The sequence below is a fragment of the Pleurodeles waltl genome, chromosome 12 (genome assembly GCF_031143425.1).
Source record: "Pleurodeles waltl isolate 20211129_DDA chromosome 12, aPleWal1.hap1.20221129, whole genome shotgun sequence".
NCBI lineage: Eukaryota > Metazoa > Chordata > Amphibia > Caudata > Salamandridae > Pleurodeles > Pleurodeles waltl.
Window position 1 is genome coordinate 376646423 of NC_090451.1, and position 72089 is coordinate 376718511.

The following is a 72089-nucleotide window of genomic DNA, read 5'->3' on the forward strand; positions in this document are numbered from 1 at the left end:
TCACCCATCCGTCCATGCATTCACCTATCCACCCTTTCAACCGTCCTTTGACCCATCCATCCATTTACGCATGCATCGTTACCCATCTACCCAGAATTTAACCCACCCGAGTATCCTTTTACCCATCCACCCTTCACTCACCTAGGCATACTTTCACCCATTTACTGTTTCATCCATCCTTTCACCCACCACGCATCTCCTATTACCCACCTATGCATCCTTTTAGTGACCAACACATCTTTTCACTTGTATGCCATTTTACCCATCCTTTCATTTAACCGTTCATTATTCTTTTCCTTTCCCATCAACCATCATTTGTAGCATTCATTAGGAGCTTTTGTCTGCTGAGTTGCAGTAGAAGAGGTCATTAAGAACTCAATCCCTGCTATAGCTGCTAAAGCAGGGGGTTCACAAACAATGCCCTTGCAGTGAGAATACTAGTAATTGTCAATATGCAAGCTATATGACTTACCAACACCTGTCCCTGCTGCCATCAGTTCTCCCTCTCCAAATGCTGCTTCATCTAGTGCACTGGTACTGCAGCTGGCCCTGACACTTGTGGGTGGTGTAGCTGGAAAAAACATGACACATTTCAATTGTCAGATATGCCTCCCTTTGTTAATTTTTAAGAACTAATTCAACAAAATACAACTGCAATAGATCACTACAGTTCTATCTTCTTTTATCATTCATTTTAGGGAATTTTGTTGGTTAACTGTGTTAGAAAAGCCAGGTAGTCAAGTCGAGCCAACCGCAAATGTTTTTAAATGGAGGGGCAGAGCTAAGTCACTGAAGCGCAACAAAGGGGTGGAATAATTGGTCAATGAAGGACATATGGTGAGGTCTTGGTTGGCCAATTCAATAGGATCATCATCATACTACTTTCCAGCCATGCTGCTCTGTCATTAAAACTGCTGGTGTTGTAAACTACTTTATAAATAAATAATACACGCAACACAACATTAGAGGGAATCCACCATGATCATGGTCACTCTCTCATTTTACTGTATGAGCATCAGCAAGAAAAAGAAAGTCTTCTAAAAAAAACTTGTAAAAAAGCTGACTTGGGCATGCAATCTTCACAGTACCTGTCCTAAAATCTGTCTCGTTAGTCTCACAGTACCAGTCCACAAGATATATAAGGGGAGAGGGAAAACTAAGCTTATTGACAAGCAGACGAAAGCTACAGACAAGTACAGACAGGAGAATGTCAGCTACAGAAATATGAAATATAGGAAACAGCCAGATAATGCAAGGATAAGAATTTAACCAACCTTATATAGAATGAAGATGAGTAAGGAAAAAAAGGAGACAGGCACAGTTACAAAATAGGAACAATTATTATAAATGAGGAGAGGTAAAAGTTAGGGAAATAATGATAATAATAATATAAAAGGAGGGCTTACTGGGGCCAGCAGATCCACCAGCTGCAGCACTGGTGGTGGCACCCTTGTCTCCCTGACACGCCTCCAAAGCCCTCTTTTTGCCCTCTTGGATGCTGAGGTAAGAAATAAAGAAGATAAAGAGATAGATTAGTGATACAGTTAATGTCCTAAGAAATATAATTTCACATGCAAAGGCAAACACCTATAGCACTAGTATCAAGTTGACCTACTAATTTCCAAACCAAATCCCTATTCCAAATTTCCTAAACCTAACCTACATTTGAAACTACTAATTCATTGCAACAAATGATCATTGCTTCTCAACCACCTTAACTTGGCCAACCCAGGCTCCCTTTTCTGGGACTGTATTAGCTACATTAAGAAAGGCACAGAGAAGAGAACGCTAACTCACTGATATTACTTACTACTACCATAGTGACAGTACAGTGAATTATGCATGGTTTCTTAAATAATCAGCCCAAGTGAGTGCCAACAAGTACATTTAGGTAGCGCTGAGCACCTGGCTGGTACAAACTGGATAGCATAAAAATTTTTGTAATATAAACTTAACTTACCTCTGAGTGTCAGGACTGCTATTTGAAAAAAATTGCATTGTAGAACACACACAACAAATAAATATTTACTCACCGAGCCCCATCACCTCGACACCCAAAAGGTTGAGCAGCTCCTGCTCGTGGTCTAGTATGTCCACTTAATGGTGCTTCAACTGCTGCTGGGTGCGTGGATGACAGTGTGCTGATGCACACACTGTGCACCCTCCCCCACATCAGTTGATGCTCCCACAGAGCGTAACTACTCCTAGACCTGCCACCTGTGGCCAGCATGGAGGAGAGACACCACTGCACAAAGAACACAAGTGCTGCCACCTCCACCCCTGTAAAAATAGGTTGGGGGTGCCTCCTTTGGAGATGCCGACATCCGCAATGTAAGTGGCTAGCAGCTACACTGGTGCCACCACTCCCTCTGCCACCCTGCTCTGCCATGGTGCTGGGTGGAAAAAAGAAAGGGGAAGAAATAGGAGGGGAGAAAGAAAGAAAAAAGAAAGATGTAAAAGAAAAACCAAAAAAAGTATCAAAAGTCAAGAAAAACACAAAAAATTACAAAACCGTAAAATACACAAACACAAAGACACACACTGATACAATAAAGGGAAATGATGGATGGATGCATTAGATAGGCAGGGACTGAAAAGATTAAGGGTGGATTAAAGTCAGGCCCAGTACCATGGACAGAACCAGAAAAAAACAAAATGGCTGGGTGAATGTGAATCGCATGGTGTCATTTGTGCACTGTTTTCAGCGTGAGAATCTGCATTGCGCTCCTAAACATAAAAAATTTAGCGTGAACAGGCGCATCAACCAGTTCTGCCTGCTGGATGGATCCCACTGAAGCTCGCAGAGTTTTTTTCCACGAGCGCCACCCAGGCCCAGTTTTCAAGGCTAGCACTAAGCCTAAGGGTCCTGTGCCATTTCGCAACCGTGCCCTGCTGCTGGCCTGCCTCTGAGAATGTCTCTAGATTTCCCTGTGAGTCCATCAAATCAGACTACAGAACCCAAGATATCATTCCTTCTCCTCACTAGAGATTGGATAAGGACTTCCTCTGACCCCTTACAGCATAGGAGGGGAGGAGCAGTCATTTGCCTCCTGAGCATGTCCTCTGCAGCAACAAAACTTTGTTGCCCTTTGCAGGCACAATAATAAACCACTTGGGAGCAGTGAATAGATTCTGAGATATTAACCCTAGTATTTCAGATATCCGGTTGTAACTTTTTTCAAAAGAGTCTATAAAAATCGAAAATTGAACAATGGGAATTTTACTAAGGTTTTATCAAGGGTAAACTGAAGTTTGCAATCACTGTATACTTGCCCTTGGCTTGATTCACAAATGTTAGAATAGATAGTGGTCATTTTTATTGGGACACTCAGTACTATTTCTGCAATGTCAAAATGGAGCTCCTTCATTGAATCTCTAATTGAAATTATTCAAAATTCTAGAACCCACCAGAGTGATTCATGTTATTCATCAGAAAACCTTGCTCCATTTTTTACTAATTGAATGATTCACAAACCTTATATTTTGCGAACAGTGTTTTTGCACAGTGATCATGAGCAGCACAGAGATCATCAATTATGGGTCTGGCAATTATCGCTCAACAGTATTTTGTTTTTTGATAATTTGTGTGATAAAGGGCAAAAGGTTTGTCAGGTATTGGCCCGTTCTCAATGAATTAACTCTGACAATTGATACTGCACCTTTATTGTGATGTAATGATTATTATATGTGCCATCTGTTCTTATATTTCACACCCTCTCTAGCTTTAGGCCCCAACTCCTCAAGCAAGCATTGTCAAGAGAGTGTAAAAGGCTTTGGAGGTTCAGCTTTTCATTTTTGATTTGTTATCCTGGTTAGTAGAGAATACATGAAGTCAGATTAGGTATCCTGGTTAGTACAGAATACATATAATCTGAGCTCTAAAACTGCAAGGAAGTCTCTACAGTTTCAGGAAACTAGGAAAAAGCCTAACACATGTTCAACTATTCTGTGCATGAGAATAGTGTTTGCATGCTTCATTTTCTGTGAATGCGATTACTGGGCAACAATATCATCATAACCTCACTGAACACTGGATCCTAGATGATTCCATCTTCTAAAATATGTCGTAACATGTTGTGAATATTCTGTTAATAGATTGTATGTTATATTGGGCATTTCCCCACAGGATTATGGCACTCCCAATCCTGTGTTTATTGGCTTTGAGTTTGCATTTCACTACACTCTTGAATCTTTCTCACATGCATCTTCATACTCACACACAAACATGCAGACTCACACACACACACACAATCTGAAGGACATGCCCACTACAAGGTAGTTTTAGAGTAACTCCCCTACCAAATCACTAAAATTCTAAAATGTTGCAATCCTTACAAAAACCCTATACATATCCATTTGTTTAAGTCGTCTTTGTTTTTCAGACTGAAAATCTGTCACGTCATTCCTATTTTTCCTTCAAAACATACAGTGCAAGCTTCTGAGACAAGAAATAGGAAGACTCCTGGGGATGTATTTCAGAAAATGTTGTATGGAACAAGATTGAGAAGACATAACAGCACCAGATGAAGTAATCTCACAAGCCAGGTTTTACGGTATGGACAAACTATGCATATACTTCAAGAAATGATGTTAAGGCACAAAAAAATGCAGACAATGTTGTCCTTCTTAGGTCAGGTTTGACAATGCAGCTGTCTCCAGACATTTCAACCCTGAAAAGAGATTTGCCCTTTAGGTCAAACACATGCCACTACAATGATGTATGTCTCCTAGATAATTAGTAGATAACTATGGTGAGTGTTCCTCACTGGCAGCAGCATAGGGAAGATGAGCAATTAGGAGGAATGTGTTGGTGTACTGCAGTGTCCACCACTCCCCTCGTTTTCTTTACTATCATCAACTTCAGAGATTCCTGAATATGGCACCCTTTGAGGCAATGGTGTTCTTTACACTGAGTTTCAAAATGTATGGCCTAAGGTGACTTTGTTTAAGCTCAGTGGCTCCCAAATGTAGTTTAATCATTAATTGGATTTATTATTTGCATTTTCAAAGTTTTGGTACTAATTTTAGCATTAATTTACTTCAAATGTAATATTTAAATATAATACATTATTTACTCATTTACAAGTCTCTAATTTTAAGCTACCCTTCACTGAATCCTCAAAACACCTTACTGCCTCTTAACTGCTTACAATCCCTTAACATTACCTTCCCTGAACCTTAAGAAAACCTTACTGACCTTTAACTCTATCCATCTCTGAAACCTAAAACCCCTTAGTAACCCTTAATGCTACCCTCCAGTGAACCCTAAAACCCTGACTACTTTTTGATGCTTCCCTGCCCTGCACCATAAAAACTCCTTATTACAACTTAACGCTAGCCTAGCAGGAACCCTAAAACACTTACTATCACTGGATGTTACACTTCCTTCAACTCTCAAAAGCACTTACTACTTCTTAATGCCCCCCATCCTTGAATCCTAAAAAAACACTTACTCTTCCTTAATTCTATGCTTCCCTGAGATCTAAACACCCCTTACTATACTGTAATGCTATCCTTACCTGAACCCTTCAAACCCCTTACAGTTACCTTTGCGTGAACACTAAAAGCCTCTTACTACTGATTATTGCTATTGTTCTCTATTTCATAGAAACCCCTTGCTATCATTTAACATTACCCTTGTATGAGCCATAAAAACCCTTGCTACCCCTTAACACTACCCAGCCATGAATCCTAAATACCTTACCACCTTTTACAGCTACCCATCCCTAAACTCAAACAAAAACTTACTAGCCCATGCAGCTACCCTTCCCTGAATTTTAAAAACATCTTACTACCTTTAACATCAACTTTCTTCTAAATCTAGAAATCCTGACTGCCCCTTAACACTACCTATTACAGAACCTTAAAAAACCCTTATCGCCCATTACAGCTATGGATCCCTGAACCCTAAAAAACTCCTTAATTCTACCCTTCCATGAACCCTGAAAATCTTGTACTATCCTTTAATGGTACCAATCCCTCAACCTTAAAATCCCTTACTAGTCATTAGTGCTTTCCTTCCATGAACCTAAGTCCCATTTGCTACCCCTGAACACTGCTCTTTTGTGCACCCTAGAAACCCCTTACTTCCTTTCAACAATATCATTGCAGTACCCTAAGAATTACTACCCTCTAATGCCCTTCCATGCATGCTACAAAACACATTATTCTTCCTTTACTGAATCTTACAATCTCCATGCTACCCATTCATGCTTCCCTTCCCAAAACAAGCTTACAACCTCTTAATAGTGCTCTTCCCTAAACCTTAAAACACCATACTACCCCTTAATGCTACCCTTCCCTGAGCAGTGAACACACATTTCCCTGTAACACCTCCCATCATTCAACCATTAAAAAACCCTTATTGAAACCTTTACAACCTACAAACATTTTAGCCCTTAACACTAACCATCCCTAAATTCTACATTATTACTACCCCTAAATGCTGCCCATTCTTGAAACCCTAAAAACATTACTACCCCTTAACACTACCCTTCCCCGAATCCTAAAAATACCTTACTAATCCTTAGCACTACCCATCCCTGAAACCTACAAAACTCTTACTACCACTTTATGCTACCCTTCCCTGAGCACTAAAAACCCATTACTACCCTTTAATGATACCCTTCCCTAAACCCAATAAACCCTTTACTATCACTTAATGCTAGTCAGCCCTGAACCTAAAGACAGAGAAGGGCAACTGTGAAAAAGTGGCATATGTTCCATCCATCATATTTAGAATGTCACTGGCATCATTACCCTAATAATGTGTTGAAGAAAACACGTTGCTTCTTGGCAATAGTTTCTCACCTGCCCAACTCCACAATTCTAGAATACATTTCAAATAGGACCACTGAAGTTCCATAGAAATAGATTTAATAAAATGTATCTATTTATCTGTATGTTATATAGAGAAAATTGGCATAGCTGTGGAAACATCATGATTCTTTAAAGATGCAACCCAATTAGCTAGAATATTTTCCCACCCTGTTTCTTATTGTTAAAGAGCTTTACGACTGATACACACTGAAAACCTAGGTACTTTAAACGTAAACAATAGTGTTGATTTCATCTCCATCAGGAGCTACATCACAGTAAGACAAAGATTTGCAAAGGTTTTGTTGAACTCTTGTGCAATGTAGAAATACAGTTAATTCATCAAGGAGCATAGTGTGTCAAATTGTGGCCTCAAGAGTAAAATATGTGAACCTTGTATTATTCTTTTTCAATGTGATCTTGAGAAAATGACTACTTCTATACAACATGAGTCACCTCATTAAATTGGCATTATTTAACGGTTATGCGCTAAAATATGTTTATTTTAATTACATTTTAAAATAGTAATATATTAAACCACATCAAAGGACACTCAAGCAATCTCAACACAAATGCTGTAATCTTGGCCAACTACACTATAAATGGCATCAACTTTTATTAAAAGAAATGCTGACCGAGGACTGACAAGTCCATTGGCTGTTTTTCACGTTCACCTTCAGATTTGAAAGACCACTATTAATGTAGAAGGAAACTAATTTGGTCACAGTGAGTTGCAAGGTGACAAGAATGATAAAGGCACAATCCTAGTGAGTCAGACATGACACCAAAATGCTTCCCACACTGGCCAACCTGAAATTTCAACAGGCAAGCATGTAAACCAGTATGGGGTGCTACCCTTCCTTTAAAGCACATCCAATCATCATCAGAGATGTAAAGTGCTACACGAAGGCAACAGCATTACTTTAACACAATGGGGGTCATTATGACCCTGGCGGTATTTGACCGCCAGGGCCAAAACGACGGGAACACCGCCAACAGGCTGGCGGTACCTCCTGGCGTATTTGGACCGCGGCGGTAGCGCCGCGGTCGCACCGCCGGGGCCAGCGGTATACTGCCATTTTTGCCCCGGCAAGCAGCGCTGCCCTGGGGATTATGACTCCCCTACCCCCAGCCTGTTTCTGGCGGTTTGCACCGCCAGGAAGAGGCTGGCGGTAAGGGGACTCAGGGGGCCCCTGGGGGACCCTGCACTGCCCATGCACTTGGCATGGGCAGTGCAGGGGCCCCCAGGCAGAGCCCCGTCGTGCATTTCACTGCCCGAATTTCAGGCAGTGAAATGTGCGACGGGTGCTACTGCACCCGCTGGCCCAGCGGAAATGTCAAAATAGGGAGCCAGCCATACCGCCAGCAATGGCGGTATTCTGGCGCCCGCAACCTCGGCGGTCTGCCATGCAGACCGCCGAGGTTGTAATGACCCCCAATATGTGGTATTTCTTCACACATGTTAGGATAGTCTTTGAAATAGCTGTTGGAATTGCGTAGTCTATTCTAATGCGTGGTATCAAAATATTGAGTTGTAATAGCAGCCTTCATACATGTTGACTCTAAAATATCAACCTGCAATAAATCATCACGGTGTGGCAGTAAAATAGAAAAGCAATGCTGCCTTCTGTATGCTTACTTTGATGATATAGTCAGTGCTTAATTTGAAAAATAAGAAGTGCTAGTCCCCAAAGATTTTCCAGAAGCCCGCAGCTGGTGCTACAAATAACAGAAATGCTGAATCCCAAGGCTGCCTAATCTTGATTTCACCTCATGCCTCTGTCATCCACAACCAGACCATTCCCTGCCCATTTGGCTGATTCTTCAATGTGTGTTTTCTTGCTTTCTCCTTTTGTCACAATGTTTCTATATTTTGCTTCCTCCTTCTTTCCTCTGTGTTGTTTTACTCTTTCTTGTTTGGATCAAAGTCTGTTGAAGAAAAATAAGTGACAGTCCCCAAAAATGAGTGACTGGTGGGCCTCACCTGCAACCAATGGCCAAAACTCATCACAGTATGTGGTTCCAGTATATAGTTTGGAGACAATTTTTCTGTGGCCAATATTGTGACATACAAGCATTTGACTAGTCACCAAGTACAACCAAATGACCCTATGTACCTGTTTTATATTAACTTTAGTGTACTTTATGACTATACTTTATAATGTATATCTCTTTATATTCATTTTATATTGTTTACTTTTTGCACGAAACTGCTCTGCCAAACCTTGTGCCTTGTAGTGCTATAAACAATGTTAATAAATAAATACATGTGAGCGTTCTTTGCCTCAAACATGGTACATATAGAAAAGTGATCAAGGCAGTCAATTATTTTCTAAATATGTAAATGAGATTTTGAGATCTGAAAACATCTACAAATGGTTTCCTACCCAACCACATTGTCGCACGCCAGATCAAAATACAGTGGGACATCTTCACAAGCCACCAATGCCTTCTTGTGTCACATTAGGGTCATTTATTTAACGCTAATGTGGTGTTAGGAAGGTTTTTTGCTGCACCATATTCACAAATTGGTGCAATGTTTGCAATGCGCCACTTTGCACCCCCTTGCGCCTCATTATGTCTATGCCAGGCAAAATTTATGCAAGAGGGGTGTTCTGGTCCTAGGACACCCACAGAAAAAGTTTTTGGCATCATTTTTAACGCCTGCTCAAAGCAGGCGTTAAAATAAAGCACCCGTGGAAACCTATGGGCCTCCTTGCACTTTATTGCACAAGCATCAAAGTTTCTGATGCTAGTGCAGCAAAGCACCACAATAGCATAAAAAATGTTGATGCTATTGGCCTAACGACTGCCAAGCTGGGCCGTATTGTAAATACAGGGCGCCCATGGTGTCATTAAGTGGGCCAGGGGGGATGTAAGAAAACTGGTGCATCAGCACTGATGCGCCAGTTTCTTGTAAATATGCTCCATTGTTTTAAAAATAACTGTAAACTGCTTCAAGTAGTAGACAGGAGAAAGAGATCTCTTTTCCGTGTACACTTTTCAGCCACTACATTCAGCAGTTTTTGCACTAGCTTTCTAAAATAATGAATATGGAAATATTGTTATGCGTATATGTTTTGGGACCCCCTCCCATCCCCCGTAGCTTTTGACTACTTTGGCCGATTAGTAAAATGTTCTCACAAAGGGATGGAACAAAATGTGAAATACATGGTTTGATGAAAGTGTGAATCAAATTTTTAAAATGTTGATATAGGGGCCAAATCACAAAGCTTAGTACGCAGTGACACGCAAACCCGGGGGCATATTTATACTCTGTTTGCGCCGAAATTGCGTCGTTTTTTTTGACGCAATTTCGACGCAAAACTAACTCCATATTTATACTTTGGCGTTAAACGCGTCTAGCGCCAAAGTCCATGGAGTTTGCGTCATTTTTTAGCGTGGACACCTACTTTGCATTAATGATATGCAAAGTAGGCGTTCCCGTCTAAAAAATTGACTCCGAGGCATGTGCGCAGTATTTACACTCCCGGGCAAAATTCACGCCCGGGAGTGGGCGGGTCAAAAAAAATTACGTACGCCCGCTTTTGCGCCGTTTTTTAGCACCTGCAAAAGGCAGGCGTTAAGGGACCTTAGGGCTCTGAAGGAGCCCAGAGGTGCCCTCCCATGCCCCCAGGGACACCCCCTGTCACCCTTGCCCACCCCAGGAGGACACCCAAGGCTTGAGGGACCCATCCCAGGGACATTAAGGTAAGTTCAGGTAAGTGTTTTTTTTTTTTTTTTTGTGGCATAGGGGGGCCTGATTTGTGCCCCCCTACATGCCACTATGCCCAATGTCCATGCCCAGGGGACTTAAGTCCCCTGGGCATGGCCATTGGGCAAGGGGGCATGACTCCTGTCTTTGCTAAGACAGGAGTAATTTCTATGGGGATTGGGAGTCGAAAAAAATGGCGCAAATCGGGTTGAGGCGAAAAATTTGCCTCAGCCTGACTTGCCCCATTTTTTGGCGCCCAAGCTCCATATCCCCCTACGCCGGCGCTGCCTGGTGTACGTCGTTTTTTTTCACGCACACCAGGCAGCTCCGGCGGCTAACGCCGGCTAACGTCATTGAATAAATACGGCGCCCGCATGGCGCTTCAGAATGGCTTAGCCGGCGCTAATTTTTTTGACGCAAAACTGCGTTAGCGCAGTTTTGCGTCAAAAAGTATAAATATGGCCCCCAATGTCTTCAGACTGTTTTCGCACAAGCCCTCGTTAAGATAATACCACAATCGCAGTAATAGAGGTAAGAAATAATTATGATATTACCGCATACACTTAACAGTGTTTCTTCATCTTTTACCACTCCTCGGTGTGGAGAATTAGCGTCAGCTTTTTTACTGCTGCTTAGGGACGTGAATCCCTCATCCCCGGAAGAGAAATTACCATATTTCTGACACAGTACTGCTGCTTTCTCTCAATAGCATCATTTTGTCAAATGCACTCAAATCCACTTACCACACATTTCAAAAATCTTTCGAACCCTTTTTCAATAGACAGATAATGCCCCAAGGATTCTGTCCGAGGTTTATACCATTGTAAGTGCTTGAATTCCTGTTGTTTCGCAGCTTCACTGTTTAACAATCTGTGCAGTAACGGGCCAAACAATATTTCTTACCGAGTCCTTCTCCAAGGAATATAATGGTCAGTCTTGACTGCTATTCCTGTCCAAGATTAGAGTACTTTACATATTGGATGAACGCTTGCCGCAGTAAAGCGAAAACACCAACAATTGTATGACAGACCTATTAACTAACCCTGTATACAGCATACGAGTTGAACATTCAGGCTGCATAGACAATGGCAAAACGATTCATGAAGATGGCGTAACCACAAATTGAACAGAAATTGAATCTCTAAAATATATTTTTCAGAATATGTGTCTCTTTGTCCTTCATACATCTAGACATCAGCTAGCAAACGAGCTGTTTCGAACTCCTAGTATTCCATCTTGTGCAGTGGAAATGATTTTCCGTTCTACGAATTGTGCTTAAAAATATAGGATCATTTGACTATTCATATTTAATTAGAGTATGGTAAATTTCCAAATAAATGTCTCTAAGACACCTAAATAGGCCATTGATATCCTCATTGTATCTTTCTGGCGAAAGATATAGTTATTATTTTAATAAATGATGTTGCAGATCAGCCCTACTCATTTTAATAATGCTTTCTACATACAGTGTACTAACAGCAAAAAGGTGCAATAAGAAAAGCAAACTACAAGGGTGCTTATAGTAAAGAGAAACAATGAGCTCCTACAGAATACATGAACATGCTATGTTCAGAGATCCTGTTCCAAAAACCCATGACAAATGTAACACACAAAATTACTTAGGTTCGTGGGAATTCGCGTGAACTACATCTGTCTAACTGTGTCAGTCAGTAACATAGCAGGGAAATGCCATTTTCTTACCAGCCTAGCCTCATAAACAATAGAGGTATTTGATTTCCCAGACATCTTTCTGGTAGGGGAATCACAGGGCATTCCCGGAGGATGCATTTCAGTCTCATTGGATCTCATCAATTGATAGTACTGAATCCCAAACACAGACATGCTGAAATATCAAAATAGTTTTGGTCCATGGGGGAAATACCTCAGACCGATTAATATGAAAGCACTCAAGACTTACCAGTTGGAAGATAACGTCTTGGGAAAATTATTACATTTTGTGAGTTTATAACTTATGGCACTGGGGACCTATTTGCATCAAACTTTCCAACAAATGTCTTTGTATCGCAATAATTTGTTACCAAAGTTTGCCTAATTTTATTTTTCCCACGTGTCAAACATGACCTTCTTTTACATATGGCTTCTGTTATCTTGCTTTGTTCTTGCTGCACTTGTGCGTAAAGTAAATTAAGGTTCACTGCAATTTTTACAAGTCTGTAAATAAAAATAGGTACTGTTTCTAAATAAACTGTGTGCTTAAGGAAAGTTTAATAGATTTGACAAAGCTGATCACATTTGACTGCATTTTCTGTTGTGCGCACATTCATCAACTTTGTATTTTTTTCCTTGTTGCAATTTAAACTCTGTATTATGATTTTTTCAGTGGGCTGACATACAGCACCGTGCTGATATACGGATCCCAGCACCATGCTGATATACAGATCTCAGCACCATGATCTGGATCCAACAATTTGCTCTCCATTTTCAATGCAGTCCTCACTTCAATGGCTTTATCCTGTTGCTTTAGGGCTCTAGATTGTCACAGAGAAGTGTATGAATAAGGGTAACTTCTTCCTTGTATGTCTTAATTATCATTTCAGATGTAGAGTTGCCCTGAAGAAGTTGTACCTTCCACCCGATAGGGGCGGCCTAGCAGTCCCTAACCTGGAGCACTAATACCTGGCGACCCAGCTTCAGTGGATATCCAGGTGGCTAGCGGAAGCCCAGCTGGCTGACACGGCATCGGAGAGTGGTCCCTGGTCACTGCTGCGGGTTCAACAACTGTTTCATCCGCTTACACGAGTGCCGACCACGCGACAGTTGCTCCTTAGGGTGGCCACTTTGCACCCCCTTGCGCCTCATTATGTCTATGCCAGGCAAAATTTATGCAAGAGGGGTGTTCTGGTCCTAGGACACCCACAGAAATAGTTTTTGGCATCATTTTTAACGCCTGCTCAAAGCAGGCGTTAAAATAAAGCACCCGTGGAAACCTATGGGCCTCCTTGCACTTTATTGCACAAGCATCAAAGTTTCTGATGCTAGTGCAGCAAAGCACCACAATAGCATAAAAAATGTTGATGCTATTGGCCTAACGACTGCCAAGCTGGGCCGTATTGTAAATACAGGGCGCCCATGGTGTCATTAAGTGGGCCAGGGGGGATGTAAGAAAACTGGTGCATCAGCACTGATGAGCATCGGAGAGTGGTCCCTGGTCACTGCTGCGGGTTCAACAACTGTTTCATCCGCTTACACGAGTGCCGACCACGCGACAGTTGCTCCTTAGGGTGGCCCATAGATGCTTCCGTAGATCCCTTCGACTGACGAGACAGGTGGCCCCATTTGCATCGGCTTTGGCACTGGCGGGCACGCCGTGTGGCCCTCATGTCGAACTCGGAACTGCGGACATGACACGAAGCAGAACTGTTTACGTTGGGCGATCTTTATGAAGAAGGCCGATTGCGCCCGTTCTCTAGGCTTCAGGACCTGGGACTGTCTCCCGGTCAGTTTCTATTATGCAACTCCTTGTTGCGGGCCCTGGGGGCTGGGTGGGGAGATATCTCGGTTGCTCCTCCCACCCACTTATTGATACAATATCTGCAGGTGTTGGGTCTGGGTCGTCGCCTGATTAGTTGGCTTGCAGATGGGCTGCAAACACACACGGCCCTGGAAAGTGGAGCGCTGCGTGCGGCATGGGAAGCAGAGGCAGGCGGTCCAATTGCAGAGGCACAGTGGGGGGTCGACTCTTTCGGGGCACTTTAACATACCCCGCAACTCCAGATTTCGCCTCATACAATACTATCTGGTCCACAGAGCCTATCTCACACCAGCCCGTGTGAATAAATACTTTGCCCGTCGGGACGCGGCTTGTCCTAGATGTCATGAGATTGGTGCAGATTTGTTACATATGGTGTGGTCCTGTCCTAGCTTATGCTCCTACTGGCGAGCGGTAATCGATAATCTGTCTGACTACACAGCCCGTCGGATCCCTTTTACCTGGGAGGCAAGCATACTGGGGTTATTCCCTAGAGGCAAGCGACATAGAGCGGAGGTGCGCTTCACGGGCCTGTGACTCATTGTGGTAAGGCGACTGGTGACTCGTAGATGGAAATCACCGGACCCACCGCCCGTGCAGGCCTGGAGATGCTCCCTCGAAGTATGGGCGGGAGCAGAGGAAGCAGCGCTGAGGAGGGAGGAGGCGCTGGGACTGCGCCAATTTCCACTGTCGACTAACTGTGAAGAAATGATGATAAGATTGCGGGGCATAGGCGGGGATCATGAGGAGGGAGGCTTGGATTAGTTCTCCTGAGTGTCCATTAGGGGAGTGTTGTGCCGCGCTGGGTGATTAGATGTGTGAGTTGATGAGCCTTGATGCACTGCTAGAAGACTGCAAGACATAGTTTACTATGCCTGGTGCCCGACCTAACCCCTCCGCTGACATGTTAAAATGAAACAGTTTGGCTCCTCAGCCTGATCGGGAAGCAAGTATGCGAAAATAATACCAAACCCAGACATTTCTGAAAACTAGACACCCGAGGGAGTCCATGGTGGTGTGACTTGCGTGGATCCCCCAATGTTTCCTTACCCAGAATCCTCAGCAAACCTCAAATTTAGCTAACAAATCAAAATGTTCCCACATTTCTGTGTGGGATCACCGCACCAAGACAAACTTCCTACCACCCAACGTTCCCCTCAGTCTCCCGGTAAAAATGATACCTCACTTGTGTAGGTGGGCCAAGTGCCTGTGACAGGGAAGAGTCAAAACGATGTCAAAATTGAGGGTGAACCAAAGGGGCTCCAAAGGGCAGTTTGAAAAAAAAACATTTTTAGGCTGGCAAGTGCAGCAGAATTTTTATCGGTATAGATGAGACAATGCTGGGTGGTAGGAATTTTGTGGATTTCTGCAGATTCCGAAAGGCTCCATCACAAAAATGTGGGAAAAATGTGTGATTTCCAGTTAAGTTGAAGGTTTGCAGGGAATTGTGGGTAAGAAAATGGTGCGGGTGCATGTGAACCACACCACCCTGGAATCACCCAGATGTTTAGTTTTCAGATGTGTCTAGGTCTTGTGGATTTTTCCAGATGGCAGTCCCAAAGTCCAAAAAGTGCAGCCCTCACCATTCCAGGTGGGAAGATTTTGAGAGCTAGCCAAGCTCTCATGGCCCAAATGTAAAACCAAAACCCAAAATAATCAAATGTCCTCTTGCTTGCCATGGGATAAGATGTTTTAGTGTGTGGGGGAGAGCTGAAAGACTGTTACCCCCTTCAGTTGGGGTGGGGGCATAACCAGGCCCATACTGGTTGGTAGCCACCACCCCACTATTTTTTTTAAATTCCCTGGCATCTTGTAGTCTTTCTGCCCCCCCCCCCGGGGTGTGGATCAGGGGTAATTGCCTAATCTGCCCACTGGTGGGCAGAACAAATTTGGCCCCATTTATTTGAGGTGGGGGTATGGCCATGCCCACACCCTCTTCTTTTGAAAATAAATCTTACATGGTCTCTGGTGGGCTTTCTGCCCCGTTTGGGGGCAGATGGGACTTCCAAAAATAGGCGATATGGCCAACAGTAATGTGCCCCCATGGGGACCGACCCTTGCCCATGGGGCTGCTCCCAAACAAAACACACACACACCAATCCCTGCTGCCTAAGTGGTTTCTGCCCGCCCGGGGGCAGATCGGCCTAATAGAAATAGGCCGATCTGCCCCCAAGGGGGGCTGAAATGGCCCAAACACAATTTGCTCCCCAGGGGAGCGACCCTTGCCCAAGGGGTCGCTCCCTGTACATAAAAACACAAAGTAAAGAAAAAAAATATATCCCTGATGTCTAGAGGTTTCTGCCTCCCCCCCTTGGGGGCAGATTGGCCTAATTATAAAAGGCCGATCTGCCCCTGGGGAGGGGCAGGAAAGGCCTAAAAATATTTTGCCCCACTGGGGAGCGGCCCTTGCCGAAGGAGCTGCTCCCCTTATGCCTAAGAATAATAAAAAAAAAATCCCTGGTGTCTAGTGGTTTCTGCCCCCACTGGGGGCAGATCGGCATAATTATATTAGGCCGATATGCCCCCAAGGGGGCATAAATGGCCTCAATATAAGTTGCCCCCCCAGGGAGCAACCCTTGCCTAAGGGGTCGCTCCCAACATAACAAAAAAAAAAAAAAATGTTTATCCCTGGTGTCTAGGGAGTTTCTGCCCCACCTTGTGCAGATCGGTCTAATTATATTAGGCCGATCTGCCCCCAGGGGAGGCAGAAATGGCCTAAATACAATTTGCTCCCCAGGGGAGCGGCCTTTGCCTGAGGGGTCGCTTCCCATACAAAAAACATAAAGTAAATAAAAAAAATATATATATCCCTGGTGTGTAGAGGTTTCTTCCCCCCCAGGGCAGATCGGCCTTATTATATTAGGCCTATCTGCCCCCCGGGGGGGCAGAAAAGATCTAAAAATATTTCGCCCCCCCTGGGGACCTGCCCTTGCCCAAGGGGCTGATCCCCTTATGCTTAAGTATAAAAAAAAATCCCTGGAGTCTAGTGGTTTCTGCCCCACCGGGGGCAGATCAGTCTAATTATATTAGGCCAAGGGGGGCAGAAATGGGCTAAAAATATTTTGTCCCCCCGGGGAATGACCCTTGCCTAAGGGGTCGCTCCCCACATCTAAAAAAAAACAATGAACAAAAAAAATTAAACTTGGTTTCTAGGGGGATCGGCCTAATTATATTAGGCCGATCTGCCCTAAGGGGCGCAGAAATGGCCTAAAAATATTTTGTCCCCCCCGGGGAGCGGCCCTTACCCAAGGGGCAGCTCCCCTTATACGTAAGTATAAAAAAAAAATCCCAGGTGTCTAGTGGTTTCTGCCCTCCCTGGGGGGCAGTAATGGCCTCAAAATAATTTGCCCCCCCAGGGGAGTGACCCTTGCCTAAGGAGTCACTCCCCACATTTTAAAAAAAAGTAAAAAAAAATATCCCTGGTGTTTAGTGGATTCTGTCCCCCGTGGGGTCAGATAGACCTAATCAATATATGCAGATCTGACCCCGGGGGTGGGGGGCAGAAAAGGCCTAATTAATATTTGCCCCCGGGGAGCGGCCCTTGCCCAAGGTGTCCCTCCCCTTCTCACATAAATAAAAAAAACAAAATCCCAGGTGTCTAGTGGGCATTTCAGCAGCCCAATCGCATCGTGATCGGGCTGCAGAAACGCTCAGAATGACATCAAAGGAAAGAAAAAGGCTTTCCTTTATTTTGATGTCCCTCCCTGCCCCCTCCTCCCAAGCAGAAGAGAAATGCTGAGCATTTCTTTTCCTCATCGCGCTGGAAGCATGGAGGTGACCTCTGCTGATGTCATCAGATATCACTGGAGGGTCGGGTGGAAGGGAAAGCAATTCCACTTCCAACCCTGCCCTGGGGGGGGGCATACCTCGGGGGAAGCGCTAGCACTTCCCCCAAGGGCCGGTACCAGGACGTAATGGTTACGTCCGTGGTGCCTCAGCACCGCAGCCATGAACGTAACCATTACGTCCACGGCGGGGAAGGGGTTAATAAATGTGATACCTGCTTCAGTGGGGGTTGCTTTGATGAATATGCATTGTGAGCGAATGGGAGAAATTTCAGGAAATCATGATCCTGCTAACTCCTTAGCCCCTAACACTGCTGATGCTCTTACTGTCCTATTTACTATGAGTCCTCTCGTCCTTATGTACAAACTTGATTGTCCAGGATACACAACACATAATTTGACTGTCCCTAGCTCAGCAAGCACGTCCGGTAATGCTGCTGCAAGTCCTGATATGAGAGATTTTATCCTCATATTCCAACAAACACATGTTCCTCATGTATAGCAAGTGCTGATTCAACTCTGAATCATACAAGATGTGGTTCCACAAGTATACTCCAGAGGATGCCAACTTCAGGTACATTTGTATGGGAGCTGCCTTTAAATTCCAGTAGTGGCACCCATGGACAAGGGAATGTGTCAAATGACCATGTAGTATCACAGAGCCTTAGTGCTAAGGAAATGGATCAGTGGGTGAAGGCTTTTGATACCTCCTTCAAGTGATAACAGGAGTTCTGAGTAGAGTCAAGGAACGATTCAGTCTCCTGTGAGGGAAAATTTGATATGTGTTGCTAGAGGGAAATTGGAATTAGATAAAATTATCAGTGGGAATCTCAAAATTATCAAGGCAATGAGCTTATATTCATGTACACGTATTTCAACAGACGTGCAAGACAAGTTTTTGACAAGTTGGCTCATGAGTATGAGGTAGATTTGAAAAATCTACCTCATATGTAAAAGCCTTGCAAAAAAGCTACCATGTATGTTTTAATGGTGAAGGCATAATTTGTATGAGAACCTCAGGAATGTAAATACAGATTAGGGAATTAATTCAGAGCATTCGGAAAGCAAATGAGTTAGATAAGTGGGAAAGTAGAGGGCAAGAAAAAAAGAGCCAAAGAGATAGACAAGGGAACCCCCCCACTCTAGTTGAAGCCAAAGTGAGTACCTTGAATTCCCCTCTGAGGGAGGTGGAAAGTGGAGGCAATCTCCATGTGCATTGGAGTAGGAGTGATCTTGCATCATTCACTAACAATTTTCCTAAGTTGAGAGAAAAGCTGGTAGAATGGTACAAGCAGGTTGAGTAATTTGTGAGGATGTGGGTTGATTTAAATACTTTGTTTGACATTGTATTTCCAAGTGATTTGTGGGCAGAATGTAAGATAACCAAAGAATAGTCAGAGAAAGTGTCAATGAGAAACCCAGTGACGAAATGCCCTTCGCCACTAGTGATGAAAAAGTATCAGCAAGAGATGATATTTTTGAAATGGAAAGTGTATCCAAAGGACGTTGATTAGGTCAAGTTTGATAGAACAACTCAAGAACCTAGAGAGTCAATTAATGCCTATTATGATAAATTGTTGCAGGTGGAATAGAAATGCTTGAGCCAAAGGATATGGAACATTTTGTGTCAAGGTTTGTGACAAGATTGAAACATGAAATTAACATGATGATCTAGCAGAACTTGATTTGCTGGCAGTGTTAATATCAGATCACATGACAAGACACCTTTAGACATAAACTATACATTTTTATATGTGAACAAAGTCACATCACCCCTGTTGGATTCCCTTTTATGAACTCTGTCAACCCCAGCACACAGGTACATGTTCAGGCAGGCTTAACAGCCCACCCCTGAAGGTTAATAACTGACAGGTCACAGATGGGGTAACACTTAGCCGACAGCCAAATACACAACCTTAGATCAGATCCCAGAGATAGGCAGCAATACTACAATTGTCCCCAGAGATCAGCCTCAATAAAACACAAATGTCCAGAGGGACCATGCATTCCCAAAACACCATAAATTTAGGTGCCACATGTAGTTAGGTATACTTAGCCGTAAACACAGCACATGCAGTGACCACATGCCCCTCATGCCGAACATCTGGACACATACTCTCTGGCCTGCATAGTTTCCATGCCAGGTTGCAGCCCAAATGCACTTCCTATCTAGAAATTGTATCTGCGACTCCTTGTAAATAGTTTGCATATTTCACTAAGGAAAGAATGTATTATGTGTTTATTGCTTCCAAAGAAAGGTAAATCTAAATAACGAGGGTCTTTTCTATGTTCTATGAGAGACAGTCCTCAGACCCTGATGCTTTAACTGTTCTCCCAGTCATAATGTTTCATCAAACAAACCATTTCCTGTTCTGCAAGATGCCTCTTATCTCTTGATTTTTAAGGTAAATTCTCATTCAAGCAACATTTAGGAGAGCCAGATAGGAGCTGATTAGTTCTTCAAACTCGACTGGGACCAAAGGAAGGAGACCCCGCCTGAACAGATTCACATTTGCGCAAATAAAAAAGGTGAGCAGATGCCGCAATTGATTGAAAATTCTGATGAATCAGCGGGGCTGAGGTCCATCCTGAAGCTGCTGTCACAAGGGTAAGAGACTACAGCAGAGCCTTAGTCCTAGAATTTCACCTGTGGCATACTAGGAAAATTCACAATCCACGGAAGTCACTTTATTGATTGACAGCATAGGGAAGGGTGATTGCTTGGACCACTAGGCACAAAACATCCAGTGTGCTTGATCCCTGGGTGTAATACAGTTTTTTTTGGTTGCTGGCCACTTGAGCCAATGGCATGACACAGATGGTATGCTTAAAGCTTTAGGTGTGACATAGGGCCAGCTTACTGTTTTAAGAGTTGCCTTTATTTGGACACCTGGATGTGATGCAGCCGGTATGCATAGGTTCTGGGTGTGATAGAGGGTCCACATCTTGATCATATTAGGCTAGTCTGATTTGCTCAGTGCCACCGATTTCTTAACACTGGTGGTATTAGGAAAAAGTGAGAAGTGTGCTTTGTTTGGACCGCCGCGCATGACACAGATGGTACGCAGGTCCCCGGGTGTGACATAGAAGGAATTCGGACATTAGGGTACTAGAGCGATTAGGATCCTGGAGATTAGGTATAGCTGTGTTTTTTCTTAAGAAGAGTGTATGATCACTACATTAAGTCCTTTTTTCACCATATAAATTGTTGCAATCATTTGCCCCAAGCTGGTATCGACTAGATTATCGGGCTTCCCTAGCTTTACACAGAACAGAGCTTCCTTTGGTCACAGGATAACATGCGCTAGGAGTGTTCAGACTAAGGTATTGTGGACAAGCCATTCCCATGATTTTTGAGGCCTCGTCAGAATCTCCCTTGCCATTTGAAATGGTGTTGTTTTGATATTATGATGCTGGTAGACCAATGTTACTATGTTTGTCTTAAATGTTGAATGTTTTTTTGTTGTCAATGTTTATTGTATATATGAAGAAATAGTTGATTTGCACAATTTCTTGTTTGATGCCAAAGTAAGGCTCGCTATTTTGTTGCCCAATTGCAGGCTGTTGTGAACCAACGTTTGCACCTTTTTCCTAGGATTGTATCCCTTCAAGCACTTGTTTGTTGAATGTTTTTGATGCATCTGTGATTAACTTGGAGCTCATTAGAACTAGGTCTAGATCTAGAAGCCCCGTATGCATATCTTCCCCCACCAGATTTGATTTAGTAAACGTCTTGTGTGTATAGTTCCCAATAACAGAGAGATCCGGTAGTTCCCTTATACATAAATCCCATTGCCAGAGTACAAACTTAGAAACACAAAAATCTATAAAAACAGAAGAGTTAGCAATTTAAGAAAGTAAACCCTACCAAAAAACAGAGAAAGCTAGAATTTGTATATCTTAAAAATTCCCTAAGAAATTTGAAATCTAGTAGAGTAACTGTCCCCTGGAAGGACTACCCAAATACCACCATGGGATCACTTCTAGAACACATGCAGAGTAAGTTTCCCACTCAGGCCAAAAAGCTTAGTGTTAGACCCTGCATCCTTGGTGTGATCTCCGATGTCTTTTTTTGCCTCTGCTCTTGTGTTTTTGACTGTGTGCTGGACTTTGGTCTTCCTGGTTTTGGTACTCTGGGCACTTGACCACTGCTGACCAGTGCTAAAGTGCATGTGCTCCCTGTGTAAATTGTGTGTGTAATTGGTTTTTCCGTGATTGGCATATTTGATTTACTAGTAAATTGCTAGTAAAAGTGCACTAGTGGGCCTGCAGCACTAGTTGTGCCACCAATATGAGTAGCCATGGTTCAGACCTGCCATTGCAGTGTGTGTGTGTGTGTGTGTGCAGTTTAAGCTGCCAATTCGACCTGGCAAGTATACCCACTTGCCAGGCCAAAACCTTCCCTTTTTATTCATTTAACGCACCCTAAGGTATGCCCTAGATAGCCCCATGAGCAGGGTGCAATGCATGTGAAAGGTGGGACATGTACTGATGTGTTTTACATGTCTTAACAATGAGATACTGCCAAATTTGTTTTTAATTGTTACAAGGCCTATCTCTCTCATATGTTAACATGAGGGCTGCCTTTCAATATCTTTTAAGTGTAGTTTCCCTTTTGGAGCAGGTGGAAATAAGAAGTTTAGGGTCTCTGAACTCATAACTTAAAAATACATCTTTTGGTAAAGTCGTTTTTTAAATTGTCAGTTTGAAAATGGGCATTTTCTTGCTTCAACTATTCTGTGACTCTGCCTGCTTGTATATTCCATGTCTGGGTCAAACTGATAGTTGGAGTGTTTGTGAATTTCCCCAGATAGTGACACAAAGGGAGGTGGGGTGTAGCCTGCATATCCTGATGGGTCATCTGGGCTAGAGAGGAGGGAGGAGCTGACACTTACACCTGAATGGGCTGTGCCTGCTCTCACACAATGCAGTCTTCAACCCATTGGTGTGTGTGTGGGACCAGGCTTGGGCAAGGCAGGATCCTGTGAACAACAGAGACTTTCCTTTAAAGTTTGCCTCCTTCAAAGACAGAAAGGGGTACAAATGGTGGACCCAAACCCCCAGATTTTTAGATTACTTCTGGAACCAAGAGGAACCTCTGCCAATGAGAAGAGCTGAAGAGTTGGAAGAAGAGTACTTCCACTTTTCCTGTTGCTGTGTTTTGCTGGGTTAGCCTGCAGTTGCTGCTTCTGCCTGAAAGATGACAAAGACTGGACTTTGTTGTATATTCCTGCTTGCGAAGTGTCTCCAAGGGCTTGGACTGAGCTGAACTTGCCTACTGACAACTGAATTCAAGGACACTGAGACTCACCTAACTTGTGTCTCTACTTACACTCCGCTGTCAAACACCTTAAAAAAATGTTTCAATAATTGATGGTCGATCCTCAGAAGTGGTGGGGTATCAATACCAAAACCTCTGTTTGCCTTTTTAAAGGACCACTAACATTGAAGTCTTGGTTGTACGTACCCGACCACTGACAGTATCACCAGAACCAGTGCAGATGACAATTTGGTGACTCCCCCCAGTAGTTGGCCATCACCCAAGTGGCAATTGCAACGTTTGTTCACTTACGAAACGGGTAAAGACCTTAGATTTGACACCCATTGGTATATGGCACTTTTTGAGACACACTTACTGCAATAGTCGTAGTTGCATTTGTATGACCATGTGTTCCTGTGACTTACGTTATATTGGAAGGACCACGAGACCAGTAAAGGTCAGGATTAACAAGCACTGTAGTAAAATTAGATGTGGACGCCTCACCACCAAACTCAGTTTCCACTATCTTGATGTGAACCACACCCCTGATGTTATGTGGTGGGTTGTCCTGGATCCCCCTAAACTCACCTCTAAGTCTCTATTAGGAATAGAACAACGCTCGGTGTTCAAACTGGGGACCCATGCCCATGGATTAAATGATGATATACCTTGCATGAGTTTCCTTAACATTACTTGATGGGTCCCCTTACTTTTGAGATATTGAGTCCCTGACAGTTTGTTGTCTGTGCATTTTAGCTAGTTGAGCTTCCTAACGATCACCTCCTTAGGCAATTCCAAACTTTTTGAAGTATTCCCTACATGACTTCCACATAGTTATTTTGGCAGTGGATTGTAAACAAAATTTATTTCCAATTTTTAACTTTGTCCTACTTATATACATACTTCAGAGCACTAATACAAGTGTGTTCTCGATGCATAATATTATGTACTGCCTACATGACTTCGACATAGTTATCTTGGCAGTGGATTATCTACAAAAGTTTTAGTTCTAAATTTTGTCTGACTTATATACATACTTTAGAACACTCATACAAATGTATGCTTCCAATGTACATTATTTCCTACATCGTACTCTGAGCCTCGAGCAATGAGGTGTTGATCTTTTTTCTTTTGACTTTATGCAAACAATGATAGTCAGTTGTTTGTTACCTTGGTTTCAATTGAGAGACACAGTGCCTTTTCTTTTTCCGGCACTCGCGAATTGCCACTTTGACACTGACAAGGCCCTCCGGTGATTGGTTGTCTGTGCCGTGACCTTACTTTTTGACCCGTGAGCTGCGTTCGTCTCTCGCTTTTCGGGAATGTGGCCAGGGGTAGGTCTCCTGCTATGGACTGTCTATCAAGATGTGAGTAATACTGCTCCCACGGGGCGCTCTCCTCCTCTTGTTTGTTGCCGGTACCAACTATACGTTGCCTATTTAGACTTTTCTTTGTCCGCGCAAAGGTGGAGGACGAAACGCTCCGGCCCTCTGAGGCATTTTTGAATTTTTTTCATTTATCTTACTATATAAACACCTTTCACTAGGTCAATGGTTTTTTAGCCCCATTTTGATAGATTATTTTCGTTACTCTTTGCACAGATATACTCCTAAATTGAATATCATACTAAGATTAGGCTTTGCTTTTTGTATTTGTTTCATTTCTGTATGTTAGTTGGCACAATCTGTATACCTGTAGTGCTATGATGGTTGATACAGAAGTGGGAGCCTATCCAGTGAGTTGCCTAACTTACTATATTTTGACAATTTGGACACAGTTTATTATACATATATGAACATCAGTGTACATATGATCAGACCACTACTGAGTCAAGTGTTTTGGAGTTTATGCTTGTTCTAAAGCATCACCCTATATTCTTGCTGTACTTATGTAGATATGACGACAGCCTAATGGTACGCTTTTTCCCTTGGAGCCCATCCGCATTTAAGGATGGTAAGCAGTGGTGCGTTTACATATTCGTTTATCACTTAGCATGGCATCACATAATCACTGAGTACCACGTCACTTTCTATGCTTTCTAAACACATTCAATGTATTTTTGCCTTTGTTGATGGATCCTAAAACTGTGTGGTCCATGTTTTGTGTTTCTTCCACAGGACTTCTTCTTATCTTGTCTATTAGATGTGTAATTTGCCTGAGTAAGTCAACTCAATGTAGTTTTAAATTTAGCTTAGGAAAAGTTTTTGGTATATGGTCCTGAAGAAGCGCCAATTGACCCGCTAGGACTGTATGAGGCGCAAAACATGTTGACCTTTTCTAGTGGTCGAAGTCAGTCCCTTCCTCCACTTCTTTGATAGAGTGTGGGAACACTATTTCCTGTTCACTCTATAGTGTTTTTAACCTTGCCCGGACCCTGCCTTAATCAATAAGGTAGGTTTTTGGAGGTGCCTCGGTCAATTTTAGATTCCCTTTTTTCCCTCCAGCTCCCACTTTTTTGCCTGTAGGTTTAAATCTATTCCTACTCTCTTTAAACTATGGCACGGACTACTAGTGAAGCTCTCCGACAAAGAGCTCCCTTTAGGGGCGTGTCAGACATTGCAGCCCTGGTTTGACGAGGAACTAGCCCTATGATGAAGCATGATATCTAATTGATGTGTGAGGGCTTTTGCTTCTAAACATAGAAGTGCCCAGTGGTTCTTTGATGTCTTTTTGGAACAATGTATATTTATTTTGTTTATGCATATTGAGCACACCTTAAAATTCACTGCAGTAGGATTCAAAGTAAAAGGCAAATGTGAATATTATTAGGGATTTCAAACATTTATTCTTACTTGAGATATTCAGGGCTGTTGCATGGCTGTTGACTGGGTGTCCTTGCTTGATTCTGCCATCCTGGGCTGCCGTGTGACTGTCGATTGGGAATCCACACTGGAGTTCGCCATTTTGGAGTGCCAACCAGAGCCTGGTCCCGCTCCGCTGCTGGTCCCCAATGGTGGATAGCTGGCCACACCCCAGGGAGGAGGGCAGTCTGACTGAGAGGGGCAGGGCAGCTCCCAAATCGCTCTTTAAATGGCCGTCTCTCCAGGTCCTTGAACCCATAAACAAAGTGGGACAGGTTTCTATTACCAAGCAAAAAGGTCCCCATTCTCAGGCTGCCACCAGGACCAAAATGGCTTTTTCCGTAGTGACAGCACCAAGTGCTTCCTCAACAGCCCCCAGCCAAATGGGTCCCCCATTTTTGTTCCAAAACAAAGCTTTGCTCCAGTGTCAAGAGCCAGGCCTTCTGTGTACTCAGTGTAGTGAGACCACATAGCGCTCATAATATACACATGAGTTTTAACAAGGCACTGCACAATGTCAAGTCAGTAGGAAGGGGGATCACCAGGACATCCAGCCATCCTACCACATTCCCATAATGCAGGCAGAACTCTGATGAGTTCATCGCCTGCTCCAGGCTCCCCACCCAGCGATGTCTTCTGCTCCATCCTTACCCGCAGGGCTTCCTAATAGCAGCCAGGAACAGTAGCCCTAAAAAGATGTGGTTCAAGGAGAGGTGGGTACCAGTGTAGTGGATCCTATTTAGTTTTAATGGGAACCAGGAGTTTAGCTTTGCCTTCTTGCTTCCAGGCCTGTGCCCCGTCATCCAGTGACTTTTAACCTACTTAGCCGGCTCTGTTTTAGCACATTTATTTAATTATTTCTTCCAAGATGGCTGCTATGTTTATAGTTAGGAAGATGTTTTAGTTTCACATCATCAGTGTCACTCTGTAAAGGCAGCACTATCAGTGTCAAAGATAAATGAGATAGGTAGGTATTCACATCATGTACTTTCCTGCTTTCGTGTGACAGTAACATAATGTACCTGTTCATGGAATTGTTTATATAACTCCCACCCCAAGCATGCCTTCTTATCTATTGTTTGGGACCACATCTGCGTCTGGGGCCCTACAAAATCTGTGTAAATACATCTCACCAGACAAGATTATCAGAGGGATTCCTACCAGATGCCATCAATGCTATCTATGCTACACATCGCCTTGTTGCAGACCCAGCCTTTGTGTCACCAAGAGTCTGATCTAGAGACCTCATTCTAAGGTAATAAGGGTTGGGGGGCTCTTCTTGTGGACATGGTACTGGCAGATTAAGTTTAACACACCTAGCTCTCTTTTAGGTTAGATATTGAGTTCATCATGCTAAGGCATTAGGGTTTATTTCACACCTGTTTTACACCTTATATTTTTGCAAGATGGTGGGCATCTCTGTATTCATGACTCTTGTTTTCACAGTTCTGTTTCTTGCATTGTTCATTACCCTAATCATTGCAGCCCATTACATTTATCGCAGATTGCAGTCTTGTTAATAAAAACTATTGAAAACTTCACTGCATCTCTTTTAATTCCTGTGTGTGACTGAGACATGTTGCTCATGGTGAGAAAAGGGTAATCTCCATTTGAACACGACTCTCTGAGACTTTGCACTCTTGAGTCAATGCGTAAAGGCTGCCACAAACAACCTTTTAATATTTGGGTTTTTGTTGAGGTGCTGCTTGTGAGACGGGAGGGTTTGGTTGACAGTTGTGACTTGTTGTAGGATTGTGCAACTCTGAGCCGAGTGATGAAGGATAGTGCATTCCACCCTCACAATACCTACACGCAGACCCTGGGGGACTACACAGCTCAGCTGTCTCAACTGAAAGCCCTTATCTTAGCGCTACATAGTGCTCATGTAGTCTATACATCGGGCCACCAACGTGTAGGAGTACATGTTATTGACAATACTTTGGCTGATGAAGATGTCAAATCAGCAGTAGCTATGGCTTCTGTTGCTGCAGTGACTAGTTTTCAGACAATATTGGATAATGAAATCTTGGCTGCCTAGAAAGCTTCACTGAAGGCATGCCTCTCCCAAAAGCACACCCTACAAAATACTCTTACCACATTAGTGCACAGAATGTTGCTTATGCAACACTTCCTGGGGTTGGAGATCTAGTGATCCCCAACCAAGACCAGAGATTAGATCTAAACAAAGCAGAAGATGAGGGTGTCGCCTCTGCACATACTGGTGGCTGTTGTTGCGCCCACAATAATACACTTACAGAAATGCTTCTGGTGGCCGGGTCTGTACAAACAGAGCAAGCAATATGTTCTTTGATGTGACATTTGCAAGCAGATAAAGGGCTCAGATATCAAACGCCCACCGCAGACCTCCATCCCTCTTAGTGTCTAATAGGCTACTACAAAGTGTGTACCTGGACCATTGCGGTCATCTACAACTTGATGGTGCATACAAATACATCTTAGTCGCTGTAGATTCTTGTTCTAGATTCCTGTGGGTGTGGCCTCAGTGGTTGGCTGACGCTCAAACTGTTAGAAAAGACTTGCTAATCTTTATCAGTACATATGCGGTTGCAGCATTCCATTTGGACCAGGGTCCTGCCTTTGTTCTAAGGCATTCAGGGACACCATGAGGACAATGGGTGTTGAAATGCATTACTCCTCACCATACCATCCCAAGGGTAATTCAGTTGTGGAGAGGAGGAATCGAGACCTAAAGCAGTCCTTAACAGCTAGAGTGTTATGTTATGGCCGCAGCTGGCTTTATCACCTATATGGGGTCCAGAGAGCACTGAATAATCTGCCAAAAAAGGGCCTTGAGAGGATGCACTCCCTATGAGGTTCTCCTTGGGATACCTAGGTATGTCCCAGATCTAGATGGCCCTAGTTCGTTGGCAGCAGATATACCTTTTGACATAAATGATTGTCACACTTTCTTACAGGAGCTTCAGCAATTTTGTGATGATAAATCATCCCCCAGTGCTGCCACTTTAGGAATAAGGGATTTGCCAAGAACTTCTACTGGCTGGATTCCTAGAGTCAGGGATGTGGTTTATGAGAAAATTGCTGTGAAGAAGGAATGCAGCCCATCCAACAGAGCACCGAACCCAGTCCTGGGCATACAAGGTGCCAGAACTGTCATCCTACCACCGCTGCCTGGTTCCAAGGCAAATATATTTGTCTCCATTGACAACAATAAACTACATCATGTAGCTGATCCTGCACAGAAGACCCACAGGTCCCTTGGGTAGTTCCCAGTCCCCTCTCACTGCCCAGCAGGACATACCTCTTCAAAGAAGAAACAGCAACTCTTCTGACTACAACAGCATGTACAACAATGCTACAAATACCTCCTCTAGCATGGGGAGGGTGGAACATGAGCTTTTGCTGATTCCTATCACCACCTTAAGGACAGCACTTGTCCAAAATGTGGCTGCCTTCTACACCAACACAATACCACACAAACTGACAACATCGTCTATTAAGAGCCTCCACAAGAAGTGGATCCATCCACCAGAAATGACCGGTTCCTGTGTTCGCAGAGACTGCTTCTGGTTATTTCATCGACCTTGATGACTCTTCTTCAACTTCATCCACACTCCTCTGTTAAGCCAGTGGATGAAGTTCTCACTCCATTTCTTTCCACGCATAAGGTCCGAAGAGACTTGTGCCTTGTGAACATTTCAGCAGTATCGATTCCTGATGGGATTGTGTGGGATAGAGTTCCATTTGATATATACACGTGCGTTCTGTGGTCATTCAAATTCTGTATGTCTTTAAGATTTCAGAGACTGATATAATTACACCTAGGGTTGTTTCCGATGACTGGGATGTTCAAATAGTTGGTTCCATGTTAGCTGAATTGAAGGATTACACCATATTTGAAAGTGATGATGTGCACACCAAAACAACAAATTATGGGGAAATGTTCTGTTATAACAACTAGGGACATTACTGTCAGAGTCACCAGATCCTCGGGGTCTGTGCACATTCCCAACACGTCCACCACTGAACAGCTCCAAGACTCTGATAGATAAATCACAGAGACGGAGAGAGTTCAAGAGGGGAAGAGGGGATTAGGAAGGAAACAGCTGCGAAGGAGACCTGTAGTAAGAAAAAGGTTAGAACACACAATATGAAAATTATATCTCCTGAAATCAATACTAGACTATGATTCTAAGCCTAGGCACTCTGAAAACATGAACAATCTAAGAGTTAAGTTTAAAATGAATAGGTTTCAAGAAGGCTGGATAACTGTGAGAGAATCAAGATGAATTAAATGAAAACTTTCTTATTCAAGTACTTTCCTTTACATGAGAATCAGAAAAAACATTCTGACTACATTTTAAACCAGTTATATAAATCCTGTTTTGAGAATGTATACTAGGACCATACAATATTGCATCTTGAAACTCTGGCCTTCTGTGTACTCTTAAAATGTTTCAACACAAATTGTGCATATTGCAGATATATATATATATATATATATATATATATATATATATATATAGTAAACACCATAAAAGGATTGTGCACCATGAATAACACAATATGGATTGAGGAAACAAATCACATAACTTGTCAATTCGAATATTACATAATAAATATTTTAGAATAGTGGCATACAATAAACAACATGAAAAAAACTCACTGAGAGAATCGTGTGTCTTGCCGATTCGAGTGTCACCATGTAAAATACCAAGAAATGGTAGCACGCAATGAATATCAAAGTCAAATCATCATTAATCGAATTGCGCGTCTTGCCGATTCGTAAAACACGATGTAAATGTCAAGAAATAACAGCTCACAATAAATAACAAGATCAAAGTACAATGAAACGAATCGCGCTTCTTTTGCCGATTCTTAAGCCACCATGTAAATGTCAAGAAATGGTAGCGCGCAATGAACAACAAAGTTAAATCCTCAAGAAACGAGTTGCACGTCTTGCCAATTCGTTAAACGTCATGTAAATGTCATGAAATAGTAGCGCGCAATGGAAAACAATGTTTAAACACCATAAAACGAATTGTGCGTCTTGCCGATTCTTAAGCCACCATGCCAATGTCAAGAAATGGTAGCACGCAATGAATAGCAAAGTGAAACCTTTATGAAACAAATCGCGCGTCTTGCCTATTTGTAAACTACCATATAAATGTCAAGAAATGGAAGCTCGCAAGTAATCTGTTACTCATTTAAGAATTAAACCAAGAATATGAAAATTCTCAATAACGGTGTCGGAACAGTCCAACCACCGTCTTACGCCTGGAACAATGATCACCAAAGAAGGATGAAGGGCAGAAGACTGGAAGATCCAAATAGGCCGCCGGGACAGGAGCTCAGGAAGATGCTGCTGCTCTGCACCGGGACCTCTGAATAGTGAGCAATTGGAGTTGGGCTGGCTCTCTTTTATAGAGTCTTGGCCCAGCCCAGAACCACGTCCAGGCATGTTGCAGGGAAAGTCTCTGGAAGGCCCTGGAAAGGGACCACACCCTAACACACGCTGAAAACCTGCAGCTCTACATTGCAAAGGAACAGTATTTGTAAGCATATTAAAAATAAGTTTTCAGGATTGAACTCTGAAATGCAAAAGGTTAAACCACAACATTTCAGCACAATGCATAAATTACGTTGTTTTGAGAGTGCTGGTTTTTGCATTTTTGGCGCCCATAGAGCGCGTACTGCTCTGGTGTTGACAGTACTCCCCTCTCCCAGACGCGCTCTAGGGCCTTGTTTGCTTCTATTAAGACGATGAAATTGTCTCACAAGTACTGGAGCATGAACATCAGATGTGGAAACCCATGAGTTACTTTCAGGACCATAACCTTTCCATGAGATTAAGTACCATAGATTACGCCATCTCAGTTTAGAATCCAACACTTTCTTGACTTCGTATTCTTCTTCCCCTTGTACTAGAACAGGAGCTGGATGAGGGTGGACCTTTTGGACTGCCTTTTTCAAGAGGGAAGGGTGGAACAGTGGATGAATCCGTAAGGATCTGGGCAATTTGTAGTTTATAGGTCACCGGATTGATTTGCTGAAGGACAGTATAAGGACCTATGAATTTGGGGTTAAACATGTGCTTCTTCTTGAAGTCTATATGTTTTGTGGAAAGCCACACTTTGTCACCTGGTTGATATTGCGGTCCCTCACAATGTTTCTTGTCATAATGCCTTTTATATTTTTGTTTGGCTTTTTCTAAATGCTGTTGAATCAGTTTCTGGGTTTGATGTAAATGCTGAATGGTTTGTGACACAGCTGGAGTAAGAAAACTTTCTTGAGGAATTGTGATGAGCAAGGTGTCAGGATGATAGCCAAATAAACCAAAAAAGGGTGTAACACCAATATAAGTGTGAAATGAGTTATTATAAGCTAACTCAGCTAACCAGAGCATAGATGTCCAAGAATGAAGTGCCTTTTCAGCGTAGGCAAGTAGGTATTGTTTCAAAGTCTGGATGATAGCCAAATAAACCAAAAAAGGGTGTAACACCAATATAAGTGTGAAATGAGTTATTGTAAGCTAACTCAGCTAACCAGAGCATAGATGTCCAAGAATGAAGTGCCTTTTCAGCGTAGGCAAGAAGGTATTGTTTCAAAGTCTGATTTTGGCCCGTATTTATACTCCGTTTGCGCCGAATTAGCGTCGTTTTTTTCGACGCAAATTCGGCGCAAAACTAATGCCATATTTATACTTTGGCGTTAGACGCGTCTAGCGCCAAAGTATGGGCAAATAGCGTCATTTTTTTGCGTGAACGCCTTCCTTGCGTTAATGAGATGCAAGGAAGGCGTTCCCGTCTAAAAAAATGACGGCGACGCAAATGTGTCGTATTTACACTCCCGGGCAAAAGTCACGCCCGGGAGGTGGCGGGTCAAAAAACCCCGCATTTGCGCCACTATTTAACGCCTGGGTCAGGGTAGGCGTTAAGGGGCCTGTGGGCTCAAAATGAGCCCACAGGTGCCCTCCCCTGCCCCCAGGGACCCCCCCTGCCACCCCTGCCCACCCCAGGAGGACACCCAAGGATGGAGGGACCCACCCCAGGGACATTCAGGTAAGTTCAGGTAAGTATAATTTTTTATATTTTTTAATTTTTTTTGGGTGGCATAGGGGGGCCTTATTTGTGCCCCCCTACATGCCACTATGCCCAATGACCATGCCCAGGGGACATAAGTCCCCTGGGCATGGCCATTGGGCAAGGGGGCATGACTCCTGTCTTTACTAAGACAGGAGTCATTTAAATGGCGTCTGGGCGGCGAAAATAATGGCGCAAATCGGGTTGAGGCGATTTTTTTGCCTCAACCTGACTTGCCCCATTTTAAGACGCCCTAACGCCATTTTCCCCCTACGCCGGCGCTGCCTGGTCTACGTGGTTTTTTTCCACGCACACCAGGCAGCGCCGGTCTGCTAGCGCCGGCTAACGCCATTCCATAAATACGGCGCCTGCATGGCGCTTCAGAATGGCGTTAGACGGCGCTAAATTTTTTGACGCTAAACTGCGTTAGCGCAGTTTAGCGTCAAAAAGTATAAATATGGGCCTTAGTCTTTCTGTTTGAACATCTGTTTGAGGATGGTGACTAGTAGATAGCGTAGATGTCACTTGGAGTGTTTTACACCATGTCTTCCAGAAATTGGAGGAAAATTGTGACCCCCGATCGGAGAGGATAACCTTTGGCAGTCCATGATAACGAACCACTCTGTTCAGTAAAATAGTTGCCAATTCACTAGTGGCAATTTTTTACAGGCGATGAAATGTCCATATTTCGTGAGACTATCTACTACCACCAGAATTACTGAATGCTGTTGAACCACTGGCAGACCGGTAATAAAGTCTAAAGAAATGTGCTCCCATGGACGACTTGGGGTTGGAAGTGGATGTAACAACCCTTTTGGTTTTGAATGACTTGTTTTAATGCTATCACAAACTTCACAGTTGTTTACCATTGCTTTTATATCTTTTGTTAGGGTAGGCGCTCCAAAAATAGCGTTGGATCAGTTCAAGAGTTTTAGGAGTACCTGGGTGACCTGCCATAGGTATAACATGCAACCAATGAAACACTATCTTGTGAAGTTTGGTAGTGGGTACGAACAAACAAGCATCATGAAAGGGTAAACCTTGCTTGATTGACCTTTTGGGATCTGATTGGGCCCATGTTTGCCATTTTTCAACAGTGAAAGAGTTGTGAATTTCTTCAAAGAAATCTTCAGTTTTTATGATACATAGAACCTTGTCAGGAGCAATGATAGCTCTGGAGGCTTGAAATGCAGGCAACGTGATAGACTATTGACGGGACAAGGCATCAGCCTTGCGATTATCTTTACCAGGCCAGAAGGTAACTACAAAATAAAATTCGGCAAAAAAAAGCATCCAGCGTAATTGCTGAGGGGTCAAAAGTCTGGCAGAACTCATGATTTGAAGATTATGATGATCAGTATATACTGTGACAGTGTATTTGGCACCCAACAAATAATGTCTCCATTCTTTAAAGGCGTCACGAATCGCCAGAAGCTCTTTTTCAGCAATGACATAGTTCTGTTCGGCTTCGTTCAACTTCCGAGACATATAAGCTACAGGATGAAGATGACCAGTGTCTTTATTTCGTTGTGATAAGACGGCTCCTATTGCTACATCTGAAGCATCAGCTTCCACTATGAAAGGTTGATTCGCATCAGGATGAGTCAAGACTGGGGCAATGGAGAAAGCTTCCTTCAAAGTCTAGAAGGCTTGATCAGCTTCTGGGGACCATACAAACTTTTCTTTCTTTCTTAGTACCTTAGTGATTGGAGCCACTGTCTGGGAGAAATAATTTATGAACCTCGGGTAAAAATTTGCAAACCCCAGGAAACATTGTACATCACGAACAGTCTTTGGGGTGGGCTAATCAGATACGGCTTTTACTTTCTTTTCTGCCATCACAATACCTTGAGGGGTAAGAATAACCCCTAAAAACTTAACTGTGGTAAGATGAAACTCACACTTGGTTAGTTTGCAATATAAATGGTGTTTTTGAAGGGCTGCAAGAATTTTCTTGACATGTTGGACATGTTCATTTTCATTGCCTGAGTAGATCAAAATGTCATTGATGTAGACTATGGCAAATATGTTGAGGTACTCTCTAAGAACGTCATTCAAGAAAAATTGAAATGCTGCTGGAGCATTCCACAGACCAAAAGGCATGATGGTGTATTCAAAAAGGCCATATCTTGTCTTGAACGCTGTTTTCCATTCGTCACCCTCTCTCATTCTGACCAAATGATAAGCACCTCGAAGGTCAAGCTTCGTGTAGATTTTTGCTCTCTTTACTTGTTCCAATAAGACCGGAATTAGGGGTAAAGGATATTTATTCTTGATGGTGACTTTGTTCAAACCTCTATAGTCGATGCAAGTTCGAAGTTCTCCATTAGCTTCTGGAACAAAAAACAAAGGCGAAGCTGCAGGAGAATTAGAGGGGCGAATGAAGCCATTCTCCAAAAATTGATCTAGGTATTTTCGTAAATGTTGATTTTCATGTTCTGACAGGGCATATACACGACAGTTGGGAAGTATCGCACCTGGGGCTAGATCAATTTGACAGTCATAAGATCTATGAGGAGGTAGGGTCTCTGTTCCTTTCTCATCAAATACATCTTTGTAAGATGAATACTGTTTGGGCAGCTGAATTTCTTTCTCCGCGGCAGTAGCTATGTAAGAGTTGCCAACTTTTGGTACTTGAATCTTTTGGAGACATTGTTTGTTACATAGCGCAGATGAGAACACAAATTTTTAATTCTGCCCAATTGATCTCCGGATTGTGATGAATTAACCATGGCAAGCCGAAGATAATCCCATATTGGAGAGCATGGATCACGTCAAGGATGATTTTCTCTTTATGTTTCTTTCTTTGATTCTTATCTTCACAAATCATCGACAAAGGGATAGTCTGAAGAGTTACCGGACCTCCAGTCAAGAGTTTTCCATCGACTGCCTGGATGATTTCTGGGGTCATCTTTTCAATACATGGGATCCCCCATGCACGAACCAATTGGACATCAATAAAGTTCCCAGTATCCCCAGAATCAACTAAAGCTTTTTTTAAATAGATCTTTTTCTTGACCTGAACTCTTTTTTCCAGTTTAAGATTTCTAGATTGTGAAGGGTCCACGGTGACACCCAAGAGCAACCCTTCTCTGCATTTTGGGTGTTTTAGTTTTCAAACTCGACTGGTGCATTGGCTGCGACCTTCTGAACTGGACCTTGCTTGTTCTTTGGTTTGATTGGACAATCTTTGGCAAAATGACCTTTTTGCCCACAATAAAGACACTGTCCATTTTTTCTGCGTAGGTCCTTTTCATCTTTGGTCAAAGGTCTTCTGATGGTTCCAATTTCCATTGGTTCCGGCGTTCTTTCTTTCTGAGTTCTTGAGTCTCTGTTATCATGAACGCACCATGAATATTTGCCAATCTTTTTGCGTGTTCCTTTACGTTCTACTAAACGATGATCAAGTCTCAAGATAAGATATATTAATTCTTGACAGTCTGTAGGTTGTGGGTCGATTTGCACTAAGATATCTTTTAGTTCCTCTTTGAGTCCCTTGTAAAACAAGACCACTTGTTTTTCTTCAGTCCAGGATGTCTCGGCAACCAGCCGGTTAAAGTTGGCAAAATACGACACTAGGTCTTGATTTCCTTGGCGTAAATCTAATAATTCACGATCTGCTGACTGTGTTACAGTCCTATGATCAAAAACTCTCTCAAATTCACAAACTAAATTTCTCCAGTTGTACAACAAGGGACTATTTTTACGCACACGAGGAATTGCCCAAGTAGCTGCATCCCCAGACTGATATGATAACAAGAAAGCTACTTTGGACTGGGCATCAGGGAAAGTATTTGGTCTGCAGGTGAAGTGTAGTCCCACTTGAACCAGGAAAGATTGCGCTTTCAAAGGGTCACCTGAGAAACCTTCTGGGGGAGCTAAAGGAATTGCAGAAGGAACATTTAGGGAAATCGGATTACTTCCAGAAGCCTGAGAAGAAGTACCTGGCCAAGACACACCTGTGGGACTTTGGGGGTCATTCCAACCCTGGCGGTCGGTGATAAAGCGGCGGCCAACCCGCCAACAGGCAGGCGGTAAAAAAAAAGGTATTCTGATCCTGGCGGGAACCGCCAACACAGGCCGCCACTTTAACACTCCGACCGCCACGGCGGGACAGACAAACAGCGCGGCGGTCACTGCCAACAGGCAGGCGGCAGACAATGTACCGCCCACCCTATCACAACTCACCAATCCGCCACCTTTTCCGGGGCGGGAGCCCCGCCGATAAAAACACGGCGGAAACAGATTACGAACGGGAAAACTCTCACCTCTACACACTCCACGAGGAAGGAGGACAGCATGGAACCCAAATTAAACATCCTACCAGCGATTGCCTACCTGCTGATCTACCAGGAGTACGAACGCCGGCGCAGACGACAACGGTGAGTACTGCACCTACGACACAGGGGAGGGGGGAGGAGGAAAGCTTACGGGCACACACATGCGCCATACACCCACCCCCCAACCCAAATACCTACACCCCAATGCAGAGCAACAAGTCAGAGTGACACTCCCCAAACCCACCGGAATAATGCAAAGACACAATTAAAATGATCTATAAAATATATGTATAAATAGCTCCACTGAAGGTATGGGAAATATGCTATATGAATGATACAAAATAAGGAATGAACATAGTCAAAAATATATACATAGGCAATAAGTCCTGCACATTCTGTCAAAGTCCCATAGTCTGTGGGCCAATGTGCACAAACACATGGGCAAAGCCCACACAGGAGACCAGATACCATTGGAGAGAACACTGCTGGGGCATCAGATGATAAAACTACAGGCACCTCAGGGGGAAGGGAAGGGGGGACACCTCAGCCACATGAGTCCACGATGCCAGATCCACGAGGGGCCTCCTTGCCCACTGTCCCATCCTGGGGAGTGCAAAGCCACAGTCTCACAAGTCTCTACAGTGGGTGGCTTGCCCACTGTGCCATCCTGGGGAGTGCAAAGCCACAGTCTCACAAGTCTCTACAGTGGGTGGCTTGCACACTGTGCCATCCTGGGGAGTGCAAAGCCACAGTCTCTCAAGTCTCTACAGTGGGTGGCTTGCCCACTGTTCCATCCTGGGAAGTGCCAAGCCACAGTCTATCAGATGGATTACCGACTCCACTGTTAATGGAGGAGGCATGGTGCCCAGAGTGCTTCGTGAAGCCCTGCTCGACACAGAACCGGCACTGTCAATGGGCCAGCGGTGCTTGAGACGGCGTTGCCCAGCGGAGCGGTGCTTGAGATGAATGCCCCAGCGGAGCGGTGCAGAGATGGCGGGGCCCAGCGGAGCGGTGCATGAGATGAAGGGCCCAGCGGAGCGGTGCTTGACAGGAAGGGCCCAGCGGAGCGGTGCAGAGACGGCGGGGCCCAGCGGAGCGGTGCAGAGATGGCGGGGCCCAGCAGAGCGGTGCTTGAGATGAAGGGCCCAGCGGAGTGGTGCTTGACAGGAAGGACCCAGCGGAGCGGTGCAGAGACGGCGTGGCCCAGCGGAGCGGTGCAGAGACGGCGGGGCCCAGCGGAGCGGTGCAGAGACGGCGTGGCACAGCGGAGCGGTGCTTGAGATGAAGGGCCAAGCGGAGCGGTGCTTGAGATGAATGGCCCAGCGGAGCGGTGCTTGAGATGAAGGGCCCAGCGGAGCGGTTCTTGTCACGGCGGGCCCCTGTTCAGCGGTTCTTGTCATGGCGGGCCCCTGTTCAGCGGTTCTTGTCACGGCGGGCCCCTGTTCAGCGGTGCTTCTCCCGGCGGGCCCCTGTTCAGCGGTTCTTGTCACAGCGGGCCCCTGTTCAGCGGTTCTTGTCACGGCGGGCCCCTGTTCAGCGGTTCTTGTTACGGCGGGCCCCTGTGCAGCGGTGCTTCTCCCGGCGGGCCCCTGTTCAGCAGTTCTTGTCACTTCGGGCCCCTGTTCAGCGGTTCTTGTCACGGCGGGCCCCTGTTCAGCGGTTCTTGTCACGGCGGGCCCCTGTTCAGCAGTTCTTGTCACGGCGGGCCCCTGTTCAGCGGTTCTTGTCACGGCGGGCCCCTGTTCAGCGGTTCTTGTCACTGCGGGCCCCTGTTCAGCGGTGCTTCTCCCGGCGGGCCCCTGTTCAGCGGTTCTTGTCACGGCGGGCCCCTGTTCAGCGGTGCTTCTCCCGGCGGGCCCCTGTTCAGCGGTTCTTGTCACGGCAGGCCCCTGTTCAGCGGTGCTTCTCCCGGCGGGGCCCTGTTCAGCGGTGCTTCTCCCGGCGGGGCCCTGTTCAGCGGTGCTTGTCCTGTGATTCTAGGGAGCCAGACCTGGCCAAGACTTCCCGCTCAGTCGCCATCCGACCTTGCGGTCGCTGGGCCCTCCTGTGATGGAGTCCTGGGCCCGTGGGTGTCGTCCGTCACAACCGGAATGGGGCTGGTGGGGCCCTCCTGGGCAGCTCGCCTGCTGCCTGACTTCTCCGCCCTGCTGCCCTTGCCCTCCTTCGCTGAAGCTCTGTGGCCCTTGCCTCCCTTTGATGATGTGGCAGGTGATGGGGGAAGGCTACTGTCCTTGGTGGCAGCCGTCTCAGGCTTGTTGCGCCGGCCCTTCTTTTTTTTTGTCCTCTTCCCAGGGGGTGGGCTGGCTGTCCCCTTGCTGCTGGCCGATGTTCCTGCCCTAGGAGCTGGTGGACTCCAATAGCCCTGCACTATGGTCACAGTAGATGCAGGGCTGGTGGTGGCTGAGGTGATTTTTTTACTCTTACCAGATGGAGGGGGTGGGTCAGTGATTGGAACGAGTTCAAGGTTGGAAAGGAAAAGGACTTGGGAAGGACAGGGACGGGTAGGTGTAGTGGGTATGGGAGTGGAGGAAGAGGATGTGGTTGTAGGAGAGTCAAGTGTGCTGTCTTTGGGTGCAGGTGCTTGTGACGGAGGCTGTCGTGAGGTGGATGGCTGTTGGGTGGGTGGCTGCCTGCGTTTGTGTGCTTTGGAAGAGGGGGTGACAGACACACTGGGAGAGGACACAGTGGACGTGTAAATGGCAGTGGGGGTGGTGACTGCACGTGTGCGGACTGTAATGGAGGGTGTGCTGGTGATGGAAGTACTGGCTGATGGTGGTGTGCATGCAGACGTCACAGGGAAGGAGGAGGGAGATGAGGAGGTGGGGGACACAGAGGTGGTAGTGACTGTTGGCATGTCTGCATCTGGATGTTGCTTGGGTGAATGCTTGTGGGATCTGTGGTGCTTATGTCTGGATGAGCTGCCCTTGGGTGTAGAGGTGTGTGCAGGCTGGTCTGATGGTGTGGATGGGATAGGCAGAGGAACAGGAGACTGGGAGTGGAGGGAGTCAGAAGAGGGAGGCTGGAGACAGGGACAATGGTTGCCGTCAGTGCTGAGGCCAGAATAATGAACGATCGCTGATGGGCAGCCTGACCCGAATGAATGCCCTCCAGGTATGCATTGCTCCGATGCACCTCCCTTTCTACACCCTGGATGGCATTCAAAAGGGTAGACTACCCAACAGTGAGTGTCCTCAGGAGGTCAATGACCTCCTCACTGAGGGCAGCAGGGGTAACTGGGGCAGGGCCTGAGGTGCCTGGGGCGAAGGAGATGCCCGTCTTCCTGGGCAAGCGGGCACGGAGCGAAGGCTGAGGGGCTGCTGGGAGGGCGGGGCTGGTGCGCTGGGTGGCGGCTGTACCTGTTGTTGCGGTGGGCACGGATGTTGCCGCCACCGCTAGGGAGCTCCCTTCCGAGGACCTGTCGGTGTCGCTGACGTCTCCACGGGTCCCCGTTGTGGAGCTCCACTCGCCCTCCGTCTCACTTGTGTACTCGGAGTCTGTTGTATGGCCCTCCGGGGCCATGTGAGATGCAGCTCCCTCGTGCGCTGATGCCACTTCTACTCCGCCTGATGATGCTAATGCACACATGAACAGGAAGACAAAGAAAATGGGGGGGGGGAGAAATGAAGACAGGTTGAGTGCATGCATTGGCAACACCGTTGTCGGAGAGGACAGACACAGAAGCCCCCTGCACTAGGCCGCGCAATCGGGGTACACTACTCAGTTATAGTGACTAGGCCTACAGGTCTATGGACGACAAATGCACACATGGGTGAGGCCGGACCATGGATAGCTGTACTTGGCACCCTACAGAGGTGGGGGGCGGGGGCAGAGGGCCGTGTCTAACGGAGGAGCCTAGCCTACAGAATGCGCCCTGGCCTAGAGATAGCCACAGCCCTCCTCCCCCACCCAGACACCTTCACTGCGCGCAAAGATAGCAGAATGTGCTGATACTCACCCTCTTGTGTCTGCTGTGATGTCCTCACGCGCCCATCCAAATCGGGGTAGGCCACCGCCAGGATCCGGGACATCAGGGGGGTCAATTGGCGGCTGGCACCCCTCCTACGTTGGGAGGCCATCCCCAGCAGAGACTCGGCGGTCTTTCTGGTCCCGCGGTGGATTTCCTCCCACCTCTTTCGGCAGTGGGTGCCCCGTCTGTTGAGGACCCCCAGGGCCCGGACGTCCTTGGCGATAGCACGCCAATTGTCCATCTTCTGATGGGCGCTGATCTATATGACATGTACAGGGTGGTAAAGGAAATCACATCAGTTTTCTGCCTCGTCAATGTGAGTGGCCCCCCCCTCCCCAACCTTGCCATGTGGCACATGCTCTCATCTTTCGTGCGTTGCACTCCTCATTCGCTCCCCTCCCCAACATCTTACATACACCCCACTCAACACAGGCATAGCCCATTCAACGTGCACCCTGTGTACTAACCTGTTGGTCTGGAGGACCGTAGAGTAGCGCATACTGGGGGAGGACCCCATCAACAAGTTTCTCCAATTCTTCGGAAGTGAAGGCAGGGGCCCTTTCCCCAGTCGCAGCAGCCATTGTATCTCCCAGACCAAGGTCACAGCAGCACTTGCAGTATAGGTCCTCTCCTGTGGATGATCAGGTCTCGAGTGATTAAGCAATTAGAAAATGGCGGTCACGCCCGCGCCGGTGCGTACCGCGACCGCCGGCGCACATCGTCATTGGCTCCTGAGACCCATAGGGTTCAATGTTAACCAATGCTGCTTTGCGCCGCGGTCTTCGACCGCCTACTGCCACGGTGTGCCACGCCAGCGCAGTGACCTCACATCCCACTGTCACACTTCACAGGTCAGGCAGCTGTCATTTCAAGGGCCCACATGGCATAATTTCTACTGCGTCACACAGGCCTAGGCCTTGCATTGCCACTCATACAAGCCTTTCAATGCATAGCGATTCGTGTACTGTGCAAGCTGTATGAATGAACCTGTGGGTTGCTTGACTCTGTGCTCCATGTTGTCCTTCCTAGGCACCGTCCGCTGGGACTTGCGAGGAGAAGGATGAATCCTCCCGTGTACCGACCGCTGGTGGACCTGTCGACAATGGAAGAACGACATATCATACTTACATACAGGCTTGACAGAGCAACTATACATGAACTATGTGCCCAGCTGGAGCCAGACCTGATGTCCCCCATCCGCCAACCCACAGGGATTCCCCCTCTGGTGCAGGTTCTGTCAGTACTCCATTTTTTGGCAAGTGGGTCTTTTCAGACAACAGTGCCCATATCTGGGATGTCTCAGCCTATGTTTTCTAAGGTTTTGTCCAGAGTGTTGTCTGCCCTGATGAAATACATGCGGAGCTACATTATTTTCCCTGAGGTGGGCGAATTGGCTACAGTGAAGGGTGATTTCTATGCCCTTGGACATATCCCCAACATCATTGGTGCTATTGATGTGACCCATGTGGCTTTGGTTCCCCCCAAAGAAAGTGAGCAGGTCTACAGAAACAGAAAAAGTTATCATTCGATGAATGTCCAGGTGGTCTGTTTGGCTGACCAGTACATCTCCCATGTAAATGCCAAGTTCCCTGGGTCAGTGCATGACGCGTATGTCATGCGGAATAGCAGCATCCCTTATGTGATGGAACAGCTACAGAGACACCGTGTGTGGCTAATTGGTGACTCTGGTTACCCCAACCTGTCGTGGCTACTGACCCCAGTGAGGAATCCCCGGACCAGGGCAGAGGAACGGTACAATGAGGCCCATGGGCGAACTAGGAGGATCATAGAAAGGACCTTCGGGGTCCTGAAGGCCAGGTTCAGGTGCATCCATATGACAGGTGGATCCCTAATGTACTCACCAAAGAAGGTGTGCCATATCATCGTGGCCTGCTGTATGCTTCACAATCTTGCTTTGCGACGCCAGGTGCCTTTTCTGCAGGAGGATGGTCCAGATGGTGGTGTTGTAGCAGCTGTGGAGCCTGTGGAGAGTGAAGAGGAGGAAGACAACGGGGACGACACGGACAACAAGGATACAGTCATACAACAATATTTTCAGAAGCACACAGGTAAGAATCAACCACGCCATTTTACATTTACTTAAGGCCTCATGAGTCTCCAAGGTCTGTGTTTCCCCCCAGTTCCTGTTAACTGATTTGTGACTTTCCCTTCCCTTTTCAGAGCTGTATGACCCACTGCCTGACTTCAGCTTTGTTTGCCCATGGACTAAAGCTTATTGAAATTGGTATGTTGTCATCACAAAGTAACTGGGCATTATTGCACCGTTATGTGTAATACATTTGTTAAGAATACAAGCAGACTCCTGTTATTTTAAGTGCAATAAGTGATTTATTTTAAGTGCTACATATGGGTACATGATTGTAAAAGGGTGATGGGTGGGGGTGGAGTAATGTCCATGGCAGAGTCCAGTTCTCAGTCGCACAGGTGCATTGTCCATATGCCTGTGGAAGGATGGAGCAGGGGCAGTTAAAGGTTGGACAGGGTGACAATGTGGGACAGTGGGATGACATCAGGGGGTATCTTAGGCTGGCGGGGGTCTTGCAATCCTACTCTGTCTTCTTGTGAGATCTCAGGTTCCGCTTGCGGGGTGGTTCTTCTTCTGCAGGAGGTGGGGTTCTGGTGGCCTGTTGTTGTGTGGGGGCCTCCTGTCCACTAGCGCCGGCGGAGGTGGTAGGCTGTTCCTGGCCTGGGCTAGTGACAGGGGCCCTTTGGGGTGTCACATGGTCCCGCAATGTGGTGACTATCTGGGTAAGGGCCACGACGATGGTCCCCATTGCGGAACCGATGTTCTTCAGTTCCTCTCGGAACCCCATGTACCGTTCCTCCTGCAGTGCCTGGATCTCCTGGAACCGGGCCAGTACCGTCGCCATCGTCTCCTGGGAGTGGTGGTAAGCTCCCATGATGGAGGAGAGGGCCTCTTGGAGAGTCGGTTCCCTGGGCCTGTCCCCCCCCTGTCGCACAGCAGCCCTCCCAGTTCCCCTGTGTTCCTGGGCCTCTGTCCCCTGTGCCACTACCACTGCCCCCAGGTCCCTGTTGTTGTTGGGGTGGTGGGTCAACCTGGGTGCCCTGTAGTGGTGGACACACCGCTGATTTATGTGTCCTGGAGACAGAGGCATGGGCCCGCTGGGTGGGAGCTGTGCTGGTGTTCCCAGAGGAGGTTGGGTCTGGTGTAGCCTGTGGCTGTCTGTGGGGAACCGACTGTCCAGAGGTCCCCTATGGGCCGGGCTAGTCATCTGGGTCCAGGGAGACAGAGCTGCTGTCATCGCTGGGGGCCTCTTCTGGGGGTGGGATGGACATCTCTGGACCCTCCGTGGCGGTGTGGTGGCGTTCGGGTCCTGCAGGGGTATAAAGGTATGGTTATTGCTTCTGTGTGTGGCATTTCGTGTGATGGGTGGGTGTCCGTGTACCCAAGTGCAGGCATTCCCTTGTGGGGGCTTTTGTGAGGGTGGCTTGTGGGGGTGATGTGTGTGTGCAGTGGCCATGCTTTGGTGATGGGTGTCCATGCTTTGTGGTCGCATGCAGGGCTTGGTGTTGGGATGGGTGGGTTGTGATGGTGAGCCTTTTGCTAGGAGTTGGTGTGATGGGGTGAGGGTGGGGGTATGATTTTGCATGCAGGTGGGGTGGGGGTGGGAAGCAGTAGTGAAGATTTGACTTACCAGAGTCCATTCCTTCGCCTACTCCTGCGAGGCCCTCAGGATGCAGGATGTGCAAGACTTCCTCCTCCCATGCTGTAAATTCTGGGGGAGTAGGTGTGGGTCCGCCACCAGTCTTCTGCACCGCAATGTTGTGCCTTGATACCATGGAACGCACCTTCCCCCGTAGGTCGTTCCAGCGCTTCCTGATGTCCTCCCGATTGCGTGGATGCTGTCCCACCGCGTTGACCCTGTCCACTATCCTTTGCCATAGCTCCATCTTCCTGGCAATTGTGGTGTGCTGCACCTGTGCCCCGAAGAGCTGGGGCTCTACACGGACTATTTCCTCCACCATAACCCTCAGTTCGGCGTCAGTGAACCTGGGGTGTCTTTGGGGTGCCATGGGGTGGTGTGGATGAGGTGTGGGGTGGCGTTTGTGGTGATGAGTGTGGTGCGTGTGGTGGTGTGTGGTGTTTGGTGCGTGGAATCTGTGTGGGTGATGGTGTTGTTTGCCTCTGTGTTGTGGGATTGTCTATTCTGTGCTCTCGCTCTAGCCTTCGTCAATAATTTCGGGTCGTAGGGGTTTGTGGGTGATGTGGGTGTGTGTTTTATATTGTGTTGGGTGTGTGGGAGTGGTGTTAGTATGTGTATCAGGTGTGCGTGCTTCAAACTGACCAATGTGGCTGAGTTTTCTATGTGTGTGTGTATTTTGACCGCGGCGGTGTGTACCGCCAATGGAATACCGCGTTTGAAAGACCGCCGCGTGGATTTGTGGGTCGGAATGGTATGGGCGTATTTCTGTTGGCGTGACGGTGGAGGTTTGGTCATCGCCATTTTTTCGCTGACCTTTGGTGTGGCGGACTTTTGTGGTTGTCGGGTTTTTGGCGGTTTGCAGGTTGCGGGTCAGAATGACCGTGGCGGTTTACCGCGGCCGCAGCGGTGTTATGGTGGCCTTCTGACCGGCGGTAAGCGCCTTTTACTGCTGAGGTCAGAATGACCACCTTTGTTCCTTCTTCTCTACCTTACCTTGCAACTGACTCACTATCTCTGCTAAGCTGGTTGTCAATTTTTGGGATGATACCACCTCTGCTTGGAGCTGGGTGATAGCCTTGACTAACTCGTCTAGCGTGGCCATACTGAGAACATACACAAGCCAGGAGGATAATAATTTGTGGGCTCACTATTCTGTCAGAGTCACCAGATCCTCGGGGTCTGTGCATGCTCTCAACACTTCCGCCACTGAACAGCTCCAAGACTCTGATAGATAAATCACAGAGACTGAGAGAGTTCAAAAGGGGAAGAGGGAATTAGGGAGGGAACAGCAGGGAAGGAGACCTGTAGTAAGAAAAAAGTTAGAACACACAAGATGAAAATTATATCTCCTGAAATCAATACTAGACTATGATTCTAAGCCTAGTCACTCTGAAAACATGAACAATCTAAGAGTTAAGTTTAAAATGACTAAGTTTCAAGATGGCCGGATACCTGTAAGGGAATCAAGATGAATTAAATGAAAACTTTCTTATTCAAGTACTTTCCTTTACATGAGAATCAGAAAAAACATTCTGACTAAATTTTAAACCAGTCATATAAATCCTGTTTTGAGAATGTATACTAGGACCATACAATATTGCATCTAGAAACTCTGGCCTTCTGTGTACCCTGAAAATGTTTCAATACAAATTGCGCACATTGCAGATATATATATATATATATATATATATATATATATATATATAGTAAACACCATAAAAGGATTGTGCACCATGAATAACACAATATGGATTCAGGAAACAAATCACATAACTTGTCAACTCGAATATTACATAATAAATATTTTAGAATAGTGGCATACAATAAACAACATGAAATAAACTCGCCGAGAGAATTGTGAGTCTTGCCGATTCGAGTGTCACCATGTAAAATACCAAGAAATGGTAGCACGCAATGAATATCAAAGTCAAATCATCATTAATTGAATCGCGCGTCTTGCCGATTCGTAAAACACGATGTAAATGTAAAGAAATAACAGCTCACAATAAATAACAAGATCAAAGTACAATGAAACGAATCGCGCTTCTTTTGCCGATTCTTAAGCCACCATGTAAATGTCAAGAAATGGTAGAGCACAATGAACAACAAATTTAAATCCTCATGAAACGAGTTGCGCGTCTTGCCAATTCATAAAACATCATGCAAATGTCTAGAAATAGTAGCGCGAAATGGACAACAATGTTTAAACACCATAAAACGAATTGCGCGTCTTGCCGATTCTTAAGCCACCATGCCAATGTAAAGAAATGGTAGCACGCAATGAATAACAAAGTCAAACCTTTATAAAACAAATCGCGTGTCTTGCCTATTTGTAAACTACCATATAAATGTCAAGAAATGGTAGCGCGCAAGTAATCTGTTACTCATTTAAGAATTAAACCAAGAATATGAAAATTCTCAATAACGGTGTCGGAACAGTCCAACCACTGTCTTACCGCCTGGAACAATGATCACCAATGAAGGATGAAGGGCAGAAGACTGGAAGATCCAAATAGGCCGCCGGGACAGGAGCTAAGGAAGAAGCTGCTGCTCTGCACCGGGTCCTCTGAATAGTGAGCAATTGGAGTTGGGCTGGCTCTCTTTTATAGAGTCTTGGCCCAGCCCTGAACCACGCCCAGGCATATTGCAGGGAAAGTCTCTGGAAGGCCCTGGAAAGGGGCCACACCCTAACACACTCTGAAAACCTGCAGCAATACATTGCAAAGGAACAGTATTTGTAAGCATATTAAAAATAAGTTTTCAGGATTGAACTCTGCAATGCAAAAAGTTAAACCACAACATATCAGCACAATGCATAAATTAAGTTTTTTGAGAGTGCTGGGTTTTTGCATTTTTCTCGCCAATAAAGCGCGTACTGCTCTGGTGTTGACAATTACTACCTGCACTGAGCAACTAGACATAGATCAGTATTCAAATACACACAGTGGGAACACTGGTCAACCCTGCCTGTGGGGAGCCCAAAACATTATTTGGAAAAATTCTCATATTTTTCTGGGCATGACATTAAGAATGCAGAGTCATACTATTTCAATTTACCACCTTCTAAAATTAGGAACATTTTGCTAACAAACACAAAATTGATTTATTCAGATTTGTTTGTTTCCTGACTTGCAGTTGAAGGCTACGAATACTGGAAGAACACTATTAATGTAATGTGTGTATTGGGAACACAAGATTGGCAAATTCAGAGTAGGGAATCTTTATTTAGAACACCCCTTATTCCTGTTCAAATTATCTTTTTGAATGATACAATTTAACAGGCATCCTGTCTAGGGTTTTAAAAAATAAGGAAATTAATGGGCCTACTATCCCCACACTGGCAAAATTTGCCAATTGGCAGTCCTTCCTGAATGTCACATAGGAAGAATTAGATCAAAGGTTCAGGCTGGTACCTATAATTCTTCACTTTCCAGTACCAGAAATGTGGTTATTATGGCCAACAGACACAAATGGGTGTCAGGCATGTTTTTTGATTTCCTCAGGGGTTTCAAGATTAGCCGACTGGACCCACTCTTTGTCTAGGGTCAACACTCCGGTATAGTTACTACATACAGTGTTGATAAACTATGCCAACAATGGTTACAGACTAACACCTTAGCAGCAGCTTGAGAACATCTTAATACTCTTTTTGAAGAAATAGACTTGCAGGACTTCTTGTTAGGTCCAAGAAAGACATGCTTTAAAAGATTCATCTGTGCCATATACAATGAGATCTGGAAGCTTTCTCAAATTGAAGCTGCTGTGCGTTTAAGGCAGATTGAGAAGGAAAATTTGGAAAAGGCTTTAGCTGTTGTTGTTAATGGCATGAACACTCTGTCCAACATGATACATTCCCTTAATAACATAGACCCACATTTATACTTTTTTAGCGCTACATTTGCTTCGTTTTTTGACGCAAAATTTGCTCAAACTTACAAAATACAATTGTATTTTGTAAGTTTGTGCCGCTTTTGCATCAAACAATGATGCAAATGCGGCGCAAAAAAAAGGATAAATATGGGCCATAGTGTCATCTGCAATAGACATCATTCAGAATGACATGTCCTTTTTACACCATGGACAAACTGAGCTGCATTCCATAAAGCAGTTAGGTTGGGCGCTACAGATTTTTTTAAATGGCTGCTTTCCATGGAAATGCATTAACAGTAGTAACCTGTTTGCTGCTTTTAATTTATCCAGGAAACAACAGACAATAGCTAAAAGGGAAGCTAGTTCCACCATGATTCGTATAGAGAAGTTAGAAAAGTTGCCTTTCACAGTTGCAGAAAGTCCATCAACAATATGGCTTGTGCATGGCATTATAAATCTGCCAATTTCCACCTTTCATTTTTTTAAATGCTTCAAACATCTTGTTGTGGGCAGATATGAGTGGCTAGGCAACAGCTATATTAAAGAAGAGTGGGAGTTGTCCTTTGAATATAAGTGTTTGAATGGCAAAACAGAGGTCTTTCTTAGCAGAAGCAAATGTGAGACTACTGTTAGTCAATCAATGATGTGCAAATAGGTGTCCCTTCATGGCCTTTGTAATGCTTGGGTCGCAAACTTGGCCTTTTTTTTTAACGGTACTCCCATCCCTTTGATTCATCCAGCACTTCATGTACTCTTGAATGAAAGTTATATGTGGTCCTGAACGAACAAATCTGTTGCAGTATGAGACCAGGAATTACCTGTGCAATTTCAGTCTCTAAGATCGTAATGTGTTGCAGACATGTTTTACCCTATACAAGAGATAAGAGTAGCAGAAATGTGGCCTCACATTGATACTACTAATGTAAATTATGACAAGCTGGGCAGACTAAAGGTGCTACTGTTCCAGAAACAAGTTGCGTTGACATCATCTAGAGGGACGCATGCTCCCCAGATAACAAGATCATCAGCTGAGATACAATCCCTATTAAATACCAACTTCCCCAAACACTTTGGAGAGCTGATATCCAGAATATTCAATGCTTCAAGCACTACAGGGTTTGTGCACTTCTTTAAGGCTGTCAGGTTTTGATTTGTGTCCATCTTCCAGAATGTCTTCGGAATCATTCCTTCAGCCATCCCTTCACTCTTTTGCAATGTATTTGGCAGCTTCCCTGTGACTTTGGCATTGATCGGCAGGATACTGCTGCTGTTGTTCCTGGTACGCAGTGGTTGTGCCTTCCCAGCAAAGCAGAGTGATGGAGCTACTACCACCAGTCCAACTGTGCCATGATCACATGGTACAGTTCTTTGGGGCTCCATTTCTGGAAGAATTGAAGCATGATTGGTCACTGTCATTCTAACAAGTCCTATGGTGTGTGCAACCAGTCTTTAATTGCACCTGGTGCCTTTTCAAACATCTACCTAGGGTGTGCCTTGCTGTTCCACCAGTGCTTCCTGAGGACAAAGAACTGATGTTAAAGAAGAGGGTTCATTCACAGTTGTGCACCCATGAGGCTGAGGCTGATTCACGAGGCCACTTACTAGCCACCCTTGGTGGACTCTCTGGCTCCTTTGGTCCCTTTGGATGGTGCTGCCCTTGTGGGAGATCCTGTGCCTGAAATTGCTGTGTCAGTGGATCAATCTGCCAATCCTGTCATCGATCTAACATCTGACAATGTGGCTTCTTTCCTGAATGCCCTTCCCTTCAATGGCTTTGAAGACATTCTTCAAGATCATGACCACTGTTAAATAAATTTGACCATCGTCCCATTCTAAAAGTTAAAAAGTTTGCAAACTTTGCCTTTGCCTTTGACTTTGGTCTGCTGTGCTTGTCATAGTCAACATTGTGTCTCCATGTATGTTTTAGCTACTTTTTAAAGTTTTAATTAGATTTTAGTTATGTCTTAATATATTTTTAGCTTGTTTTAGGTCAGAGCATTTTTAGCTTGGGTTCCTTCACTTTCTCTGGTGTCACCATTATGGCGTCATACTTGTCCAGCAATGGGGAGAGTATAGTGGATCCTATTTAATTTTAATGGGACTCAGGAGATTAGCTCAGCCTTCTGGCTTGCAGGCCTGTGCCCCAGTCACCCAGTGCCTTTCAACCTACTTAGGTTGCTCTGTTTTAGCACATTTATTCAATTAGTTGTTCCAATGGTTGCTATGTTTATAGTTAGGAAGATGTTTTTGTTTCACATTATCAGTGCCACTCTGTAAAGTTGTCACTATCAGCATCAAAGATAAGTGTGATACGTAGGTATTCACATAATGTACTTTCCCACTTTTGTGTGACAGTAACATAATTTACCTTTTCAGGGCAAGCATGCTCCTAGCATGGCTTCTTATCTATTGTTTTGTAACATACCTGCGTCATGGGTCCTACAAGATCTGTATAAACACATCTCACACAGACAAGATTATCAAAGGGACTCCTACCAAATGTCATCAACGCTATCTATGCTACCTGTCGCTTGATGCAGGCCCAGCCTTCGTGTCACCACAGAGTCTGATCGAGTGACCTCATTCTAAGGTAACGAGGGTTGGGGTGCTCTTCTCGTTGACATGGTACTGGCAGATTAGGTTTAACATACTTAACTCTCTTTTAGGTTAGAGATTAGGTTAATGGTGATAGGGTATTAGGGTTTATTACATCTTATGTAACTGCAAGATGTTGGGGGTCTTTTTATTCATGACTCTCGTTTTTACAATTCTGTTTCTTGCATTGTCCATTGTCCTAATCATTGCAGCCCATGCAATTTACTGTAGATTGTAGTCTTGTTAATAAAACATTTTGAAAACTTCACTGCATCTCTTTCATTGTCTGTGCGTGACTGAGACATGTTGCTCACATGAGAAAAGGGTAGTCTCCAGTTAACCACACCTCCCTGAGATGTTGCACTTCAGTCCATGCATGGTGGCTGCTCAAACCACCTTTTACTGTGTGGCTTTTTGGTGAGGTACTGCTTATAAGCCAGGAGGGTTGGGCTGATAGCTCCAATTTGTTGTAGGATTGGCCTAGCCACCTACTAACAAAAGTGTTGTCATCCCTAAACCGGCAGTCTTTCCTAGAGCAAGAGTCCAACTTTGACACTAGGGAGAGGAGTCCAAAACATCCACCACAGATCCAAGCAGAGCAGACACAGGAGTAAGCCTATCCAGCGTTGCACTTCATCAATGGTCGGGCCGTAATTGAGTCATAGTATTTGCTCTTTGTCTAAGTATAGAAGAATACCTAGTTATTTGGTAGAGTCTGTGGTTCAGGTTAAGGGGTATTCAATGTTGGCAGTGTATGTGCTTTTGGTCAGTGTGAAAAGTTCATATTTAGCCCAATTTGTATGCTGGCCAGAGAGACTGCTGATGCGTATGGTCTCCCGAATCAGCAGGGGGAGATTATCAGCAGGGTGCTGGCCAAATAGTAATATATCATCAGCGTAAAATGATGCTAAGAGCCGACCATATAAAAGTTGAAGTCTGCGATGCATATGCTGCTCTTGTAGGTGTTGGACTAAGAGGTTCATTGCAATTATGAAAACAAGGGGGGGCATGGAGGGGGCATCCCTGTCTGGTTCCCCTGTTGACAGGGAATTAGTCAGTAAATGAGCCATTTACCTTCAAACATGCCATTGGATTGGGGTAAAGGAGCATAGCCAAAGAGGTGACAGAGCGGGGGAGGCCTAATTCTATCAAGGCTGCTCTCAGGAATGTCTACTGTAGGGAGTTAAAGTGTTTTTTCAGCATCTAGCAATGCTGCCACCTTTGGGGTGTTGGGGAGATTCCTTTGAGCACTGCAAAGATTGTTCTTAGGTTAAAGGAGGTGGATCTGTGGGGGACCAATATCGACTGTACCAGGGAGATGATTTTTTCCATTAACAGAGAAAGGAGAGTGGCCAGCACTTTAAAAAAATACATTGTCTAGGTTGAGAAGGGATAATGGCCTATAGGATGGAGCAAAGGTGCAGATCCTTATCAGTTTCAGTATTAGAGTTAGAACGGCATTGCATAGAGAGGGAAATAGAGACCCTACAACCAGGGCTCTGCGTACATGACAAGTAGATGCAGGGTGAGTGGGTGTTTGAATGCTTTGTAAAAGGCCGGGGTGAGGCCACCCAGATCAAGGGCCTCGGAGCTATCCATAGCTTCTATTGCCAAAATTATTTTATTACTCGTAATAGGTTCACTCAGAAAGCTGTGCTAACCATCACCATGGCGATCTCTGTAAGATACCTTGCAATGTAGGGTTTCACTTCTAAAGAATGAGAGGCGTAGAGACACTTATAGTCTCATTGCAGTTCAGAAAGTATGTCCTTGTTATCCCTGACTCTACTTCACGCGGTTATGTGGAGTTCAGCAATGAAATTGTTAAGGCGATTGAGGCAGAGTAAGCCTGCAATCGTGTGGCCGAGCCTTTCCCCCTCGTCATAGGGCTGAGCAGTGGCATGTTTGCCCATATACTTTTTCTCCCTATCGGTAAGATCATGGAATTCAGTCCATAAAGCCGATTGGGCATGTAGTCGGGGGGACCTCTTGTGCGGGAATCGACCTGAGAGGTGTCATGTAAGCCCAACTCGATCTGCGTCATATTGACAAAGATGTGCCGGATTACGCTGGTACGTTTTGACATACAGATGCCACGTATGTAAACCTTGAGGGCTTCCCATAGAGTGGGCTGAGACGACAAAATTCCCTCTTTTATGGCGAAGTATTTGACAATGGTGCTGTGTAGTTTGGAATGGAAGACTTGATCATGTAGGGCGTTGCCTGGGAATCTCCAGGGGTTTGACTCTACCAGTAATACCTAAGTTCAGGATCACTGAGCAGTGGTCCGACTAGGTACGTGGCAAGTGCTTTATATACATGCCTCAGAGGGATGCGTTAGTGGATATAAGCCAATAATCAAGCCATGTCCACACCCAGTGAGGAGAAGAGTAAAGCGTGTAATTGTTGGTGGTGGGGAGTCACGTGTGCCAAACATCGCTGAGGGCATAAGTGTCAATAATATGATGGATTTTTACCATTATTCAGTGCGTTGCTGTCCTTTCCTAATGCTGGCACACTTTTGAATGCTGCACACATAGAAAGTGGAAATAACGAGGCAAAATAAAGATACTTCTTCTTGTTATGCCTCACCTGGACAGGCATAGCATTTTGACACGTTCCCAAGTCTATCACTAATGGTAAATCTGGGAATTCACCAAAATCCATGGGTGGAAGCAGAGGAACACCCTCAGTCCACTCATGGAATGCTGCTTTGCCGCAGAGTAATACAAAGCAGTGCCTTGCATTACTCTAGATTTATCAATCCATGCAGGGCCACACAAGGTGACATTATCTAGCTTGGTAAATCTCAGTTAGGTTTTGTATCACCCTTATGAAGAGCTTGTTATGTCCATGTAGCTCAGAACAGGAGGCCAGCTGGCTAACCCTTGGAGTCCCTTCAGCCTGCGGTGAATGATGCAGATCCAGTCATCCTTCTCAGCAAACAGAGGAGCAGTCATCAGAGCAGCAGATTAGCAGGGAAGCAGAGTGGCAGTCCTTCTGGCAGCAAAGCAGCACAGTAGTCTAACGTCTGTAGTATCCACAGGTCCAGGACTGTATCCAGTGCCTTCTGTGAAGTAGGAGAAACTTCTAGAGGAGTCTCTTGAAGTGCTCAGGTTTCCTGCTTTTCTTTCCCTGCCTTCAGTCCAACTACAGGGTATATGCAGTCCTTTGTGTGAAGAAAGGACACAGCCTATTCAGGTGCAAATAGGGCTGTGCCTAACTCAGCCGTCCCATTTTGTCAGTGATGTGCCCATCGAGGTACATCTACAGTCTCTATTGTGTGAGGCTATCTAGGAAAACTACACAAAGACCATCTTCAAACTACATCCAGTCATGTGATCCAGAAACAGGCTTCAAGCACTAAATTGTTAGGGCAGGAATTTGCCAACTTTCTAAAAGTAGCACTTTCAAAATTGTAATTTAAAATCTGACTTTTACATAAAATAGAATTTTTACTTACAATTCCAAATGCACCAAACATGAACTGTTTACCTGCTCCCATTTGGAAGCTACAGCTTATTAAATGTTACAAGGTAACTTCAAGGTTATCCTACGGGAGAAGCAGGTCTTGCAGCAGCCATAAACAAATGTAGGAGTTTTTAACTACTAGGACATGTAGACATTAAAAGGGCATGCCCTACTTTTTATATACATTGTACCTGTAGGCTGTTTAGGGCCAACCCAGGGGTGACCTATATATATTAAAAAGGCAAGTTTGAGCCTGGCAAAAGGTTTATTTTACCAGGTCAAAATGTAAGTGTAAAACTGCACATGCAGGCTGCAATGGCAGCCCTGAGGCATGTTTGCAAGGCTACATAAGTGGGTGACACAACCAGTGCTGCAGACCAAGTAGTAGCATTCATTTTACCGGCCCTAGGTACAGGTAGTACCACTTTACTAGGAACTTATAAGTAAATTCATTATGCCAATTAAGGTTTTGCCAATTTTATTATGATTTGAGGAGTTTGCACATACACTTTAGAAGTGGTTAACCGAAATAAAGTGCACAAAATCTTAATGAGAACAAAAACGAGGTTAGCGACATATGGAGGACAAGGCAAAAGGTTTGGGGGAAGGCTACCCTAAGGCTGACTGGTCCAACAACATTTGTAAGTTCCTCCATACCCACGATGTAAGTGGTAGTCAGTACTCAAACTGGTGTATGAGTGAGGTCGAATTTCAGTGAGGCGCTGCACGAAGCCTCTTCTTTAGTTTGCAATATTTTCTCCATTATTGTATGTTGCAAATGACACCATAGTTTCTTACAATCTCATCTCATTCTACTACTACAATCTTTTTATGCAACATAAGTTTCTTCACTGAAAATAGTGTGCTAACGCAATTGGATCCAAAAATGATTTCTTTGAATGGCAGGATGGCTTCTACCGACACTCCGAGCTTTCTGCTGGGAAATATTGCCTTGTGTGTCCTTTAATCCTCTTTCTTCGGCTACGACAAAATAAAAAAGTTATAATTAACTTTCCTCTAATGCTCACTAAGGGCGAAAGCATACATGACTGTCTTCAAAACACATTTTTACTTAGTGCCAACCACGTTCAAGATAAATTTAAATGGTGGCCAGCGCACATTGGGAGGGATGGTATGTATGTCACATGGTACCATAGTAGTCCTACAGCAACCACAGCCCTTGTGGAAAACTCAGAAATATTAAACAAGGGGACATATTTACAAGAAAGTGGTGCATCATAGGTGATGCACCACTTTTCTTGTGCCCCCCCCTTCCCGCGCCTAGTGACACTATGGGGGTTATTCCAACTTTGGAGGAAGTGGTAATCCGTCCTAAAAGTGACGGTAAAGTGACGGATATACCACCAGCCGTATTACGAGTCCATTATATCCTATGGAACTCGTAATACGGCTGGTGGTAAATCCGTCACATTTGGGACGGATTACCACCTCCTCCAAAGTTGGAATAACCCCCTATGTGTGCGCCAGATTTACAATATGGCGCACCACAACGGTCGTTAGCACAACAGCGTAAAAATTGTTGATGCTATTGTGACACTTTGCTACACTAGCATCAAAAATGTTGACGCTAGTGCAGCAAAGCACAGGGAGGCCGATTAAATGTAATGGGTGCGTCATTATAGCTCCTGCTCTGAGCAAACATTAAAAATGATGAACAAAATGTCACAGTGAACGCCCCCCTTGCAAACATTGTGGGATATATTATGTAGGTTTTACATTAAAAATGATGAACAAAATGTCACAGTGAACGCCCCCCTTGCAAACATTGTGCCTGATGCAGGCATAACGTGGTGCAGGGGGTCACAAAGTGGTGCATTGCAAGCATTGCGCCACTTTGTAAATATGATGCAGCAGAAGAGCCACCTTAGCACAGTCTTAGCATAAATGCTATAGCGGCGCTGAGGTGGCGCAAGGGACTTGCAAATATGCCCCAAGGTGTTTACAGCAACCTGTTGCCCTGTGGAGGCCTCACACACCTTACAGGAAGTTAACAAAGATGCCCAATGTCACAACTCATCACAAAACATGTTTTTATTTATTTAAATTTCACCCACTCTTTTTCTTCAAATTCTTTCGTTTTTTTGTTTTTTTTGTTGTGTCGCAAATATGATTTGCAGGGGATCCTCTGTCAACATTACGAATTCGAATAGACACATGAAAGCCTCTGGCACTTTTGTTACTTGAAAATTCAAGGCGAATGTAAAGGAATAACTTTAGAAGTACACGTGATTTTTTATGAATCAGCACCCTAATGAATACTACATAAAAAGTGATATACCATAAAACACTTTTATGGTGACATTCCTTAATACAATGAACTCGGACAAGGTTTCATCAAATACGAACATGTTAAGGATACAACAGAACTTTCATCTGGGCCATAGTGTTAACACAACAAGGGTGGCTAATGCAAAGTCAGTTACATTCGTAGATGCACATTTTATATCAGTGGAGATGTAGATTTTAGTTCAGTTGTGTTTTTAGTTCAGAATACTTACACCATGTTTATGAGTTGCAAAACGTATACACACCTAAGTATTATCAATAGGTTGGAGATGAAACAAAACTACAAACTGAATAATATTCCTTAAATGCGTGTCCGCTGTCATCAAAAAACATTACTATATTCCTGCAAATTTCATTAGTATCGCCTTAAAAATAGACTATTCTTTCCTCTCTGGAAAGACAGCAAATGGGACAGGAATGTTTTTGCTGCCTCATACAATATCGCGAAGTCCAGTATCAATATAACATTTTTGGTCTTATTCACAGTGGTTTTATACTTCTGAAAGTGTTTCTTCTTATCGCAGTGACATTTCTTTAACATTGGTGCTAAATGATGGTACAGAAGTTCCTGGAATTGCATTACCACTGGGAGGAATGTTTTCTGTCTGTTTTTCAGAAAACTGTGCTATTTGCAGGGCTCCTACATGTTCTTGATATTTTCCCATTCTCCCATTCGGTTAAATTCATACTTAAGATTTAGAAAAAGAGTATTACCACGAACAAGAATCCTTTGTGGTAGATTTAATTGAACTTAACTAGAAAGTTCCTTACACATACCAAAATACACAGCCTTAATTGTATAACACTCATGTGAGAACATATTCAATTAATTTCAAGAAACATGGAACTATTGTATTGGCATTTCATTACCCTTGAGTCCACAAGAGATTAATTATTATTCTTAATTTTTAAAATGCATCATTTAGTACGGGACAATTCACTTACCATTTCATGTGCTGTCAAATCCGAGAACTGAGGAATATAGAGAGAAAGGAATTTGACCATGATGACAAAATACTATAATGTGGAAAGGTGGAATCAGTCTTCCTGTATCCACATTTGACACGCGTGTCACTAGACCACATTCGCTTCAGCAATTTGGATAATGAGGAAGAAAATTATTTAAGCCAAGCTTACATGTATGCTTCTAGGACATAAACATTGTGGGATATATTATGTAGGTTTTACAAGGCCCAGCATGGCTGATAAATCCAGGGTAACACTATGCAGCGCAAATCACTGCATTGCCTTACTCTGACCCAGGGAGGCCCCATGCATCCACCCAGAGATTTTGCCACATTTCCTGATTTACCTTACTGGTAGACATGGGAATGCATCAAAATGCTGCATCTCCCAGGGGAGGTGTGAAGAGGAGGGGTATGTTTCAATTCACCCCATTTTTCCATCTTTCTATATGAGTGTAATTCTGCAACACACATAGAAAGAGGAAAAACACTCAGGGGATTGATTTTGTGCAGGAAGGTGTCCCTACCTACACAAATACAAACCTGTCTGCAACACAGGCACTACTGCACCATGATGCAAGGGTGCCTGAGTTGTCACTAGGCATCACATTGTGTGCCAGCACAGGGAAAGACTTAAATGTGCCATAAAACGTACAATACGGCATATCACTGGACCTCTTTTTCTATCATGCAGCGATGCAGATGAAGGTGCCTTGCTAAGCTGTGCTGCCTGATTTCTTGATAAATGTGCCTCAAAGTGTTTGTGTATATTTGTGCTTACTTTTTGCAGTTATTACTACTGTTAGGATTAAAGTGTGGTAGTAAGAATTGTGTGTTAGTACACTCCTTGCCTTTGGATTTCGATTCCTAAAATTAGCCATTTTCAAATGTCCCTGGTAAGATATTGTTCCGTACATGGCCTGTGTATCTAACTTAATAATCAACAACTGTGAATTTATAAGCGCATTTTAGGAATTTAGTAAGAGGATTATGCTTTTAATGACCCTCAGGATTTGTATATATTAGCACTAGTCATTTCATATACACCAAGTTTCCCAAGAGAAAGGCATTTACATCTCAATCTGATGTGAAAATGACTGTGAGGCTGTTTGCTCAAGAGAGCGCCAGGTTACATACAGTAGGTAATGCATGTCAGCGCTCAGGTGCTCTGGGAGACTTGGTTATAAATCTGCACATTATGCTGCAGATATAATCCTGCAGCACTGACATTTTGAGCATTCTAGGTCATTGGCCATTAGAAAAGTGGAATAAATTGGATGAGTTGGTATTATGAATCTGCACACTGTATGGGATTCTTACAAATCAAGTCGTGCTCACTGATGTGGCACAACACTGTGCAGCGATGACCTCGCATATCCAGGATGCAATCGTATAATTTGATAGCTAGTGTAGGATTTGTGGTATTGAAGAAAGACAATATAGTAAGAAAAATATTAACACACTGACTTTACCATGTAAAATATTAATGGGAAATGAATCTGATATCTTCAATCTTGATGAAATTCGTGGCTAGAAAACAGTGTTAAAGAAACATTATTGTTTCAAAAGATTAACCCCGTTGTTAGTAACTACAAGTGTTGAAGTATCATATGATGACGTCAAAATATCAGAAGTAAATTTGTAAATTACATATGGCAAGTGATACCAACATAATGCTACACCATTGATCATAATTATCTCCTTGACTGAATGGCAATGTATGCTGGTGCTAGTTGGTGTAACTTTATCATGGCTTACTTCAGTTTTCTGAAAGCACGTACACCAAGTCAAGCTTTGCTCATTTCTCTCTGAGATTCTTGTCAACACATTCAGGGTACCGCAAGGCTCTGCTCTTTTGTCTTCTCTCTTTAACAAAACCATAGCTACACTAACATTCTTGAAGCCCACAGTGTCTGTTACCATATGTTAAAGGACCATGTACATGGTCTCTTGAAATTGGCAGAATGTTCACTAACTTACTAGGTTGTTCCAGACAGTTGACTCTTCACCTCTACATTTTTCTGGCCTATAGTAATGAATCATCTTTCATATCCAGTCAAGAAGAATTGGAATCAGAGTATTCAGCAGCGGCTTCTCCGCTATGGCTGCGTTTATTATCCTTTTGTTGTCAAAGGGGCGGGGGCTAATGGGGATGACGGGGATGAGGGAAGTGCATTGTGCCCTCCCCTCAGTGCGCATGTGTGTTTGGCCGGTTGTCTCGGGCCGGCCAAACACACATGTGCACTGTGCTCCCTCCAGAGGGAGCAGGCACGGGCCACCAGTCTGCCTAGAAGTGCCCAGCCAGGGCACTTCGGCCAATCCTAAAGCTGCTCTGAGCAGTGTCAGGATTGGCCGCAGGGCAGGCTAGGAGCCTATGCCTGCTGAGGGGATGGAGGAGAGGCAGCGTGCAGGTAATTTGATATTTTATTTAATGTTTTTGTCTCCTGTGTGCGCCCCACCACTTTAACATGCAGTGGGCCGCAACTGAGAGTGTTTTCAGTGAAAGTCTTCTCTAATTCGCCATGTAAGTATATTTCAGTGCATCTTTCATTTTCTTCAATTCAGCTGAAAGATTGTGTTAGTCCTCTGGCAATAACGTTGCAAAAATACCTTTTAGAGTTTAGAATAAGTCTAAATACATACTTTCCATTCGTTTTACAGCCTAATCGCCGCTGATATTGGGCAAGGTCCTGCTTGAACCCCCACAGCTCTTACACATCTACAAGCAGTCAGAAACCTAAAATGGGTCAGTTCCCACCTTCAAGTCTTTTTCATCATAGGAAACCCTATTATTCTTCCATTGCAGGACTTATGGGGTTATTACAACTTTGGAGGAGGTGTTAATCCGTCCCAAAAGTGACGGTAAAGTGACGGATATACCACCAGCCGTATTACGAGTCCATTATATCCTATGGAACTCGTAATACGGCTGGTGGTATATCCGTCACTTTACCGTCACTTTTGGGACGGATTAACACCTCCTCCAAAGTTGTAATAACCCCCTTAATGTTTGCTGTATTCTGTTTTTTTTCCTCACCATCATGTTGCCTCATGACTGCTATTCCAATGTCTCTTCCCCCAGGTAGCATTATAAGACAAAGGTTTCTTCGATGATTTAGAGAAAGACTTACCGAAATAAATAAATAAGTAAAAACACAATAAATAAATAAATAATTAATCTCAACAGCATGGCTGTCAGGGGGTCAGGATCACACAATACACAAAGGAGCATAAGTTGAAGGTGAAGTAATTGGTGCTGCTGCCATAACCTTTAGCAGATTCTTTATCATCAAAGACTTCGTATCAGAATAATTTACAAAATAAATAAAAATTGTCATTTTTAGAACAACCCATAAAAACGCTTCAAAAACATTGTAACACAGTATCATTTGTAGTTTTTTTTTTTAAACATTTTTCCAAATGCATACATTTGTTGTGGCCAGTATAACTGAAGGGCTGTTCTAGTTGCCAACATATCTGTCATCTCTGGAACCTCATTGTTCACATATTAAAGAAATTATACATTTCGGAAGGAGAATGGTGATTTGACATACTAGCATGTTTCAAGATAAGTGACAGTCCATGGCAGGAAGCGAGTGGTCCATGTATTTGTTGAGTGGAAAATCCCTTTGTTTGGAACACTTATGCTTTCGTGCTGCTTGTTGCTCATCTGCACTACTCACTGCCTACATCAGTCAAGATTGGTATCCGTGTATCCAAAAACCAGCTTGCTGCCTATAACCAGTATTTTATGGCAGGTAAGTGTTTGGCCTAACTCCTCAATGTTAACCGATTTTGTCAATGCCATCCTTCAGCCTATCCACACCAATGATCTCCCAACCCCAGATCATGCCTGATGATTATACAGAGACATCAATGGGGTTTTACGATGTTCAATAGTTTCTGTCGGGAAGCTAAAACCAGCCTGGGCAAAAATGCTCAAATCAGCCCTCTCCATGCGTCCTCTTATGCAATCTCTCCTTTTCTATCCATCCATTCTCTCTCTCTCCTTTGTGTTTCTCTCTCTTCTCCCTCGATGATCACTTTCTACCTTCCTCCTCCATCCCTTGATTACCCTCTCTTGTAGCCTCCGCTTGCTTACTGCAATAACCTGTGGAGCTGGGGAACGAAACAGAGGCATCTGAATCATACCACGGCTTTCAAAACTGCCCTCGAAGGGCTCCAGCCCACTGTGGAAATGTCAGGTGAAATAAAGGGACTGTCTGGCCCTCGGGTTCTGTGACGCTGGAAATCTAACACAGTTGAGACCCATTGTAATTTATATACACAATGGCCGGTGCTTCATAGTACTTGACTTTATTTCAAGTCGGCAACAGTGAGATCTCCCTGGATGATAACAGTCTTTTGTCACTGTTTATCCTAGCTATGATACTAGATTTATGGACATAAAATGTGTCTAATATAAGAACATGACAATACAGCAACTGATTTTAGTGAGAGTGTAGGAGGGCTGCATTAGCTCACAGCTGTCCAGAGAACCTATTTACATATGCAACAAAAAAAGCATTGGGGCAGCTGTTGGCACCCCGGGGGCCTGATACTCATCTCTATTTTGCCCTTAGTCACTGTGGGTGAGAGGAAACCCAGCCCTAGAGCTAGGCAGGAAGCACTGTGGTGTACTTCACCACCATGCCATTTGACAAGGTGAGCAAGAATAAGGAAAGGCAGAGGTGTTTATCATTCCTCATAGTTAAATAAATATTGTAAAACTTAATTTGCATGTCATGTTTTTTTCCTTCTGAGTCACTGTAAAATTTGACAACATATACCCTGTCAGGAATTAATACACAACCCATGCAAATAATGTTTGATTAATGTTTAAGAATCATAAAACACTAAGGCCCATATTTATGGAAAGTTAGCATCGCCTTAGCATAATTTTTTTTACGCTAAAGCAGCGTTTACTTAACTCCATATTTATATTTTGATGCTAGACCCATTTAGCGTCAGGATATTGGAGTTAACGCCACTTTTAGGAAGCGCCAACCCACCTTGAGTCTCATTTCGACAATGAGATGGAAGGTGGGCGTTCCATTCCTAGAAATTACGCTAGCCCTCTAGCGGCATATTTACTTCCCGATGCAAGAAAGACGCATACCAAGGAAGTGGACCGCAAAAATTACGCCAAGTCCGATTAGCATCAAAATGTAATGCCTGGTCAGACCAGGCGTTAAAAAGAGGCCCACACACCACCACTCAAGGAAAACACACAAAAGGAGCATTTGCAACCTCCCGGACAATGTAGAAGTGGTCTGGCTCCAGCTTGGCACATGCCGCAGACGTTAGCAAAGACAGCAGGTTTCTCCACCACCACCACAGCTACCGCAAACACCACCACAGGCAGCCACAAAGGCAGTGCAGAAGGTGGGAGAGGATCTTCAGACAGCGAACACCCATCCTTGGCCTCAGGGATCAACATGTCATCAGGATGTACCGAATGAACCGGTAGTCCATTGTACGCCTGCTGCACCACATTGCAGCACACATCACAGCAAGGTTGCAAACTCCTACAACTATTCCACCTATGACAAAACTCCTCACTGTCCTTCATATGTTGGTGTCTGCATCTTTTCAGATAATGGGCACACAAGTGGCTGGTATGTCCCAGCCATCCTTCTCGGTCTTCCTACCTACGGTCCTGGATGCAATCTTAAGTCTCACACACACCCCATCTGCTTCCCAAACACCCAGCAACTGCAGTAGGAGACCAAGCATGGTTTCTACCAAATTGCTGGGTTCCCACATGTGCTGGGTACAATGGACTGCATCCATGTGCAGCTGGTGCCACCTCCAGCAACCAAATAACTATATAGGAATGTCAAGCAAACCCATTCGATCAATGTGCAGGCCATTGTGGACCACCGTGGGCTCTTCACTAACATCCTAGCAAAATATCCTGGCAGCATCCATGATGTGAACATATTCTGCCATGAGCGGTTCCAGGATGGCTAATATGGTAATGGCCTTTATGCAGGTAAACCACCATACCAATCATTACTCACACAACACACCAACCATTTAGGACAAACAGGACATACACCACATGAAATACACATGGGCAGGTAAACACAGATGTACAGGCAACAAGACATATGCAACATGCCACACTACACTGCAATCATTGAACATCACAAACACATACACCCACATGTACATAACACAGCGACAACTTGACTGGCCCACCACATTTGTACAGGTGGAGCTATGTCCCCTTTACATACAGAAGCTGCCCACAAACCACTACAGGTGTGCACTGATTTGTAACTAAATACAGATCCCAAAAAAAGAATAGTTCAGCTATGTCAATTGCATAAGCCATGGCCATTTAAAGAAAGTCACACATAGGCACAGCCCCACATAAATCATGGTGTGCAAGTCTCTGGCAGCACCTATGCCACCCAAGTGGTGCCATTACCAACAACATATCATCTACATATACCTGACATACCTGCAGTGTGCACATACACCTGTCTGCTGCATTGTGTCACACACATACGAATACAAATTAACCTGCCATGAAAGACCATGGGGCAAAATCATGAGAAATGGGGCAGCACCTACCACTTGTGCCCCTTAGCACCTCCTAAAACCACCATGTCTTTTCCATCTACTAGTAAAGGTCCACCATGGTGCAGAGTTTGTGCAAAATTGTAAAGATCATGGATGCCATAGTAGGACTTGACAGGAGTATAGAGGACATACCTGACCTTACATGCACCGTATAGAGGGACCCATGTGAAAAATAGGTGTGCCCTCTCCCAAACCCTGCACGGTGCATGTGTTGAAAGTGTCTGTGATAAATCTTGTATTGAAAGCTAGGAGATACTGCTGCACCAAATTAGATCATCCTACAAATGTGTGATACACACCCTTGTACACTCTTAGCTTTGTAGGGCTACCATGATGTCTCTGCATCTGACACCATTGTTGTGCAAAGGGGTGGTAGGTTCCATCCAACAATAGGACACTGCCTCAAATATAGACTACACAACACATTTTTGCAATGGTTTTACCATCAGTTTAGAATCAATGTGAACATTCTCAGGTCCCTGAGCCACTCCTCAAGATTATCATGTCCATCAACCGAGACCTATGAAACCATTTCACAAAAACAGAAACATACACTATACCATAAGCAAGTCTGAGTCACCACTCCATCTACAACTAACAACTGCCAGGGTATATTCCACACCACTATCAAGCTTTACCAACACATCTTCTCTCACTCCTTTGCAGCTGATCAAGTTTACAGCATACAGCCATGGGTAATGACTCCATTTGCCAATCCCAACACAGTGGAAGAGTGTGCATATAACAAAGGGCACAGAAGAACACACAACATATTGGAGAGGGCATTTGGGCTTCTGGAGTCAAGGTTCAGGTGCCTGGCCCTGACAGGAGGAAGCCTCTTGTATGCTCCATCACTGGTATGTAAAATCACACTGGCATATGCAATCCTCCATAACATATGTATTAGAACAAATGTTCCCTGTGATGAACAGGTTGATGTCCCCAACGAGGAGGCTGATGATGGAACAGCTAATTTGGAGGGGGACCAACAGAACACTGCTGCAGGAGTTTGCAGGAGACTCCACATAGTACAGAGCCTTTATACATAGTGACTGGACTATCATCATCACATTGTATACAGCACAAATAAAATACTTTGCACCTGAATCTCCTTGGTCTACTCACTCTCCACTACATATACTATTGGAATGTAACTTAAACCACAGGGAGCAGGTAAAAAAACACAATAGTTACAAGTATGGTAGCAGCATCGTTTGTGATGTAAGAGGGTCTACTGCCTCCATTTTATATATCAGTGACACGCAATTCATGGGCATGTTACTCCTGAAGTGCTAGATCCATACACCACAACATATATTGTGCTGTCAAGTGGGCAAGGTGCTAATTCCTAGCCCTTTCCCCACCTCAACACCACGCCTACCAGGATGTATGCGGGGGGGGCACACATAAGGTAGGGGCTGAGATCAAATGGTGTTTAAGTAATGTAGCAAATGAACACTGTCACATCTCAGGGTGATTGCTGCTTTGCCTGCATGGTATATGTGTGACAAGGGGGGGACATCATTGGTAACTATGGACATTCAGTAATTGTACAGGGATTATGACAAATGCTAGAGGCAGAGCCTGCACAGTGTATCCATGGGATTATGTCCTGACATTTCCATTGGGCACAACACTGACACATGGTGGACTGTACCTCACTTATGGCACACACACATTGGCTGTTGGGTGCGCTATGGGTTGCCAGACAAATTAAGCAGCTATGGGGCTGAATCACTATCCATACACATGAACCATTGTCAGGATTTGAGAATTAAATGGGACAACGCACCACCAAATAATTGTCTGAGTGGAATGTAGGCATAGTGTGTAACACTCCCTCTGTACATAAGATGCACACTTTTCACACAAATCTGCTGTCTTGACACATGCATACAGCAATTACAGATAAACATGTGAAGACTGATGCATGGGTGTATGTCCTAGGTATCAAAGGGTTTGCTAGTACCAACAATGCTTGACATGTGTCAGCATTGTTACCTAGTATGCTCTTTATAACAATATCACACAGCACACAGCAATACACACCACTCATTGTCACTGACATGCCAGAACAAGTGCAAGGTAGCAACAGTTACAAATTATCCCATACAGGTTTTGGGTTCCAATATGGCAATCAGGTGTGGGTTGTGCAACTATGTCCAGCTATTTCAAAAATGTCAAAGACCCATCAAAAAATGAATGGAAGTAGAAGTAGCCATACATGTTGCATTTGGCTACTAAAATAAAAACAACACTGAGATGATTTCACACCTCAACATCATTCAGTCATGGTAAGAGTTACCTAGGTTGTGGCATGCTGGAAGAAATGCATACCCATGTTCAACGGAAGTTGTAGATGGACAGCTGAGAGATACTCACAGATACTTGCAAATACAACATGGGAGGTCACTTGGAGACAACACAAGTGCTGTGGCAGGTGTAATGACGTGTGTGTGTGGCACTTATTACATTTCACAAATGCAGTCAATAAAACAGTAACTATCATGTAGTCAGTAGTAGAAGAGGTGTTCATCTACAAGTTAGACAAGTCACATTATGCATCCTGTCCATGTATGACCAGAAAATGTTGATGTAGAAGATGTGTACAAAGTGCAAGCAGCCTAAAGAATGGGAGCAATGGAGGAGGCCATATATACATCTTACAAGTAATGCAGGAATACATGGAGAAGGAACACACATAAACTACATAGACAAATAATGACTGTGCAACACATCAATGTCTAAATGTGAACATCCAACATATGTACAGGAGGGTGGCCAGGTCAGTACATAACCCCAGTCATGTTTGCCACTACCATAAACAGGTAATTGCCAAGTGCATGCCTACATGACAGGATGCAGTGACAGATAACACCATCTGTAGCCTAGCACACTCCCAAAATAGAAGTAACAACAGATATACAACCCCTTTCCACGCTGCCCATGGAAATTACTAAGGACATCAAATGATGAGACATGTCCTACACATGCAAGTACCCAGTCCTCTGTATATGAGAAGGGAAGGCTGGCATCAAGTACAGCAGAGGAAAATGTGATATCCCTGCCTGCTTGATCACAATCGAGCAAATATCTGTCTGCAGGGGAGAGTGCATTGTTCTGCTGGGTAGCAATCATGAAGAGGCTAGATCCTACTCAAAACACCCTACCACCACTGATCTGGCTACAAAAACCTATGACATTTTCAGGCGCCTGATGCATGTGCACAGAGGCCTGAGTAAACTGGAGCTCCGTAAACCTACCCCTTCACAGGCAACCATGGGTTTGTGTTGTTATGCAAACTCCCATCTATGCCAGACTGCAACACTGCTACACAGTGGCATGCAATTGTATCTGACAATAATACCAAATGTGATGTGGACAAATGTGAGTGCGTAGTTGGTGGCATGCACACATATACTACATATCTCACCACACATGTACCGCTGTAATGACTCAGGCATGGTAATGTGTATTGGATTCTGAAAAAAAGGCAATCTACCACAAATGTAAGGGCATAGGAATCACAAGATCAGTGACTGAAAGAAATGATCTTCACATGTGTTCCGACATACATAAACATAGGTGGCTATGATATGACTACACAGGCATTTGTCAAAGTCCAACATGTGTCCATGCAGGAAGATATTAATATGAGGTTTTGCATCCCATGAACACACCCCTGTGGTCATATGTTACTGAAATGACACTACACATATCCCTACACAACCACACAGCATATAACAACCTTCAGTGACACATGTGTACATACCATCTCCTGCAACAAGGATGCATGGGGAACTCTATGTCACACGTGTATCAGAGCATCATGAAGGCACAACCAACAACACACCACAGAATGGACACACATGTACATGCAAATTGCCAGTGGTAACGTGATGTCAACCCAGTCCTAGTCCACTACATGCTCTGAGTACAAATTGTCATGGCTGTCACATGCCATACCATGAGTTGGACATAGGCCATCATATATCTTGTGTTGTTGGTATGTGTAAATTTTTATCAGACATAACAATGTAATACTCCCACAAACTAGTGTTCAAACACATAGTACACATGAGCTAACATGTATGTGGACATAGTGTAGCTATACATGCACATATGCACAAGGTATGAGTAATCGCATGCAGCAGATTCATAAACAAACCCATAGGTTCAACATACCAATGGCACCATAAAGATATGACTGGATAGTTAAATACATGTAGCCATACCATAATTACAACATTATTGCATAGCCTATGTGACATGGTAAGTGAATCTGGATGCACTCAAGACATACATTGCAAAATTTAAAGCATTCCCATCATGCGTCAAAAAATATGACACAAACAGCTCAAATCTACCCTTTGCAATGTCCGAAATATGGCGCCTGGACCCTGAGTGTGTATCAGACATCCACAGGCCTTTTCACACACTGAGGAAAAATTTGACGCACGACCGTTATGCTTTAAAAATTTACACGCATATGCATATACAATACTTTTCTCCTAAGCTAAAAGACGCCTAGCCCCTGAACGCCTATCGCACATCCACAGGCCTTTTCACACACAATGGGGGAAAAATGACGCATGACAATCATGCATCAAAAAAATGACGCATGACTGGAAACGTGATGCACAGGCCCAGGAAGTGATGAAACCAAACATCCTGACTTCATGCATGGTACAGTGAGTCCACTTTCACTTTTCACTTCACAGTCTTATTGTCTGTGAATGTGTGAGGGTGTGTGGAGCTGGTGCTCTTGGGGTTTTGGAGTATTTGGACTGTTTTTGTGTTGTGTCCTGCAGCTGTAGTGTTTTATTCGTCATTTAAGCCTTCTTTTGTGTTATAAGTGCTCTGTGTCTGTCACTGTATTGCGGGGTGTTTGTCTGGGGTAGTATAGTTTTTTGGGTAGTTGGGGTAGTCTTAGGGCATTTTATTTTTCCTGTCAAATACATTTGCAGTCCATTATGTCAGGGAAAGGGAGGATGGCGAGGCTGTCGGCCGATGAGCTGGGGGGCTTCATATGGCTGGTACAACATTACCTCCCCATGATGCTGTTACTGGGTGGTTGTGTCATACAGGGCTACCCAACAGATGCCAGGAAGCTGCAGTCAGGCAAGGTGCTCTACCACCTGACAAGAGTTTTTGACACAGGAAGGAATGACCACCAATTGAAACACCGCTGGGCTGACCTCATCACAAGGGAGCAAGATCTGCAGGACCTGGTCATCGAGATTGGTGGAGCAGTTGATAAGTATCCCATTTCCATACAAAATCCATTATTTGCATGCGCATGACAGGTGCTGATACAGTTGAGTGCAGTATGTCACGTTTAAGGATCTGGACATGTCATATGCTGCATGTATGAAGAGCCCCAGCGGTACATTAGGGCTGCCATTCTAATGTACAATAATGAAGCTGAGGCAGGGCAGATGTGCCGTCTTCCGTGCACAACCATTACAAAGTGTTGTGATGCATGCATAGGGCAAATCGGTTTTGAGCAGCAGAACATGAGGCCTGCACCATGCATTAGGTATTGGAGGGGGGCCAAAAACCTGTTTTGGGGGGGCAAATGTAAAAGCCTCTGGGAAAGATGAGAAATACCTAAATTCCATACTTCTTGCACTTTGAATGGCTGCTGAGAGCAGGTGTGATATGGGGGCATATAAATATATGCTATGGGAACCCAGGTACTCAGCAGAAGTTGTGATCTGTTTTGTTGCAACTTCTACTAAGTACATCATTTTCCTACACATAACTAGATGCAGTTGGAACCTTTCTGTATCATGCTCTGCCTTAATTCTCATTAGGCGCACACATGGCAGGGTAAGGGGTGCACTGAGGGCGCACAATGACTGAAGTGATGCACTTGGTGACGCACCACTGTTGTTCAATCTGGCGCTTTGACATTGGCCAAGGCGATGTAAGGTAGCTTGACTATGCACTGGGTCCAGACTACTAGCACTTTCCTCTTCCTGTACATTGGGTATCACATACACCCCAAACTATGGGGGTCCTTGTGACCCTGGCGGTCTTCTGACTGCCAGGGCAAAGGTGGCGGTATCACCGCCAACAGGCTGGCGGTGAAGACTGCCACATAATGAGTGTGGCGGGTTGGCTTCTTCCAACCTGCCACATCTCCAATTATATCGCCAGGGCGGTTGGACCTGCCGGGGCGGAGATGAGCATTTCTTCCCTGTCACCAGTAGATGACTCCCCCACCCCCCAGAAAGCACAATAACCCCCTCCAGGTACATCCCCTAAACCATCTCCCTCCCCAACCCCCCTCCAGGTACAGTGCCCCCTCCCAGCATACATGTACGTGCACACAGACACTCACACATACCATGCATAAACTCATTCACCTACACTTATGTACACACATTCACTCACATGTATCCATACTCACATTCACTTCCGCACTGAAACACGCATTCAACCACGCAAACATACACCCATCCAAACAAGCACTTACACACCCATCCAAACATGCATACACACTCCCATCCAAACACACATACACTCACTTCCGCACTGAAACACGCATTCAACCACGCAAACACACACCCATCCAAACAAGCACTCACACACCCATCCAAACATGCATACACACTCCCATCCAAACACGCATCCACACACCCATCCAAACACGCATGTACACTCCCATCCAAACACACATACACTCACCAATCCCAACATTCATGCACACACCCATCCAAACATGCATTCGCACACACAGACAAACATGCATACACACATGCAGGCAAACACGCATACAAAACACCCACTCACACACACAACACTCTACTCCCTCCCACCCCCTCCCCTGTCGGACGATCAACTTACCTGGTCCGGGGAGAACGTCATCCGGCTGGGTACGGGTGCTTTCACTTACGGCAGTGCCCTGCCATCAGGACACCGCCACGCCGTATTATTGCACATAATACGGCAGGCAGTGTCCTTCTGGTGGGGCAGTGCTGGTGGTGTAACCGCCCATGCACATCCACCCGCCAGCACAACTACTGCTGGATTTCCACCAAAAGAGTGATGGAAGTCCAGCAGCACCAGTGATATGCTGGGTGGAAAACTGGTGGTCTTCTGGCACCCATGGATTTAGTAGTCTTCAAGGAAGACCACCAAAGTCAAAATGAGGGCCTATGTCTATTACCACACACACGTGTGCTGATTTAGTACCACAGGCCTGCCACATCTTACTGACAGTATGGGGCTGGCCTACATCTGCTCCATCACTGGCTCATTACTCAGAAACCTGCACCAACACATGCATCGTTGGACCAGAGAGCAAATGTGTCCATGTTGAGGCATGTCTATGTGCATGTTCTTATCCCTCCTTGGACAAATAATGGTATACCATGCCAACAATGGCTGGCTAACACACACTATGAGCAATCCATCCGTAATT